The sequence below is a fragment of the Crocodylus siamensis genome, chromosome 5 (genome assembly GCF_052110815.1).
Source record: "Crocodylus siamensis isolate JL-2025a chromosome 5, ASM5211081v1, whole genome shotgun sequence".
NCBI classification, from domain to species: Eukaryota; Metazoa; Chordata; order Crocodylia; family Crocodylidae; genus Crocodylus; species Crocodylus siamensis.
The window spans coordinates 203834377-203906211 of NC_143399.1; the positions used below are offsets into that span (position 1 = coordinate 203834377).

General features: G+C 47.1%; 1 protein-coding gene and 1 non-coding gene across 2 annotated transcripts; one reads left to right on the plus strand and one right to left on the minus strand.

The window, feature by feature from the left end:
• Window positions 1-2689: 2689 nt before the first annotated feature.
• On the plus strand, window positions 2690-49985 carry TMIE (transmembrane inner ear). The gene is made up of 4 exons (XM_090049962.1): window positions 2690-2856; window positions 22290-22407; window positions 43414-43563; window positions 47124-49985. Exons 1-4 carry the CDS (start codon window positions 2758-2760, stop codon window positions 47444-47446), a joined length of 690 nt encoding a protein of 229 aa, XP_089906088.1. The 5' UTR covers window positions 2690-2757; the 3' UTR covers window positions 47447-49985.
• Window positions 49986-59034: 9049 nt separating this feature from the next.
• TRNAQ-UUG (transfer RNA glutamine (anticodon UUG)) lies at window positions 59035-59106 on the minus strand. Its single transcript has one exon. It is a non-coding gene; the product is annotated as a tRNA-Gln (tRNA).
• Between the last annotated feature and the right edge of the window lie 12729 nt (window positions 59107-71835).

Here is a 71835-nt window from a genome sequence, read left to right on the forward strand (position 1 = left end):
TTGCAAAGAACAATTTTTCCAACTATTCAGTTGGTCTAATAAAAGATAACACATTTACTCAAAGGACCACGTCTGCCCACGTCCTTAGACCAACATGGCTACAACCAACAACCCTAGGACAGCTTACGCCCCTGTTCCTTCCTCTTGCTCCAACAAGAAGGGCAGGGCCTTACTCAGATGATAGTCAAGCACAGCCAGAAGAAAGCTACAGGAAGGTGGAAGACAGTTGCCTCAGGTATGTAGGAAAAAAACACAAGATAAGCCTGAAGAAGCAAGTGAGGCCCAGAGAAGCAGACCAACGTAAAAATTTCAAACATTTCAACAGACACCATGAGACTATTTATTTCTGCTCAAGTTCTCAACCTCTTTAGACTCGAGGCATCCCAGAAAGTGCCAGCTTTGAGTTTTCACTCTTTCCTTCCCCTCTGTATGGAAAAATAGCAATTCTGCTGCTGCAAAAAACCTCAAAGCCCACAAGGTCAGATGGTTTTGACACACTGGATTCCTACTGGAAAAGTCTGGGATTATCTCGTGCATCAGTTTCCATCCATTTCCATCTTCCATGTCTCCACCATATCCTGGGCATAACATGGCGTGATAATCTCCAACTTCACCGTCTTGGAAGGGGCCAAGGTACCCAATATCTTCATGATCCCGAGATAGAGACGTCTCTGTTGGTTAGGACATGCGAATCGTATGAGCGATGGCCAAATTCCCAAGAACATACTCTACGGTGAGCTGGCCACTGGCAAACATCCACTCGGATGGCGCAAACTCCATTCTGTCGATGTCTGCAAGAAAATCCTTTGCGAGCTGCTCATTGATGGCCAACACTGGAAATCAATCACTTCAGACTGCTGCAAGTGGAAAGCCACCATGAATCAAGGCCTATGCCTCTTCGAGAGGGGGAAGGTCAGTGATGAGCCAGAAGTGAGATGTCAAAGGCAGGCAGGGCAAAATGGTACTCAGCGTGCCAGTGCAAGCTCAACTGAGTTTGTACATGCAACTTGCCGGAGGACTCCTCACCCTCTTAAGAAGCTGTGGTGGTACCCAGTAATCCAGCAAAAGGTGCAATCTCCATGGTCTCTCAAGACCAACGGTGGCCCATGATGATCTTGTGAATCATAGGTAGGTGTTCACACACCTAATAGTGCTAATATCGTGTGACATCCTTAAAAAGATCTCACAGCACCCAAGTGCCATGTCACCATATTTTAAAGGATCATACATTTAAGCTCTTTTTATCTCCCCAAACCACCAAGGCTGGAAACTTTCACAGGAAAAGCTGATATTTTTGCACAACATGAATCCATCAGCAGCTTTTCACGCCCCCCCCCTCCACTCTATAGCTCACAACGCAGAGGTGGGCAACACCAAGTTACCTCCACTGGATTTTATCTAAGCACTTTTTTTTTAGCACCCTTGTTGTTAAATAGGGATGGTCAGAAAATATTCAACCAAACTATTCTGGCAAGAGAAACATAATCATAACTTAAACTTTTTCACTGCAAATGCTATCAGTTTGGATCCAACCCCAACTGTGTTGGCAAAGCTCTCTTAAGTAGAGGATAGCATTTTTTATTTTTTTTAGAGACAGCGGGAAAGCTACTGTAGAAAAAGCCATGGGCATGATGATTGTCTAGGATGTAGGAAACTCAAGTCCAAATCACTTAACTGAGTGGGATCAGATGGGGACTTGAACCTGGGTCTCCTATCTCCTGAACCTGAAGTTGGCTTGTGTACACTATCTTTTTCTGCAAAAAATGTCAGAAGGGCTGTCTGTGCCAGAGAGAGATCCAGGATTGTTGCTGAAGTTTCAGTGATAGTGGAATAGGAATGGTCTTGCTCTAATCTGAACAAGACTTAGCCTTATTACATATGAGGCTCCATCTCAGGGGCAGCATCTCTAAGAGCACAGGGCCACGGTCCAGCAGTAGTTTAAGGATGGTTTCCCTAAAATCATCATCAGCATAACTTCCTCCAATCCCTATAACTTCCTCCAATCCCGGATCCAATCTACTCAGGGCCTATTTACCGAGGGAAGTCTACCAGCTGAATTCTACCGTTTTCGCTAGCCTTGTCTGCAGAGGTTATATACGTTCTCCCATGCGGTTCAAACAGCTCAAGGCAAGTCCAGTTGGAGACGGAAGGAAATCACGGCACGCAGAAACTTGGCCGCAGCATCCCTTGGGATGAAAGATGCTTGAGGAATGCAGGACTTTGCAAAAGTCCTCTCTGCCACATCATTGGGCCCCTCCAGTAGGAAGCTAGCTACAGATGCTGTATAGCTTGACTTTCAGCCTTCTTGGTTAGGGAAGAAGCATGTCTATCGACTGATCAGGATAAAACAAAACAGAAGAGCTGGAATCAGTCATCAGCTGTACAGAAATAGGGTCAAATTAAGCAAATAGCTTTCCTCTCCAGGGAACGGGCGTCTGAGCCGGAGTCGGCACCTTGTTCGTGATGCTGCCTGTTGGAGCTGTCCGACTGCCCTCCCTCCACCCGCCCGCCCAGATCATTCTGTAAGTGACACCGGTCTAATTAATTAATGACTCCTCTGTGTCAGCCGTGGCGGCTGAGCGAGAAAGCAAAGCTGCAAGAGGAGAGGAAAAGGACAGTACGTGGCTGCTTCTAGCAGAGACTGCTGAGTGCTGATGACAGCTTGCTGGCTATTATTCCTCATCCCTCCTGCTCCAGGCTGCAGAACAGACAGCAACCAAGAGGGAGAGGGAGAGAGAAATACACGGAGGAAATAAGATGGCGTGGGACCAGCCTTTCCAGCACCCTCACTCCTGGCCAAGGTGCTCTGCCCTCCTTCTGACATGCTCCAGAACTGCCATGAGCCAGCTGATCGAGGTAAGAAACCTCCTCCTCTTGGGGTCAGGGGGCTGCCTGTGGTGGAGTCATCAGGTTGCAAAGTATCCGGTTGTCTTTGCATGTTACCTAGAAAGGACCAGTGGTGAGCAGAGAATTTAAGGTGGCTCCCAGGAGTTGGAGGTTTGCTCAGAGGAAGCTTGTTGCTTCCATTAGGCCAGGTAGACAGAAGCCATCTATGTACTTAAGGAGGCCCACAGTCATAATTAAAGGTAGCAGAAATTAAGAGCCATTTCAGAGTCGAGTATAGTGACTTAAGATGTAGTCCAAAAGCTTTTCTCTGGCATCTTTTAATTCCGTCTCATGCATTTAAAAAAAAAGCTACACAGCTTAGGAGCAGTTGCCTTCTCCACAACTCCCTTTCTGGCTTCTCCATTGGCTTCTTTCTTCTCCATCGCCTTCACCTGGAGTTTCCCTTACCCCTCAGGCTAAGTACAGACAGTCAAAAAGCCTGAGGCTGAATTGGTTCAATCCCTACAGTTTAGTCTAACCCACACAGATTGAACTGATAAGCAAGGGAACAGACATTTACTTCTGATTCCAGAAATGCAGCCACATGCCTGCAGTGGCCCAGACCAGACACTGGGGGGTGGTAGAGCCTGCCCGCCTGCTCAGCTGGAGCCAAGCTTGGGCCAAGGGTAGCCCTCCCAACCTACAAAGCATCCTGGGGTGCTGGGGGACCGTGGGAACTTGAATCTGGAAGGGATCTGGGACAGAAGTTCAATAAACTGATTTAAACTAAATCAGTTCAGTCTGATACTACATCCATCCAGGTTTATCTTAAACCATTTTCAGCCATTTTGAAAGCAGTTTCACTGAACTTCTGTTATGCTACAGTTTTGAATTGGTTTCCAATCACTTATACTGTTTATGCACAGTTTCTGTCCCTAGCCTCATTGCCCACCCCACTCCTATCCCTTCACCCAAGCCTCTCTCCTAGGCTAGGGATAGAAGTTACACATAAACTGGTTTAAGTGATCATAAACTGGTTTAAAGCCATAACAAAACAGAAATTCAGTGGACATAAACCACTTTCAAAACGGCCCAAACTGGTTTAAGATAAACCTGGCTGAATGCAGTATCAGACTTAACTGATTGAGGCCAAACTGGTTTATGGAACTTCTGTCCCAGACCTCTTCCTGGTTAAAGTTGACTCACAGTCCCCCAAGAACCCAGCATGCTTTGCAGCTCTGGGCTGGGCTGGTCTAGGTTGTGTTGTCCCCACCCCTCTCCTCCCTACCTGGAGCACTATTAGTGCTCTAGCTGACTGAGAAGGGGGCAAGGGTGGGAAAAGTGTTGGGGGGAGGGCAGAAGGTGGCCCTGGGCCTGAGGTGAAGAGGGGATGAAGGGGCTGGGCTGGTGTTGTCATGAGCAGAAGCAGAGAAGAGATGGGCAGGGGGAGAGATGCCCCTGGAGGGATGCTGGTGCTACCCCACCCTATGACACAACACTGGAGAGAACACAGGGCATTTGGAAGTGGGTGCTGGACCTGGGGGTACCTGCCAAGCAGCTTCGCCCACCAGGGCCATGCCCAGGCCCTAGCCTAGCACAGGGTGGGTGTTCCCAGGGGAGAGGGAGGTGGTGAGACAAGCAGGGATCCACCTCCCCTAACCCCCACTGCTGAATCTGCCTGAGTCACTCTTCCCCACCTCCAGCGAGCCATTGCCCCCACTGCAGAAGTTGCCAGCTCTGGTCTGCAGACTTACCGGGTGCTGCATCTACCTGATTGCAGCCTCTTCTTTCAGACTGCATGCCAGGCAGACCAGCTGCTGTGAGCAGTGGCAGGGCTTGGTGCAGCTAAAAGCCACAGCAGTGGCAAGTCTCCCAGGAGGAGCCAGCCAGTCCTGGTGGCGACTGGGGCAGTCTGCACCTGGCTGCTGCTACCAACTGAGCTGCGTGCCTGGAGCGGCCGTGTGGGGCTCAGAGTCAGCAGCCAGGGCCCTGCAAGCAGGGAAGTGTCCTGGGGTCTCCCTGGGCCTGGCCTGGCTTGGGACACTTCCTTGCTTGCAATGTCTTGCCTGCTGCCTCTGGACCCCGTGCAGCTGCTCCAGATGCTGCACCCAGAGGCACTGCTGTGCTGGGGGAGGCCTGCAGCAGCCAGGTGCAGGCTGGCTCCTCCTGAGGGGCCTGCTGCTGCTACTGCTCTTGCCCGCACCGCGCCCCGCTAGCCTAGTCTGAAAAAGGAGGCTGTAATCAGGCAGCTGCAGTACCCAATAACTATTCGGGGCAAAACCAGCAATTTCCCCAGCAGTGGCTGCAGCTCCCTGGAGGTGGGTGAGAGTAACTCAGGCAGAGTCGACACTGGGGATTTGGGGAGGGGGATCCCTGCCTATCTCCTAATTGGTGCCACCACCTTCCCCTCCCCTGGGCACCCACCCTGTGCCAGGCCTGGTCTTGGGCATGGCCCCAGGGGGAGCAGAAGCCCCTCGGCAGGTGTCCCCAGGTCCGGTGCCTGCGTTCTTGGGCCCCTCTCCCTCCCTCTGGTCCCTTAAAATGCACAGGGAGGGGATAGAGGGGAAGGGCCCAAATCCCTTCTCATAGCTACGGGCAGGGAAAGCAGAGAGCAGGAGCTGTGCAGCACTGGGCCCTGCTTCTCTTCTTGAGGGGCGTGTGCATGCATGTGCATGCACGTGTGTGTGTGTGTGTGTGCATACCCAACCTTCAGCTTCATGCAGCCCCTCGTGCATGTCCCAGCATGGAGGTGACTGTCCCGACAGGCAAACAAGCCCTGGGACTTTCTCCTTTTTCTGTCTGCAGTAGAATAGGGGCCTGAAATGTGTCATTCTTGGAGAAGCAGTGGAGGGGGTCCTCTCTGGATCAGGCCACAAAATCCTGGAGGAGTGTGGCTGGGGGGGACCCGCAGGGGTCTCACCTAGCTCAGCCCCTGAGGCTAGATGTTCAGGCTCGGATAGGATTGCCAATTCTCCAGGATTGTCTTGGCGTCTCCAGGAATTGGAGATAAACCTCCAGGAGAGTCACCCAGGAGATAAATGACAGGGCATTCATTAAAATAATATTAAATGTTGAATATGATTTATACAGTTGTCCAGTGGGTTTTGAAACTGGAATAGTCATGTGCATTTGCCTTCCTAACAAAGTCATTACATCATGTGATGAACCCCCCTGGAACAGATTCAGAGTTTGCAACCCTCAGCTCCGACCTTTCGAATACCGGTACTTACCCCTAATGGCAGCTATTCGGTTTCCTCTTTGCCTTCCTCCAAAGAATACCACCCTGCCACACACACACCGTACACATACTGTGGGATGGCAGATGCCCCCTGACCCTCATGCCTGACCTCCTGGCTAGATGCATTCCTCAGGACGCTGCTCACAGTGTCCCCCGCTGGCCAGGAGTTAACCCACACCGACTTCCCCCTCAACTGCCTGCCTTCTCGATCACCCGAAAAAGCAGGGTCGACCCAGAAAAGAAAGACACATGATGGAGCATCATGGCTCATTACCTTGCACTGGCTGGCCCCGGCGATAACTAATTGCAAGAAGTTCCAGAACTGAAAGTGCTGTGCTGAAGGACAGGCAAGAAATCACCGCTCTCAGAAGTCTACCTAGCCCGGCAGTTTCTAGCCATCCCTAGCCACTGCATTACCTTTCCAGACAAAGCCTACACGACAGGTTTCTGCTAGAACAGCTCCGTTTATCAGCAGCCTGAGACACGTGTTGCTAGAAACTGCTGGCATAGATACAGGTGTACGGTTAATACCGGGCTTTCGCTGGAATGGCTCCTTTTGTTCCTAGGGACTCATTATACAGGAACAAGGTGTAGTTGTGTCTGCACCGGGGATGATCTGGAGACGTGCAGAGCTGTACACAAGGATCTTGAGATAAAGGGCCAGAATCTATACAGGGGCCTGGGGAGGGACAGGGGGTAGGAAGGCCGGGAGACTAAGGAGTGTCTGGACAGACAGGACAGTTATATCAGTTTATTGCAAGCCACACTGAACCAATGCAGGTTTTTTTTCCCCTGCCCAGGCCTATACCCATTCAATTTTAAGCCCGACTAAAAATGTTTTAAAGCAGACAGCTCAGGAGATGTTGAGAGTGACCCTCAGCTTCTTATATCTTAAAGTAGCTTAAGTATAGGGTGCTTTGTTTTAGATTATTTGCTAATGCTTCTCCCCCCAGCCTCAACTAAACTATGGGTTGTGGAGAAGTCTTGGGTGGGGCTTGAATTTGCTATCCCACCTCTTTTGTGAGTGTATTAGCTATTGGGATATGTCCCTGAACATTTAAGACAGAAAAATGTGTTCATCCCCCAATGTTCAGGGAATTTTCCCAAAGGATGGGAGACTTACATGCAAATCCCTGCTTCAAATTAGAAGCAAAGTTTTTCCCTAGGCATCTGCCAGGTGAGTGCTGGAAATACTGGTCCATGTGGGTAAAAAGAGTGCAAAGATGCAGCCACTAGCACCACCCTCTTCTCTTTCTGCATGTTTGGCTTGGGTTGGGGGCAGCCCCAGAAGTAAGTTCAGAGGGCACTTGTTTAATCGGGACTGGCAGGTGACGAGCTGGGAAACACCAGGCTTGTGATCCCCTCTGAGCCAGAGTATCTGAGCGAGTTGGTGCCATCAGGACACCCCAGCTGTGGCAGATTTGTGCATGCCCTGGTGACAGAGATGGTAGCTGATAGGGAATTTAAGCTTTTGAAGGGTGAAGGTTTTGAGGATCTACATTCAGGATGCAAGTCCATTTTGCAGGCAGATTCTCAAAGGAGTTTTCCCTCAAGTAAGACTTGGGTCAGACCAAGAGCAAGACACTTAAAACACCCCCCTGCCCCCCGGAAATAACCCTGTTATTGCCTGAACTTTTGCTGCTGACGCTGTGGTCCCTGCTCCATGGATTATCCATGTATTTCAGCTAGAGACTATTTAATGTCATCTGGAGCAAGGTTGAGAAGGCTGTAACTACTAGGCCAAGCAGTCATGCTCTGTCTGATCTCTATCCCCAACCCAACGGCTCTCATGAAAACTAGGACACCTTCAACAGGCGACAGGCTATCACCAAGAGACCACATGGCTACAACACTTTTCTAATAGAGATAGGTAAGGCTTTGACCCCCACCCCCCAAACAGAGGGATTTGTACCTCAATCTTCCACATCAGGACCAAATCCAGAGCCTAACCCATAGGCCAAGCAATAACTTTTTCCTGCTTGGGGTCCCACTTCCAGTTGGGAGCCTCACTTCTACACGCAGCCTAGTGATCCCTGTAGGGGTCACCACCCCTACTTTGGAACTGCTGCACCAAGCTATTATATGGGGATGCAATAAAAGCATTGCAGGGAGAAACATACCCCAGGAAACAATAAAGCAGATTGAGTTGAGTACACGTCTAACTCATCCCTACAGCTTACAATTCCCTAGATCTGGGAGGGCCCAAATCCTTTGCACCAGTGTTGCTCGACTTCAAGTGAGCGGCATGGGGCTGATCTGTGGATACTGTATGTGGGGTTGGTGCCTGGGGTGAGTCCGTGGGTGCAAATCAGTGCACTGTCTCAGGCCCATGTGTTTGATCTGGACCTGCATGCTGGTATGACCTGGTGCACCAGGTCATGTCATCCAGCCTGCAAGGCTCCCTGCAGCTCCAGAAGTTTGACAGTGGGGGGAAATGTCATCATTAAATTGCTGTGGCTCCCAGAGTAGCAGGAATTAATACTGATACCCCACCCCAGTTGCCAAATTTATGGACCTATGGGGAACTACTACACTACAGCTTGAACACCAATGCTTTAAGACTCATTATGTCATCTCTCCCCATTAAAACGGTTCCCTAAATAGCTCCTGACACACACACCATGAATGCTGCGAACCTAAAGAAGCAAGAAGTTTCCAAAGAATTATTGGACAATGAGAAAATCCTCATTCTTGTAAGACTTCTCAGGTTTACCTAACAGGAGTCTTCTGCAGCCTATGTTGTAGTTAGGAGAAACAAAAGTCCTCGACGTCCTTTAGTCAGTGCTTTTGCCCTCACATCGGTCATAGGCTGAGGGGGCAAGACAAGATGCACCACCATCTTGCTGGTAGAACCCAGTTTTGCAATTCAGGGTCACAAACAACTTTTAAGAAGTCGTGACCCACTTTCTTTGCTATATGGCTGAATGTGTGTGTGGAAGGAAAGAGGGGATGGGGATTATGGGAGTCTTTTTCCCAAGCATAAAATGGCATTGAGTCAGAGAAACACTTGTTTTAGACTACTTTCATAAGCTGCCATTCCCTGGAGCCAGTTGACACCCAAGCTCTCTGTAAAATAGAGTCCAGCACTGGAGAGAGACAGGCAGGAAGAATGGAAGCCATAATGACCAGTGGAAAAGATTGTATTAAATGAACAATTAAACTTAACATTTAAATAGGAGCCTGAGGCTGAAGTTGCATGTGGCATTTAGACTATACTAAGAGTGCTTAAATGTCAGTCTGCACTAAATGGCTGTAGCATAATGGTAACACAGTCAGAAAGGAATGGCCTAACGAGCAATGGGCTCCAGTTGCAGCAAGAGTCATTTAAGTTGGATATTAAGAAAACCTGTTTTACCAGGAGGGTAGTAAAGCACTGGAGCAGGTTACCCAGAGAGGTGGTGGAGTCAACATCCTTGGAGGTTTGCAAGACCCAGCTAGACAAAACCCCAGGCGGGATGATGTAGTTGGAGAAGGTCCTGCTTTGATCAGGAGGTTGGACTAAATATGGCCTCCCGAGGTCCCTTACAACCCTCATTTTCTATGATTCAGTGCATCTGAAATCCTGCCTTTCTCTGGGATTTAAGTGCTTGCATTCATTTGGGGTTCCCAGCTCCAAATCTCCTGCAAATCAGCATCAATGATTCAAAAAAACAAAGGGGCCGTTCCTTTTTATGACTAAGACAACACAAGCTCTGATGCTGCAAGGTACCTGAGGCTTTCAAGTCCTATACAGGGAAATTTCCCCCCAGGATTTCCTTATGCAAACGCTTTCACTTCCAGTGAAGGCAGTGTTGCAAGATTAGGTTTTAAGATTAGGTTTTAAGATGACTAGTCTCAGGGAGGGAGTTCAGTTCGTTAAACAGAGGGTCCCTGGCAAGCTGAACAGCAACAGAAAACGGTGTGCTATCATAGAGTCATAGACTCAACGAGTCGGGAGGGACCTGGACAGATCATCGAGTCCGACCCCTGCCACGGGCAGGAAGGAGCGCTGGGGGTGGCAGGTCGTAAGACCCCAGCCAGGTGCCTGTCCAGTCTCCTCTTGAAGATCTCCAGGGAAGGTGAGAGCACCACCGCTCTGGGCAGCCCATCCCAGGCTCTGGCCACCCTTACCGTGAAGTAGTTCTTCCTAATATCTAACCTAAGCCTTTCCTCCCTCAGCTTGTGGCCATTGCTCCTGGTGACCCCAAGGGGGGCCCTGGGGAACAGACTTTCCCCGAGTCCCTGCTGCTGATGCCCCTGATAAGGCTGTCGGCAGCCACAAGATCCCCCCTCAGTCTCCTCTTGCGGACACAAGAGATTCAGGTCCCTCAGCCTCTCCTCATAGGGCTGGCCACAGAGGCCCCCAACCATGCGAGTGGCCTCCTCTGGATCCTCTCCAGGTTCCCCACGTCCCTCTTGAAGTGCGGCGCCCAGAACTGGACACAGGACTCCAGCTGCAGCCTGACCAGCGCCGCATAGAGGGGGAGCAAGACCTCTCTGGACCTGCTAGTGATGCCCCTGCTGATGCAGGGCAGGGTGCGGTCGGCTCCGCCTATTGCTTCATCACATTGGCGACTCATATTCATCCTGGAGTCGATCCTGACTCCACGATCCCTCTCTGCCTCTGTGCTGCCGAGAGGGGCAGCCCCTAACCTATAACCATAATGCTGGTTCCCTCTCCCCAGGTGCAGCACCCTGCACTTGTCCTTGTTGAACCGTGTCCTGTTCAGATCTGCCCACTTCTCCAACCTCTCCAGGTCTGCCTGGTTGCGGTCCCTGCCTGCCGCTGTATTCACTTTCCCCCACAGCTTGGTGTCATCAGCGAGCTTGAGCAGGGCGCTCTCCACCCCCTCGTCCAGGTCACTAATGAAGATGTTGAACAGCACCGGCCCAAGGACCGAGCCCTGGGGGACTCCACTGCCCACACCCTCCCAGGTCGACATCGACCCGTCCCCCCGCACCTCTGGGTGCGCCCCGGAGGCAGTTTGCCACCCGTGTGACCATGCATTCGTCCATGCCGCAGCCTCACCAAATCCCTACAAGCTTGGGGCAGGGAGGTGCACTCCTCCTTGGTCCCTGTCCCCTGCTTCCACCACCAGTACGCATTTTTCTTTGCCCTCAGGCCAGCCTGGATATCGCGCTCAGCCATGAAGGTTTCTTGGACCCTTTTCCCTCCTTCCTGCGCAGAGGAATTGCTGCTGTGTCCTGCTGTGCCCCAAGGATAGCCCCCTTGAGAAAGGACCAGCTTTCCTGGACCCCCATACTAGCTACCCCTGGGCTCCGAGTGCCTCCCTGACTACTGCCCTAAGCACATCGAAGTTGGCTTTCCTAGTTTGCATAGTAATACGGTGGTTACCATGTAAGCAAATGAGCATGAAAATATAAAGGTTTTCATATTGAAAATGTCAGGCATTACGAGTACCTTAAGTTAACTGGGTAGAGAGACAGTCAGGAAAGTTGTGAAGTAGCTTTTCACAGAAAGGGAAAAAGAAAATCCCTCAAAACTAGAACCCCAAGAAAAAGAGGCAGCTTTGAGTCGGGCACCTAAGGCCCCTCACCCCCCGTCTTTATTCTCCTTGGCTTTTTTGGGTGATGCCATGCAGTCCTTTCAACACAACAAGAGAAAGGTTTGGGCAGCAGCTGAGCAAAGTCTTTTTGGGCTAGTAGTTTCTTTGCACCCCCTAGTTTCTGGTGAGCTGACGGGCTCCAACAAATTTGTGAGCAATAGTCTGCTGAACCGCTGCTGCAGAGCACATGTCTGTGTGTTTAAAGACCCCTCTCTACCAGCCTTACTCCTGGCCTTTACAGATCCTTAATCACATTCAACGGGGTCTCTTCCTCAATGCAACCTGCCCTACAGAGGATCTTTCCACATCTATCAGGCCCTACTACAGAGGATGTAAAGAAATGACAGGGGCAAATGATATCTTACAGTCTAATTACTATACCCTGCTTAACAGATGCAAGTCGAACTCTCTCAGCTCTTTCTCCTTCCCACCCTCCCCCAGGACTAGTATTAGCTAGCTTCTCCTCCCCCACCCCCCTGATGGCTCTTGTCTGCCTCAAATGAATCAGCAATTAAAGAGGTCAGGCTGATTTTTTTCCCCCCTTTGCTTTCATTTCCGAAGGGCCAGCGTCAAATAGTTCTGACCCAAAACTTGACTTGTCTCTAAGTGATTTAAGGCCCTAGAGCCGGCTAAGTGCTTTGCAGTCCAGACGGCGCGATTCCAGCCGAGGTTTCATTCCACCGCCTGCAGCATCGATTCTGTCTCCCACCTCTGCCATGTGTGGAAACCTTTTGGCTCCTAGAAGAGGCTAGCAGGGGATTTTCCCAGCACAGGCTCCCTATAAAGCCCAACATGAGCACTGCCATACTGCTGCCCCACTCTCAGACCCACCTTAGAGGGGAAAATATTGGGTGGGTAAAGCGCAAGCTCATCACCATGAGTCCTGTGGGCACTCTGGATTGCACTGCAAAGGAAGACAGGCCAGATGTGGCTTTATTAATATACACCAGAGACCAATCCAGACCCTAGCACAGGGATTCACAACCAAGGTGCTACCCCCCAAAAAGGGTGTTTTGACACTCCTATTAGCTCTGGTGTGCAAAGGCCTACAGAGGATTCACAAGATAAACCAAGGGATTTCAAAGTAGGAATCCAGAATGTCGAAAACGTCCTGACCTGTTGTGGTCTCTCCAAGTTCTTGGCAACAGCAGATTTTCTCTATTATTTTTCCGTAGTCAAGAAACAAGCTGGAGTTTTCCAAGGGGAGCCTTGAGTCCAAGAAGCACGAGAACCGCTTGCCCTAGCAACAGATCAACTTTGCTCTGCAGATACTGTCTGCCTTGCCCTACACGTGATAGGCACGGCTCAGCATTTCACCCTGCATCGACTCCATGCCACACCTCGCATCACCCATAGGAGGCATGTCCCATGTGCTGGCTGCCACTCAGAGGGTGTGTCTACATGTGCATTTACTGTGCAGTAAGTTACTGCGCAGTAAGTGGTTTTCGGACCAGTGTCTCTATGTATTGGCATTATGGCGTGGTAACAGTTGTGCTCCGACTTGGGCGTTAAGTTACTCCCAAGTTGGAGCGCGCGCGCGCACTCACACACACACACACACACACACACACACACACACACACAGAGTGTTACTGTCCAGTCAAGCATCTACACTTGCCTTCCTAGGCAGTAATTAAGTGGGCATAAATTTGCTACCTGCATCATGCAGGTAGCAAATGTATACCAAACTTAGCATAAGTCGCCGTAGTTACTATGCAGTATGGGTGTGCCCAGATAGACACGTGCCTGTACTGCGCAGTAACTTTGCACATGTAGACACACCCAGCGTGTTGTATCCTGAAAGTGAGACAACCAGAGTGTGCCCCAGGCAGCACAGCTGAAACAGAGCCCAGGAGCCACACTGGGATGCCATTCAGGGCTGCTGTAATCCAGCTGTGCTGCCTGACCTTGAGGCTTTGGCACATGCTAGGCAGCAGTGAGTGAATGGGGCTTGGAAAACCATTGTAAAAGGAACACCTGCTTCTGTATGACAGCCCGGGGTGCTTCACGCACAGCACGACGCAGGGGTTAGAGCATGGACCTTGCAAACAGGATTCCTGGGTTCTGTTCCCCAAGGAGCTATACAATAAATCCAGTCTGATCTGAAGGATGTCTCATTGCTGCCCTCTCCCGTGAGTTCTCCAGTCCAATGAATAGGGCAACCCGATAGGCATTTGAGACCAAAGAGGCTCTGAAGCTGGGACCTGCTGGGGAAGCTAAAGCAATGAGGAAGCCAAATCCCAAAATTGGGTGACCGATTCCCTTAGCTCTTAACTTAGCTGGAGGCCTCTTTCATCTTTTTGTTCTTCTGCTGCCTGGCCAGAAAACTAGGACACATGTTAAGGGATAGATGCATTTCCCAGAGCCACACTCCTGACCTCACTGTCCATAACGTGCACTAAGGAAAGGGCATTGAATTTGGCTAGACAAGAGGCCCAAATGCTGTGCTACAGAGTAGCCACCTTTCTCCACTGGATCGGTCCAACTTCCCTCTCCCGGGTTTTCAGGTTTACCGTCTCCCCTCTTTTTGTACCATCTACCGGCAAGGTCTTGGGGGACCATGCCTTACCAAGATGATGGTGATGGAGTGGCTAGGAGATACACTCACACACCATCCTCTGTGAAAGAATGATTAAGACGTCCTGCTGGGAATCCAGATGTATAAGGTGGAGCAGTGATGTGGACAGGATGTGAAGGCCTCCTCCTGCTGATCCAGCCGTACATGGGCAGGGCCCTGCTGTCATGCTAGGCACATGGCTCCTCCATGGGCTGCTGGGTACTGAAGCTAGCCTGCCTTGACCATACTGGCCCTGGGGACCATTAGACAGGGGAAGATGCTGCCTTACATTTGAATCTTTTTTTACATCCAAGGCCTCTTCCTCATTGACACAAAGGCCCCTATTCACTCCTGTGGCTAGGGTCTTAAAAGAGAAGCACATCACATTTGATGTGATGAAGCTGGACTGGTCTCAGTGGGGGCAGAACAAGGAGCAATGGGCTCAAGCTGCAGCAAGGGAAGTTGAGGTTAGATATTAGGGAAAACTTTCGCATAGGAGGGTAGTAAAACACAGGAACAGGCTACCTAGAGAGGTGGTGGGATCTCCATCCTTAGAGGTTTTTAAGACCTGGGCAGACGAAGCCTTGTCTGGGACGATGTAGTTGGGGCTAGTCCTGCTTGGAGCAGGGGGGTGGACTAGATGTGACCTCCTGAGCTCCCTTCCAGCCCTCCTTGTCTATGATTTATGCTCTCTTTGAATTCCTATATACCGCCAGAGTGCTGTAAAGGAGGCTTCACAAAAAGGAAAGCCCAGCCCTTATGAGCCTGTTACCTTGTTCTCCCTTGTTTATTTTACCTGTTAGGTTTTACCTCTAGGTAGAAAATTGTATGGGCAAGGGCTTATCACTTGCTATGCATGATGTACAGCACCAAGCACAAAGGGGTCTTGCTAAGCCAAAGGCTCTGGGAACCACTGTGATGGAGATGATCAGCAATGTAGAATAAGTGTCTCTCAGCTGAAGATTGTCCAAGTAGAGCAGACTTCCAGGTGTAAAAAACTTTCCCATATTCAAATATTCCACACCCCACTACCTGCATCAGTTTGCAGGCTGGGATGGTGCCTGTCAGTGCATGGTTTTAGCAAAGCCAGCTCAAGCCACTGAATCGACTTTCCCTTACACACTGTAAAGCTTGATTCCCTTTAACAGAGTACAGCTTTCCTAAAGCTAGCTCTAGTCAACTGGGGCTTTGGGTAGGAGTGTCACTGCTAGCTAAGGGGTGGAAGGGTATGTGTATGCATGGAGGCATGCATGTATGTGCGTGAGTACACACATGCACACAAGCGGCAAGGTTCTTTGGGTAAATCTGATATCTTTTATTAGCCCAACTAAAATAGTTGGAAAAATTCTTCTTTGCAAGCTTTCAGGTACAAACACACTTCGTTCTCACATACTGGCCTCTGGCATCTATTTTATTCCATCCAGGAGGAGCACAGACCAACTGCAGATGCTTCCTCAGCCTGACAAAGGGTGTTTGTACATGAAAGCTTGCAAAGAAGATTTTTCCCAACTATTTTAGTTGAGCTAATAAAACCTCTTAGGATTTATCAAAAGAACCTTTCCTGCCTATGTCCTTAGACCAACACGGCTACCACCTATACCCCCCAAATAGGGAAGATATCCAATTTTGCCGTTTGAAACAGAAAGTACACAGCATGCAAAAGAAAAAAGCCAAACTCAACAGCGACATACATTTTCTAAGCCTACACAAGAAACACAACATCATTCCCAGAGCACTAAACACCTGCAGTCCTCTGACTACTACACACAGCGCCTCAATTTACATTTTCACTGCCTGCTCTTGTCACTGTGGTGCCCAGGAACTTCAGAAATTCTAGTGTTTTTATGCTCAGAAAAACCTCCGGGTACAGAAACTACAATGCCATTTTTAACAGGTCGAGGACTGAGGGGAAGTTAAATTAAGACCAGATCCTCCAGACTCCTGCTGATTTCAGTGAAGGTTTGCGAGGTTTTCAAAGTCAGTGGAAGGTCTCTACCTCAAAAACTTTAAGGACATGGGTCTAAGTGACTTGCTGAATGAGTCTTGAAGATATAGGAAGAACTGAAGGCATAGGAAATCTATATAGCTGAGGACTTAGATCTCCTGACCCAGGTCAGGAATTATGGGCAAAATTGGTAGGACTCCTAATGACTTCCCAGCTCCACTGTCTGTAGATGAACTTCCATTTCTACCCAGGAAAACTTTTGCAATCTTTTCTCCAATGCCTGAAGAAGGGTGTTTGTGCCCGAAAACTTGCAATTAAAGAAATATATATATATATTTTTTTTGCAAAAAATCTTGTTGGTCTAATAAAAGATATCATGTCTACTATGAGTCCTGATTGTAGAGGCATCTTAAGCTTTCTTTTACTGCTGCAGGTGCTTTAGCATGGGCATTAAAAGAGCCTAGAGCAATGGTTTTCAACCTTTTTTCATTTGAGGACCCCTACAAAATGCTGAATGGAGGCGTGGGCCCCTTTGAATTGTAAGTGTGCATGCTTTTAATGAATCATCCAAAGACCCCTTGGACGTCAGTCTTTTCTGCCCAGAGGAGGGGGCTGCACCTGATGACCTCATGAGGTCCCTTCCAGCCCTAAACTTCTGTGAATCTGTAAATAGTCTGTGGACCTCCAGGGCTCTGCAGACCACAGGCCGAAAACCACTGCTCTCTCAATGTGACTCACTCGGGAGTTCGTGTCCTATATCCACCTCCCTCCTTTTTTGCTGCATTTGCTATAGTCTCTGTAACACGCCATCTGCAAGGTTCTTGGCTCAAGTTGCAGCCACTTGTGATTTTAGCTCAAGAGGTTCCCTGGTGTTGACCCCAATATATCACATACAAGGCGGCATCCGTCATAGCTTTCACTTGAAAAGTAGGACTGGCCATTCATCCACCAGCCTCAGTGCCTGACATGCGCCCGAAGAGATGAAGGCAGACTGAAATCCTACCCCCTCCCAATGGATTCCAACACAGGCTCGTTCTAGGTAGGAGCATCCTGATCTGAACATCCTCATTAGACAATAAAATGACTGAAATGTGGTTTCTGTTGCCCAAACAGTCGTGTAATTGGAGTGTGGCTCCAGCTCGACTTCTCCTCCCAGGCGTCTGTTACAGCTGGGCTCAACGCTAGTTCTGCGAGCCAAGAAGAGGGCACCGGCGGGGGGGAATGAATATGGTGCAGTTAGGACTTTCCGAGAAACTCAGTCTTTGATATCTATTTTCGGAGTCAGCCAATTCAGACCAGGCCCTAGGTTTGTTGGGATATGCCCTAACATGTTAGCAACTATTCTAGCAGGTTTGGAGCAGGGTAAATCAGGCAACTTGCTGCACTGCAAGGTAGACTTCCAGCCCTCTCACTCACTCACGTCAGCAGTAGCAGCCTGTTACATTGCAAATCCGCCAGACAACCAGAGGGGCCTGATACCTCGATGTATTCCAAACCTAAGCCCACCAGAAGGCATTGTTTTTAAACAAATACCTCTCTTCGGTATTTTCAGCTGAAAACACAACCACATAATGCAAGCACCAAGACTTGTTTCAAGGTACTCGTTGGATCCCCTTTACCTTCATACCTGAGCATCTCATTCCTGTAATTATTCCCACAACGCCCATGTGGGGTCAGAAAGATGTATTACCCCCTTCTGGAACTGGAGACCCACCCCACAGGGACACCAAATTAGATCAAGACCCTCAAAACACGACTCAATTGCTTCCTAACTCTGCAGGCCCCTCGTGGGCTTTGTGCCCAAGTGTCCAGCAGTGGAGGCATTTTGTGGTACAGACACGCACAAAGCTCCTACGTCCAAGCACCACCATGCTCCTCAGTCTCCTGGATATCACCGGAGCCTCTTTGACTAGGCAGCCCTTCACCAGTCTTGCTCACAAGGCCTTGCCTTGGAGGCTGTCCAAGCACATCTACCTGTTTGGACCTCATACATGAGACTCCCACATAACAGGCCTCTTCACTTGACTTTACTATGTGCTTAGAGAAAAAAAAGTAGCCCTCAGATCTTCCCTCTGCCTCAGCTACAGCAAGAAATGGGATCCATGGTTTCCACTGCCCGGAAAAAAATGCTGTCACCACCAAGCTAGATGGGATGTTGAGGGTTTTTTTTAAAGAACAATCATCATAATTAAGACTCGATCACTATTATCAAAGTTGTTCCAGTTGGCATCGATTGTTCAGTGGAACAGGCAAAGGAACGAGCTCCTCAGCTTGGGGGTCCAGGCCTGTGCCCAGATTTCAAAAGGATCTGGTTCATGCCTTGCCCCAATTGCCATTTAATTATCCACACAAACAGGAGCTTGCCCCAGAAAACTCAATGGGGTGATGGAAGGGCAGTCTGCTAAACGTGGGTACCAACCCTTGCTCTGCATTCAGCTTGAAAAGTGGGCTCTTGCCTGCGGGCGAGTGCACTGACCGCTTATTATAAGGGGCTATTTTCCTCCTGTCGCACATATGTGCAGCCTGATGTGACTTTATAACTGAGCTTAAAAGGGAAAGGATGAAAAACCTGAGCAGAGAGAAGGGCCTAGGGGTCTCTGAGGGATGGGGCTTTGGCCTATGCTCTCTGCTTACTATTTCTGACTGCTCCCGACCCATCGTCCTGGCTTTTGTGACTCCTTATCTCCAACTCCCATGCATTGAATGGGGAGCTTCCTCAAAGCAGAGGATCCCACCAGGCAGCAAGGTGGTAGAGACTACGTCTACACCCCTCCCTGCCAACAGTGGACCTGCCATAGGGCAAACAAGGCTTTACCCACTCAGTCACCAAAGACCAGAAGTTAGTAACGGCAGACAGCTTGGGAGTGACCCTGCATAGCTTGAAGAGTACTGAATGTACTCCCAACTCTTCTCCAAAGCTTTCCCCCCCATGCTCAAGGCTGCTGCTGAGCTGCCCACCTCGTCTAATTGCAGGGAGTTCATGTGTGCAAAGGAACAAATGAGTGGACGGGCTGGATTTCCTTAGCCATAATCCCTTTGCAACAGAAGAACTGCTCTACTATTTTTCTGTAGTCAAAAAAATGAGTGAAAGCCAAGAACTGACATTTTCCGAGGGCCTCAAGTCTAATGAGTGGTCTCATGAGTCTCAAACAGTTGCGAACTATTGGGCTAAACCTTAGTTTGGACTTATGCTAAAGGCCACCCCACTCGATCCACCTGTAAATGGGCATCTGGCCAGGCAACTGGACAGGATGCTGACAACATCACTCCCTTGTGTGTCATTAGCTACAGAAACCAGCAGGTCTTAAAAGTGGTAGCCTGCTGGCCATTATCAGGTGAGTGGGCTTTTGATGCATCCTCTGCCATTGTGAGACCAGCCCCAATGGATACGACAATGGACTTTGTACACAATAGTCACGGGTGCTGCTTAAACCAGTTTCCAGAAGCTTTGTCCTTCAAAACCACCACTGCAGAAACCAACCTTGGAGCCAGATGGATCAAAGACCCACTCAGAGCAGCAGTCATAAGCCAACCCGAAGTGTCCCACTGCTGTATTTCTCTGGTGGGTAGGGTTGGTTTTTGGCTGCTTCTTCAAAAGCAGCATTAGGTCAGTGTAGACCTAGTCCATAAGGTCATCAGAGACAGAAACTGGTGTGCTCCACTGTAGGCTTGTGCAGGGTCTAGAGAGGTAACAGGCACCTGATCTCAGCTTGGTCCTCCTCTGGGTGTTGCAATGGGGTTAGATCAAGGGTGGGGAAAATGGTAGGTGGGTTAGTTGGAAGTAGCAAATTATGGAACGACAGCAGCTGATCGATAATTATTGCTATAAATCCAGATTTGTTGCTTCATCCTCCAAAAGCCCCAGTGAAAAGGACAAATTCAATGGCCTCAGAAGTGGAAAGTGTCATCAAATCATTCAATTTAGCCCCAGATGAGTTGAAAAAAGCTGGCTGGTTAATTCAAGTCCATGCCATAAGGGGGACAAACTTGCAACCTCCGCTTTGCTCTATCCAGTCCTGCCCTTGATGGAAATGGTGGTTTTTTCCCAATTTAGGCTGAGCTGGGGCCCAGAGAGCTGGTAGAGAGGATGGTAGCAAAGTTTTCATAGAGGGCTGGTAAGGGGAGTTGGATAACTCCCCCCACTCCATATTCTTGCTGTGCCAGAACAGTTGTGTACAGCCTGTCCACAGCATTCAGGGATTCATACCTTCCTCCTCTCCCAACAAGATCTCTCCCAGCTGAGATCTCTGGATTTGCCACAGCCTGGAGAGTCTGTACCAACATATCTCCTCATCCATATGGCTTTTGACATCACTATTTGGAAACCAGAGTTCCCTACGAAACTTCAAAAGAGACATTCAGCACAAAAAAGATTGCCAACAACCACCTTATCCTCTATTAGGCATAATGTACTGTATTACAAGTAAAAGGAATCAAAACTCGTGGAAGAGGTGACTCTTTTATTAGACCCACTGGATATTTGCAGACAAATTATTTTATTTATTTGCAAGCTTTCAGGCACGTTCACCCTTCATCAGGCAGAGGAGAGAGCAGAGATGGTAAAAGTTCTCCTAGGCAGAAATGAAAATTCATATCCGTATTGCAAGCAACGTGCTCCCCCCGTGCTTTCGTATAAAATGCATTTCCATGGAGCTTTTTAACATAGCCACCAGATGGTGCTCCGCCACTGCTCTTGATGGCTTAAAAAAAGGTAGAGAAGCCAATAAATGGAGCGAGTGGATGAACGTGCAAACAGATGCGAGGGCATGCACACGTGGGCATGGTGTCTGCCTCTGCCATGGAACAGTTCCTCTTGTATCTGATCCCCCCAAAAACGTATGCTGGCCACCCATTTTCTCCCGCATTTGTTACATGGTCTAATGATGGTTTTTCTTCCTGCAGTGACCTGGCTGGGTAGGAAAGCTAAACCAGTAGCTCAGGTATGGGAAGCTTGCTAAATAAGAGACATGGCTTTTTGCCCAGGGCTCTGAACCATGGTCTTTGGAGGTCTAGTTCAAGGCCAGCTGTGGCCAGTTCCTCTACAACCCCGGGCAGGGGCACTGAGTCATAGAGAACTAGGATGGGGAGGGACCTTGAGAGGTCATCCAGTCCCACCCCCTGCCTGAGGCACACTGATCCCTATACAAATCCCTCAACTAACTTCTTAGCAGAACCACAGAGGTCACTTCGGATGAGAACAAAGAAAGCACTTGAGTGGAACCGAGGTTCCCGAATACAATATTATTGCCTGCTTAATTCTCTCCAAACCCTGGAGCTGCAAAGGCAGGGGACTCTGGGGACTGTCCAGAATTGCACCAACTAGAGCAGCTCAGGACTTGGTTCATGCTGAAGTCAGATGGGGAGCCAGGTGCTTCTCTGTCCAAGTCCCCAAGCCTTGTGATCCAATAGGGTGAACAAGCTTCACATGCCACGCCAAGATCAGGACCCTCAGAAAAGCAGTTTCTTCCACTTCCCTTGAAGATAAGGCTGGAGGAGGTGGTAGCAAGGCAGGCCTTTGACATAATAGCCTGGTGGTTTGAGCACTCACCTAGGAAGTGAAAGGCCTGGGTTATACATGTCCATCGGACTACATTGCCTGCTCATAGGGAGTGGGGGCAGGCAGTCTCTACCCATCTTGTTGAAGATGCATCACTCTGCAAAGAACTCAAGGTTATGGCACCAGAACAAGGAGGGCATTAGCTTTCTAATCTAGTGGTTGCAACACTCACATGGGAGGGGGACGTGTAGTCAAGTCCTTTCAGGTATAAGGCGGATCAGAACCTGCATCTTCTCCTCCTCCGGTGAGTAGGCAATGAACTGCTAACTAAAAGGGTCAGACAGGGCTCTTTGGGTGCATTTTAGGGCTCCCAAACCTACAAGGATGCTCTGAGAGCCCTGCTAGAATTTGGGCATGAGCTATGAAGCCCTGTCAAGCTGTGAGCACTTCTGGGCACGGCCAGCGGCCAACATGTAAAGCATCTTAGGGGAGTTGAATTAAACACCTGGACACCAGCACCAAGGCTAAGTTTCACACCAAGGTGCTTTAAGCCTATTTGCAAATCAAGTCCCAAGAGCTGGGAATTGCCCTGGGTGCAACAGCTTAGGCATTTGTGCTCTTCTTACAGGGATGTTTGCAATTCTCACACCACTCTTCTTCTCTTCCCTCCCCACCTCCAGGCCACCACAGAGCCTCCAAAAAAGAAGCCAGATCCTGTCACTTCAGAGACGGTGGTTTTCTGGGGGATGCGCCTCTGGCAGGTGGTTGGAGTCTTTGCCATCTTCGTCCTATCAGTCAGTAAGTTATTTTCTACCCTCCTAGCTCACCCTGGCACCATCTCACCTGCCAACCCCTGCTGACCCCATCAGACTCAGGGAAAACCACCACTGGGGTCAACAAAAATGGGATGGGGTTCTTCTTCTGGCATTACTGAATTAGTCTTCAGTAGATTGGGATGGGATTTTGAAAGGAAAGTTTGAGAAATCCAGGTTTGCATTGTGCCAGAAGCCAGACTAGGTCATCATAATGGCTCTGACCTTCCCTTGGACATGGCCCTTAACCTCTTGGATGGCTTTAGGTGTCGTGACCTTCCCTTAACCTCTTGAATGGCTTTGTGTCCCAGATTCCTCAATCTATGCATATCTCTTTGGGGAAAGAATGAGATTTGAAATGTAGACAGGACCTTCATTCAAAGACTTTGCTAGTTGTAGTTTCACTGGTAGACAACACTCTCGATGGGGAGACAGCTTGCATGATAATAACTAAATAGTTTTAATTTTTGTTTTTTAAATAGCTTGTTCTAGACTGGGGTCAGGAGAGTTTGCAAGCACATAAGACCCCCTCTGGGCCACCTGGCAGGCACCCTCCTCCTTTGACAGCAAACCCTTAATCGTACTCTTTGAAAGCAGTTTTTCAATCACTATATGGGGACTTCATCTAGACCACATTTCCTTAGCATCAAAAGCCTATTTCACAAGCTACCTGTCTCACATGACTTTCTAAAGTAAGGATGAATCATTTCTACTGGTTCACTCTTATCCAATAGGCCTGTTATGCTGCCAAGGCAGGTATCTATACTGGTTTGAATATGACTAGCTCTTGACAGACCCACGTTGGCTTTTTTTTTTTTAAATCAGCTCCTTGTTCTCAAAATGCTTACAAATTGATAACCAAATACTTTATTCCACTATCTTTCCCAGTATCAGTTAAGCTGACTGATCTATAAATTCCCCAAGGGCTCTTCATTCCTCTTTTGTAATAGATAAGTATTATGTTAGTCCTTCTTTAGTCCTCTGCCATCTACTTTGTCTTCCACTCAGAGAGTCATTAATGGTTCAGATTACTCACGAACTAGCTGAAGCAATCTAGATGACTTTTATCAGGCCTCACTAGCTTGAACACAACCAGCTGATCTAAATAGGCCTTAGCCTGATTTTTCTACATTTCAGTCCATGCTCCTTAGCCCCGGTGAAAATTAAGTACCCAGTCATCTTTTTATGCAGACTATACACAAAGGAAGCACTGAAGACTTTGGGTTTCCCTACATCATCTGTTATTTAATGGGGAAAAAGAGCAAGTAAGGCCTACATATTCTCATGAGGTTCAACAAGGACAACTGCAAAATCCTGCACTTAGGAAGGAGCAGTCCCATGCGCCAGTGCAGGCTGGGGCTGACGGGCTGGGCAGCAGCTCTGCAGAAAAGTACCTGGGGGTGACAGTGGACAAGACGATGGACATGAGTCAACACTGTGTCCTTGGTAACAAGAAGGCTACTGGCATCCTGGGCTGCACTGGTAGAAACGTTGCCAGCAGATGGAGGGCAGTGATTCTTCCCTCTCTTCAGCACATCTCTAGTCCATGTCCAGTTTTGGGCCCTCACTACAGAAAGGATATGGACACATTGGAGAGAGACCAGCAGAGGGTAATAAAAATGGTTTGGGGGCTAGGCATGGGCAACTGGTGCCTCCTGAGCATGGGGGGCACCAGATCACCAGTGGGGGGGCAGCAGCCGATCACTGAGCCAGCAGCAAAACTGGATGTGCACTTCCAGTTTCACAACTGGCACTTCCAGGGGGTGCACGTGCACCCACTATGCATCACCAATGAGGCACACACGACTTGCAAGGAGGAGCTGAGGGAACTGGGCTTAGTCTGCAGAAGAGAAGACTGAGGGGGCTTCACCTCCCTGCAGGGGGTTGCAAAGAGGATGGAGGTGAATGATCCTCCCATGAGACTCCACTTACCAGATCCCTTAGATTGCCAAAGTCTATTTAATTGCAACTCAATGATCTTCTTCTGTTGCTCTCATTCCTTCCATTACTCACCAGCTGCTACATTTCCCTGCCTTCTGCCTCATTTCAAACTAACGCACTGTCTACTCAGACAACTACCCCTGTACACAAAATAAAAGACTGGGAGAGAAGAGCTGCTCCCCCAGACATTTCCTCTGCCTTCTGGAAGGAAGTTGCCCCAACACAGTCTAAGAACTTGAACATTTTCCTTTTCTAATAGACATCTGGGTTAAGATCTCAGGAACAACCTGTCCTGCCTCTGATAAGGTGTTTAATACCAGATCCCTATCACAATATGGCCCCTACTCCTTTTCCTCTTTGATCATCACCCAGAGACATTCAAGGAGCCTGCCTCATTGTTCCTGAACATCAAAGCAAGTATATTCAAGTCTCCTCCCTTTCTCTTTCCCCCACCTATTTCCTGACCAAGCTGTGATTTCACCCACCAGGTCTCTGCTGATGCTATACAGCCACCTTCATTGTTCTTATCCAATTAACACAGTCATTCACCCCAGGCATCAAACAAAGTTCAAAGAAACCAAAAGTCGAAAGAGTCATACTGCCAAAAATCCTGGGATTCAAATAAAAAACTAAGACAATGCATTTCAAAGATAGTAAGTGTGTACTTAAGATTTTAAATGATCCTTCTGTTATGAGTCCTTAAGGGTCACAAGCCTGGTTCAAGCAAGCATGAAGTACCAAATGCCCCCTTCCTTTGTCTTTCAAAAAGGGAAAGATGCTGAATTTCTCATCATCCCATGACTGAAGGTGCTGAAGCATTGAGAAAAAAAGATTCAAGCTAAAATCCCAAGAACCGCCAGATGCATATAACAAATGCGTATGCACCAAGGTGCACCATTTTAGCATCAGAAAGGAAAAGATGACTCAGAATAAAGTCCCGAGAACTGCCAGTTGCATATAACAAATGTACATGCACCAAGGTGCAGGATTTAAGTGTAATAGAGCAATCAATGAGTTTTTGGTGACCGTGTAGCAGTATTGGAGGCAAGAATCAAACCCAGTCAAGTGAGGGAATCTCTCACAAGTAATGAGGGCTAAAGCCCAGCTCCTCAGAAATACTGAAGTACATAAACCCCACTGAAAGCAAAACCTAAGATCTCTTCGGGGCATTAAGCCATTTTTGATTCACAGATCACTGAGCCATGGGCACTCAAATTCAAACGCACACAGCCACAGCCACGCATCACCCAAGAGACCCAAACTGTTGTGTCAGTGCAACACATGGTTTATTTTTGCAGGGCAGGAACATTATGGCGGAGGCATTTCCTGGTCTGCAGCTCTGGATAAAGCTCTGTTTCCCCTCAACAGCCAAATAATAAACCAAAGGAAGCCAAAGAATTGGAGGAGTTTCAAAGATAAAAGGGACGTTTTAAATGCATCTACTGATTTTTCACTGGAGGGATTTGACTGATTCTGTGAAAGTGAGAGAGAAACCCTGCAGAGTGACACTTATCCCCCAAGAAGCAAAGTGATCTCAACCAGAGCAAGATGGCTTAGAAAGTAGTAACACTGCCAAAACCAGAATGAAGAGAATCAGCCCTCACCAGCTTCACCCCTCTGGCTCCTGCAAGGTGCCTCTCTCCTCTGGAGTCCACCCTCCAGACACACTGATGGTTCCCCAGGTTGGGAGCAGAGGCGTCCCACCTCTGAGCGGACGTGCACAGCTCGGTCTCAGCTGAGCTCCAGGATCTGCCCTTGGGGTCCTGGCCTCAGTCCAGATCAACTTTGTTGTGTGCTGCTTTCAGCTGGAGTATTGGCTCAAGGAGGGTCTTTCTGTCTAGGTTCACCAATTGACTTGTGCTCTTGCCTGGGTTTCCAAAGCACTGTTAGCTATTAGCCAGAAGGAGATTGCCTCGGGCTTCTCTATCTCGCCCAGAGGAGGAGCATCTTTCACAGGGCTTCGGGAGGCTGTCTGATCAGTCCTGCCCCAGCTCCCATTGGCTGGACAGCCACACCTGCTTCATCAGGTATTTGCTTTTAAGCATTATGGTTTCTAACCTGTGCTCTTTAAAACCTCAGGCAGGTGGCAGCCTTGGATCACAAATGCAATTGCAGTGCTCAGTCTGGATCCCAGAACTGCAGTCTTATCAGATGCCAGGCTTACTGTAAAAAAAAAACAAAAAACCCCAAACTTCAAAGTGCCTTTATTATACTGCAGGCAGCATCTCAGCCAATGCTATGGACATTGCAATTTATGTAGCTAACAAGGTTAGTGCGAACAAACATGTGGAAAGGGATAATGAGCATTGCTCCTCAGAGCTCCAGACAGCAATTAGAAAGCAGGATGTAGGGAGCAGATGATTTTCCCTCTGCTACTGCAGGAGTCTTACACTCTTCTGAAGCACCTGGGGCTGGTCCCTGCCAGGGACAGAACAGGGGAGGAGATGGACCTCCACGTCTACCTTTTGCTACTGTTTCAATCAGTCTTCCCAGACTGTAATGCTCCTCGAAAGGAAAGGTGTCCTGGGTATATGCGGTCCTCTAAGCTGCAATGGTCATCCTCTGGATTTCACGGACAGAGACATAAACTCTCAAAAAATGCATTACTGGCTCTGTCTGTGGTTATATGAGTCTTCTTCATTTCAGCGTTAAGCCAATTTCAAAGAGGAAGCATTAAGCAATTTGGTAGATTTTCATTCCTATTAAAATGTTTTGATCTGTGTCTTGTAAGAGACAGTCTTCATAGTTTCTATGGGGAAACACATCTCTGAAAAGAAAGAATGAAATATAAGATCATTAAAAAAATGAAATAAAAGATGATATACAGATATGTGTATATGAATGTCACATATTTGTAAACCTGATACACATATATATAGACATGATATTTTATTATATATTAATAAGGATGAATAGATAGACAGATATGAAAAGAATGGGATATAAGATCATAAGAATGAAACAAAAATCATATACATATATGTGTGTCTATGAATGTCACATATATACACAAACATGACACACATATTTATAGACACAATATTTACTGATAGATCGATAAATAGATAAATAGATAGATATTGATGAGGACAGATAGATATGAAAAGAAAAAATGGAATATAAGATCATAAGAATGAAATAAAAGATCATATACATATACACATAAACATACATATGTGTGTCTATGAATGTCACATATATACAAACATGATACACACACATATATATAGACATAATATTTTATTATATATTGATAAAGATAGATAGATAGATATTATATGGCATATCCTGCACACAACAGGCTTTCCCCTGGCTTTTAACTTGATCTGCTTAGCAGATGGTGAAAGTCTGCCCTGCCTTGTGTACTTTCAGACATGGTAATGAAGACTGGCTAGTCTGAATACTCTAACAAGATCATAGGCTTTTAAACCCTAGCCAAGACAGCAGCCAACTTCACATAATCACTTTTGATCAGTTCACAGCCTGTTGGTTCACAACAAAGGAGGCCCCAGCCCTGCGCCAGTGCATACCAATGATAACAGCTTTGGATGGACCTGGCAGTCCTTCTGGGGAGGGTGGGGAAGATAAGGGGACAATGGATCACATGGAGTTTGTAGGAGAGATATCCTGGGAGGTAGTTGAGCTCCAGCCCAGGTTTACCTTATCCAGTCGGTCTGGCTGGTTTTCCTGAGTGGGACTTGGAACTGGAAAGCCAAGACCAACCTGTCAGCGGGTTTGACACTAATGCTGAACCCTTAAGTTACAGGGGTGTAGGTTGTAGCCATGTTGGCCTAAGGGCCCCAAAGCTTGCTAAAACATTTTTTTTTCCAACTATTTAAATTGGTTTAATAAAAGATATCAGATTCACCCAAAGAACCTTGTCTGCCTAACTCTAACTTAGCATTTTTCATCAGCGAATCTCAGTGAGCATTACCAAACGGATCTGTCTCATTCTTCTTGTAGTATTTAGGATGCACGGACCTAGCAGATTCCTGGATGCTTATATTAACTTTAGTTTCTTCACTTCACTTATAATGGCTTCATACATGCATAATGATTGGCTTGGGCTATGTCTGTGGCTCCGTTCTCCCTCTAGCCTTCTTCTTCACCCCCGTCCTCAACAAGCCCTGATCACTTTTTGATTCCCACTCCAATGGTCCTGCTATCATTGCACTCCTTGTTTTACAGATGGGGAAACTGAGGCTGGGGCAATAAAATGAGTTGCTTAAAATCACCCTGCAGGCTAGTGGCTAGGTGAGAGATTGACCCCCATGTCTCATAAGTGCCAGTCCAGTACTGTCCCCTAAACCACACGGCCTCTGCATTGGATGAAGTCAAGGATGCCCTCCAGGTTACACATGGGGTATTCTGGGGTCTTAAGTTGACAGTGTATGTCATGTTATGAAGCTATCCATGCCTCGTGATATTAGCAATGGGTGCAGATGCCTGCACATCATTCACAAGAGAAACCCAGAGATTTCAGATAGGAATCCAGAGTGTTGAGGCTGTTCTGCCCTGTTATGGGCTTGCTGAGTTCTTTGCAAGAATTGCTCTAATATTTTTCTGTCATCAAGAAACAAGTGAAAACTGACAGCTGGCATTTTCTGAGAGATGTCTTGAGTCTAAGAAGGGGGTCTTGGAGTCTGATGAGGGGTCCGATGTAGAACCACTGCTGTAACTGAGCAAATCTATTCATAGGCATCGGCTATTTTATTCCCTGGCACTGTCAAAGCTATTCAAATTAAACTGCTTGGGCCATTTATTCCAGGCAGAATACTGCATTTGAAGCACGATGGGTTTTATGTACCTACTCCTCACTGCCGGTGTTGAAGTATAAATGCTAAGCACAAGATTTACCCCATTACATAACCATTATGCTTTGGCCACAAAACTGCCCAGATGTTTCTGCTAGTGTGCAGGCTTTCAGCAAGCTGTGAAGAATGGGGAATGGCTCGAGGGTGTTTTACAAGGGGGCTCGTAATGGAGGCTTTCTATCTGCAAATGCTTCTGCTGCGGCAGCAGAGAAGTGTTGCTCCATGAAACTTCATCTGCAGCGGGTGGCAAATATTCATCTGAAAGTGCCGAACAGAACGGCATGTGGTTAATTTGTTTCTACCTGCTACTGGGTGGGACATTATATATGTTCACATGGGTGTGCTTCATGGCTTGTAGAGGCCCGTAATGGAGCTGAAAGACCAAATTCTAATGATGCTAATAATCATGGCCAACATTGGGGTACCCACATCCAGAACCCAGCCCAACATTCAAAGACCCTAAGTCTGCTACCAGCCTCGGGACCTGGCTCATAATATAGCTGCCTACATCACTCTGTAGAGCACGGCCAGTCAGCTCGGCGGCAGTACCACCTGAATGGAGCGGTGTTGTTTGCAGTTCGGGGGGTAGCCACCCAGAAACCAGAAACAATATAGTTGTGTTCATGTGATGTTGTAAGTCGGATCATGGCAGGGGGCATGGCCCTCTACCCGAGATCTCTAGAGCATATGTTAGCAACCTTATACAAAAGCAGGATGTTAGCCACTGTGGTCCTTACCTAAGATAGGTTTCGATGTGATGTCTCGTGTTGTGTCAGGGTTGACGGTAGTTTTACTGAGCGTTTAGGTTATGGATTTGTCTAGGATGGCTTAGATAGGGATGTTTCTGTCTCAGGCAGGGGGTTGGACTAGATGAGCTCTGGAGGCCCTACATCTGGGAAGATCACTCAGCAAAATCCGAGCTGTCGCAAAGCTTTCTCTCGTGCGTGAATGACCTCTACCTGACTCAAGAAGTCTATGGGCCAACGAGAGGCAAAGCGCTGCTCGACCTGGTACTGGCTATGGGGGACGACCTAATCGGCGACCTAGTGATCAATGGGAAGCTGGGTGACAGTGACCACGAGCTGATCACCTTCACCATCCGCCGTAAAGCTGGCAAGTCAGTAAGCAACACAGAAGTCCTTGACTTCAGAAAAGCCGACTTTGACAAGCTCAAGAGGCTAGTCGGTCAGGCCCTCAGGGACCATGACCCCAGGGAGATGGGGTTCAAGAAGAGTGGTTGCTTCTCAAGGAAGCGATCCTCAATGCACAAGCTACATCTATTCCAACACGGAGGAAAGGCAGCAAGAAGGCACAGCAGCCCCCCTGGCTCTCCAGAGACCTAGCAGACCTCCTGCGGCTAAAAAGGAAAGCCTACAAAGGATGGAGGACGGGATTCACCTCCAAGGAGGATTATTCTGCACTGGTCCGGTCCTGCAGGGAGCAAACCAGGAAAGCCAAGGCTGCAACTGGACTCCAACTAGCTTCAAGCATCAAGGACAAAAAGTCCTTTTTCAGATATGTGGGGAGCCGGAGGAAAAGCAAGGGCAATGTTGGACCCCTGCTAAACCAGATGGGGCAACTGACGCCCAGGAAAAAGCCAACCTATTAAATAGGTACTTTGCGTCAGGCTTTCATCAGTCCCGTGGGACGCCCATGCCTGCTATGGGACAGGGAGATCCGGGTGAGGGGGATCCCCTACCCTCCATCAATGCTGACCTCATGAAGGAACACCTTGAGAAGCTGGATACCTTCAAGTCAGCCGGCCCTGACAATCTGCACCCCAGGGTACTCAAGGAGCTGGCGAGCATCATAGCCCAGCCCCTGGCACGGGTCTTTGAAAACTCCTGGCGCTCTGGTGTAGTGCCCGAAGGCTGGAAGAAGGCCAATGTGGTGCCGATCTTCAGGAAAGGGAGGAGAGTGGATCCGGCTAACTACAGGTCCATTAGCCTGACTTCTATCCTGGGGAAGATCTTAGAAAAGTTTATTAAGGAGGCCATCCTTGAGGGACTGGCCCAGGCTAACATCCTAAGGGATAGCCAGCACGGGTTTGTTGCGGGTAGGTCTTGTTTGACCAATCTCATTTCCTTCTATGACCAGGTGACCTATCACCTGGACAAGGGAGAAGAGATTGATGTCATATATCTTGACTTCAAAAAAGCCTTTGATTTGGTATCCCACGATCACCTCTTGGCGAAACTGGCCAGTTGTGGCCTTGGCTCCACCACGATCCGCTGGCTGGGAAACTGGCTCCGTGGTTGGACGCAGAGGGTTGTAATTGATGGCAGTCACTCAGCGTGGTGCCCTGTGACCAGTGGGGTCCCTCAAGGCTCTGTCCTGGGACCCATCCTGTTCAACATCTTCATTAATGATGTGGACATTGGAGTCAGGAGTGGACTGGCCAAGTTCGCCGATGACACCAAACTTTGGGGCAAAGCATCCACACCAGAAGATAGGCGGGTGATCCAGGCTGACCTGGACAAGCTCAGCAAATGGGCGGACGAGAACCTCATGGTGTTTAACACTGAAAAATGGAAGGTTCTCCACCTCGGGAGGAAAAACCTGCAGCACCCGTATAGGCTCGGCAGTGCTACGTTGGATAGCACTACAGAAGAAAGAGACTTGGGCGTCATCATTGACCACAAGATGAACATGAGCCTGCAGTGCGATGCTGCGGCTAGTAAAGCGACCAAAACGCTGGCTTGCATCCATAGATGTTTCTCGAGCAAATCCCGGGACGTCATTCTCCCCTTGTACTCGGCCTTGGTGAGGCCGCAGCTGGAGTACTGCGTCCAGTTTTGGGCTCCACAATTCAAAAAGGATGTGGAGAAGCTTGAGAGAGTCCAGAGGAGAGCCACGCGCATGATCAGAGGTCAGGAAAACAGATCTTACGATGACAGGCTGAGAGCCATAGGACTCTTTAGCCTGGAAAAGCGTAGGCTCAGGGGTGATCTGATGGCCACCTATAAGTTTATCAGGGGTGACCACCAGGATCTGGGGGAACGTCTGTTCACCAGAGCGCCCCAAGGGATGACGAGGTCGAACGGTCACAAACTCCTGCAAGACCGCTTCAGGCTGGACATAAGGAAGAATTTCTTTACTGTCCGAGCCCCCAAGGTCTGGAACAGTCTGCCAGCGGAGGTGGTTCAAGCGCCTACATTGAACACCTTCAAGAGTAAATGGGATGCTTATCTTGCTGGGATCCTATGACCCCAGCTGACTTCCTGCCCCCTGGGCAGGGGGCTGGACTCGATGATCTCCCGAGGTCCCTTCCAGCCCTAATGTCTATGAAATCTATGAAAAATCTCTATGGTTTTATGATTACCTCTGTCTCTTCATGGAGGCATCATGACACTGCCTGGAAAATGCTTGAGAGAGGGTTGGTTGGTGTGCAAACGGGTTTCCAAATTTTTAATAGAAAATCTTTCTCAGCTTAGGGAGTTTTTGGGTGTGTTGACATGTGCATGTAAGCGCACCTAAATTTAAACTGCATTAAAAGGGTTTAGCCTGGTGTCTACATGTGCAGGTGTTAAAACGCATTACCACTGTGTGTGGACTGACTTGGGACTAAAGTTAGTCCTTAATGTGGACTAAAGGTGTTTGGTCCCAAGTCAGTCCACACACACAGAGTTAATGTGCCTTAACACATTTACATGTGCATTAATGCATTTTAACTATACGTGCCTAAATTTGATACCTACATTTAGGCACAATTAGCCCCACATCACCATTTTTAGGGCACATGTACACACGTGCCCTAATACACCTTAAATTTAGGCTAATGTGCCATAAAGTGTCTTATGTAGATATGCCCTTTATGGTCACTGGGACATGCCCTCGAAGTTCAGGAGTGTTCCCTGATCTACAAGTTCCCTTATAGGTACCTAATCTTTCTCCCAGGGAAATGTCTATTCTGATGAAATATCCGATTCAGTATTTTCACTGGTGACCAAGGTGTCAGGATGAAATTACTACCAATAAACTTTCCTGATAATGAAAAGATTGGCATGGGGATAAACAATGAGGAAAATGGGATGCTCAAACAGAAGGGCCGAGACTGCTTGCTAAGTTGGAGCCTTTCCAATAAAAATAAATTTAGGGTCAGCCAAATTTGATTTCCAGCACATGAAGGGTAGTTATATAGAGGAGAGTGACAGACTGTTCCCTATCGCCACAGGAGTAACCAGCATAAAGTGCAACTTAGGTTGGCTATTAAGAAGAGCTTTCTGGCTTCAAGGGTGGTTGGGTACTGGAACTGGGGAACCTCCATCCTTGAAAGTTTTGAAGAGCAGGTTAGACAGACTCTTGGATGAGATGGTTTAGAAGGGATGATCCTGCCTCGAGCAGGGGGGTAGACTAGATCAGTGGTTCTCAAACGTTTTTGTGCAAGAACCCATTTTTAAACATCGGTGGGTAGTCTTGACCCAGTGCCCCTCACTCCCAACCTGCTGCCCCCAGTGGGGTGTGGAGTGTATGGGGCATGAGGGCGCTCCAAGCAAGCAGCTCCTTGCAGGCTGGAGCTCTATCAGCCTGCAAAGGAAAAGCCACAGATTCCCATTTTAAAGGAAAATTCATTTTTAAAGTTTGTTGATCCATTGTTCAAGTTTTTTTCGCAATCCTTTCATATATTCTTGTGACACACTTTTGGGTCGCAACCCACTGGACTAAACTAGACAAATGGACTCAACGCTGCACTATATGACCTCCAGAGACTCCAGCCAGCCCTGTTTCTCTGTAATTCGATAAATTCAGAGCCACGTGTTGATGAACAAAAAAAGCTGGCTGTACCTATAAGATTACAGGCAAAATAACTCTGAAGGGATGTAAGACTTGCAATGGGCAAGCAACTCACTGTGAGCTCCCAGAAGGAAGCCATGGCCTGCATGGGCTAACGTGATCTTTGACTATTGAACAGGTGAATGGCAAGGAGAAGGAAGGTTAATTTTACCTCTGCAGTAGTGTTGGTAAGACCAATGCAGCTCATGGCAAGGAGAAGAAGGAAGGTTAGTTTTACTTCTGCAGTGGTGTTGGTGAGGCCAACACAGTTCTGGTGTCCACATTTTGAAAAAAATGTTGAACAGCTAGAGAGGGTGAAGGCAAGAGCTACAAAAATGATTCAGTGGAAAAGGCGCTTTGCAGTGAGAAATGTGAGGACCTACGTGTGTGTGGGTAAGGCAGCAAACAAAGCCCGAGACAAATTTCTGGTACCAAACAAGCAGCACACACAAATGGCTTATAACATGAGAGACTACTGGGGTTGGAAGCCAACTAGTCCAACCCCTTCTATGAATGCAAGGTGCACTGTTCCTCACCCATTCAAGACAGATGCCCATCCCACTTTCTTGGGCCAAACCAGGTTTATCCTGGGTCTGGTCCTGGGCTTTGACAGTCATTTACCCATGCAGCTTGAATAGCAATTCACTGGATTTAGTGGCCACAGCCCCAAGGAAAAGTGTCATTTTGGATACTTCACAGGTCCTTAAAGTGGGACAATGCCTTTGTTCTTCTCCAGGATCCCAAATAGGACAAGCCCAGTGTGAAACTGTCTGGTAGTCGCATTTAGGCAGCCCTGGGCTCTGTTCTCAGCTCTGACACGGTCTTCCCTATATGAACTTACGTCACATAAGGTGAGATTTTTTTAGAAGCCTAAAGACAAAGCAATCAGTGGGATTTGGAGACTCAATTAAAATCCCTCTTGGTGCCTGGCTACACTGTTAGGTGCCTCAATCCCTTTATAAGTCTGTCCCTTGCTCTCTCTGTATCTGAGTTCCTACCTCTAAAGTAGAGCTACCTCTTCACCCTAATAAGATAGTAAGCTGTACTGATATCATGGCAGTGAAGACCATAAAAGTGCTTTAAGCAGCTGTAATGAACCAAGTAGTTCCTACACACATTCCTATGAATGCAATACCCGGGCCTCTTAAGTGGCATTTACACAAGATTGCTGCTGATAACTCTCTAATTGAATAAATCTGCATTAATTGCTGGCATGATTAACAATGGAACAGTTCCCTAATTCACACTGCGCAAAGCCTAGTTTGCTATCAATGTTAATTAAATGCTCCATTGACTGACTGCGCAATTACAGCGCCGAGCGGGGACAAACCCATATATGAGTATTTCAGTCATGTTAACTGCAGCTATGGAGCAGCTCCATTTCCATTCATATCCTGGCTGCTAAATGAGAGCTGGGAAGCTGGCTTTCTGTCATTCTTTATCCCAAATGGATTTGATTCTCTTCTCAGTTACTCCCTGGTAAATCAGGAATAAATTCATTGCAAGTGACAAGTTCAACTGGTGTATGGGGGAAGGAAAATAGAGCCGAGGCATTAAATCAACATCCTGTATGCACCCAGAGAATTCATTGACTGACTTTCTGAAACTTCTGTAACCCTGCATATTTACCTCCACCCGGAAAGAGAAATGAAGAGACCCACAGAAAAGAATAATAGTGATAATCATTACCCTGGAGTGCGTTACAGTCCTAATTATGGACCAGCATCCCATTGTGTTAGGCATGGTATAAATAGGACAGAAAGTTAGTCCCTATTCTAAGCTGTTTATCTAAGGGCAAAGCTAATGGATGACAATAGGTACCGGGGAGAAGGGAAAGGAAACCAGGACACAGTCAGAAGCATTGACAGTAGCCTAAGCTTATGCACTCCCTAACTGCTAGAAAACACAGCTACAACCTTTCCTGTAAAAAAAAAAAGAAAAAAAGATTCAAAACCAATTCAATACCCTCTACCCAAGACCAGTGTTTCCAGTGGCTGTGGATGGAGGTATTGCAAATGCAAGCGTTGAGAAAATCCAGAAGCCCAGTGCCATAAATAATGAGACTTTATGGTCAGGGTTGGCAAAATCTGGAATGGGCTCCAAGGGAGGTGGTGCTCTCCCCTGCCCTGGGGGTCTTCAAAAGTAGACTAGACATGCATCTGGCTGGGATCACATGACCCCAGCGCTCTTTCCTGCCCCAGGCAGGGGGTCAGACTCGATGATCTGCTAAGGTCTCTTTTGACCCCAACATCTATGAGCATTATATTTTATTTGCTGTCTAGTCATTGAACCTTCAGTGGTTCATGTTTTCAAGGCTTTTGCTACAGCTATAATGACTAAATCCCTCTTAAATGAAATCTTGGATTCTCATATATTCACCTGTCTCCAGGAACTGGAGCTTTGAAGGAGAAAAATAATGCTTTTGCAAGACTCAGGGTAGAAATGCTAGAGCTCGAAGCACAGAGGCAGATGCTAGATCAGGATCTGAATGGGCATCCAGAACCCAGAAGATTTCTGAAGAGGAAGCTTCTCTGGGGCTGCCCCCAAGGGCTGTACTCAATCACAGTAGACACTGAGAGCCTCGAAAGTGGCCACAAAAGAATAGTACTGGGCAGTTTTGGCAGTGCATTGTGGGTGTAGATGTTGATTGTAGCTATGTTGGTCTAAGGATATAGGCAGACAAGTTCTTTGGGTAGATGTGATATCTTTGGGTAGATATGATACCAGAAGAAGGATGTTGATGACTGAAAGCTTGCAAAGGACAATTTTCCAATCGTTTAGTTAGTCTAATAAAAGATATCACATCTACCTACCCAAAGACCCTTGTCTGCCTTATGGGTGTGGAGCAATTGTGCTGGAGGGCATGTGCTCAATAGCATCCTTTTGGAACATATCCTTGCTGAGGTGTTGACATGCCCAGGGGGTTTGCAACTAATTTCAAAATCATCCTTCCAAACAATGGGTGTTAAAAATAATACCTTTAAAAATCTCAGATCCATAGCACAACTTTTTGGGAGGAACGTTTGGTTTGAGCCAAAGTGTTGGTTTTTGGTTTTTTCCTTGACCTCCTGAAAATGTCAAAGATGGGTCATTTAAGGTCAATTTAAAATTGCCGTAAGTTTTCTTCCCTTGACTTCTTTTTAATGGCCGGGCAATAAAACAAAACAAAATCATAGCATCATAGAGAAGTTGAGCTGGAAGGGACTTCCAGAGGTCATCTAGTCCAACCCCTGCCTAAGGCAGAATCATCCCTATCCAAACCACCCCATACAGATCCTTTGTCTAACCTCTTAGTAAAACTACCGTCAACCCTGACACAACACATAACGTAACACTGGAACCTGCCACAGGTAAGGCATGGGGACCACGGCAGCCAATGTCCTGCTTCTACCAAAACTTGTTATGATGCGCTCAAGAGATCCCAGGTAGAGGGCCAACCCCTCGCTATAGAAGGCAACCTCCCCTCCCCCACAAAAGTCTATACCAATCTGACCATGGGGTAAAATTCCTGCTAGACTGCAAATATGGAGATTGGTCTAATCCTGCATGGAGGGACAAGACCCTCTAGCCAGGAAAATCTGGCTTTACATCCCAGCAAGAGCACTGGCACAGCCCGGTCAAAATCCTCAGCCTTGGCTGCAGCCAACACCCAATGTTTCTGAGGAAGGCTTAAAAACACCCTGATACACATAGCTTGTAGTAGGGGAGTGAGCAACCAGCAAACCCCAGGAGCATGGGACATACCCATAGAAGAACACAGGTATCACTCCGCCTACAGCATCCCTGACCAGTGGTTGTCCAACCTCTTCTTGAACACCTCCAGTGATGGAGAGTCAACAACTTCCTTCGGTGTCTATTCCATTGCCTCACTGCTCTGTAAGTGAAGAAGTCTTTTTCTGGATATCCAACCTAAATCTACTTTCCATGGCTCTATTCCCCTTCCTGCATTGTATCCCCACCTGCCTTCTTCCAACAGTCAGTAATGCACTGATTCCTTTTTAGAAATTGTGCTTGACCTTCTGATCCTGTGAGCCAGATAAATGGTACTGGGCCAGTCCATGAGCTGGATCCAGCACAGGTGCAATCCAGTGTACTGGCCTGGCCACATGCATCGGCCTGACACCACACACAACACGATCTCATGCACTGGACCCAGCCCTTCATCACCTCGAGCCCACCTGCTGGATCTGGCTGTGTGCTGCTGACCCACCCCCAGGCACCAGCTCCACCCCAGGCCTGTATGATCTAGCACACAGCACCACATCATCTAGTCTGCAAGGCTTCCCACAGGTCCAGAGATTTGGGACTGGAGGAGCTGCAGTTAATGCAGCCATCATTGCCCCACTGCCAAATTTTGGACCTATGAAGAGACACACAGGCTGGATGACATGGCCTTGCCTCGCTGGCCGGAGCTGGCCCATGGGCCAGAGGTTGATCACCCTTGCTTTGTAGTATCCATGGCTGTCCCTTCCCTAGTGTGCTTAAAATCTAGAAGATATTATTTTGCTGGTGCAGGAGCCAAAAAACAGGGCACAGAATAAGAGAAACTGAATGTGTGTGATCCTTCGTTAGGCAAGGCATTGATCACAACCTCCCATTGGCCTCTCCTTCATCAGGTTGCAGTCTCTGGTATGCGTTACAGAAGAAGTGGGTTTTGAGGAGAGAGACTCAAAAGAGGAGAATGTGATAGCTTAAGACATGTCAGTTGGGAGTTTTTGCCATGTGCCATTGTGTGTTTGTGTGGGTGTATGTATGTGTGTGTGAGAGAGAGAGAGAGATTAAGTGTGAACTTCTAGGATGCATGTGCTCAGAGCCACATAAAGGCTTTTACACGCCTAAATGATGCTAATGATAATGAGATAGCTCAATGCTTTTGAGGTTCCAGCTCTTAGTATCTTTTATTTCAGGCAGTCTTGTTCATAGGCTAGTATTTCAGGGTCCCTTGCCATTTAAAGTACAGTTTACCATCTCTGAGGACATAGAGATAATAAAAAGTTAAAGAATCACAAGGTGTGTCTACATGTGCATTTATGCCATAAAGTAGTAAAAGTGAGCGTGTCCCTCATTATTTCCCAAGTTAAAACTGCTTTTGGATTTAATAAGGAAAGGAAAATTTAGGCACAATTTTCACTCTTTTGAAGTTTGTTTGTTGGTAACACCTGGGGCTTTTTGCCCCACATTTAATTATACTTTTCCTGAAGGATCAAAAATTACCTTCCAAATATCCAGAAGTAATAAAAAGGGATGGAGTGCTTTAAGAGCTGGAGATATTTGTGTGGAAAGAAAACATCAAAGGCAATCTGTAACGTGTTTTTATTTTTGCTCTCCCTCCCCTCTCCCAGGGAATGGATGTCTCCATTCGACGCACAGTCACTGGAGAACTGGAAAGAAAGAAAGGGAAGAAAATGGTTTTCAGAAATCAAATAGGAAAGAAACTAGCAGAGTGTTGATGCAAAGAAAAGGTGGAACTGTTGACAGTACACAGGGTGGAAGACACCTATTATTTATAGGGTGTTACTTGGCAGAAGTCAGGAAAAAGCTGATGGCTAGAACAGCTCCTATGGCATTATGAAGCTCTTTGTACTGCGTTTCTCTCCCGTCTCACATGCTTTGCTCAGCAAAGAAACAGAGCAATGCTGACATTTCAGTCACCTTCATTGAACATCTGGTCTTATGCTCCTCGGTGCTGAAAGGGGCACCTGGCACCTCTCAGAGGTAAAGCTTTAGGCTGTCTGCAGACTCAAGCAGGCATTACTATAATGGCTCTGTCATGCAGCAGGTTACAAACTGGCTGCTCTTATAGAGGAAAGCCACAATCCTGGAGAACAAGAAGAGCTGGCATTTTCCAAAGGGGGCCTTGGGTCTAAAAAGGGTAAGAACCACTGGTCTAACTGAAGAAACCCAATCGGACTTAAAGTCGGGTTCGGCTCAAAGCTGCTCAACCCAGCCAAGACGGAGGTGGTTCTGGGCATGCCTACAAACACTCGACAGCAGCTAAGTGAGTGTTTTGGAAAGCCAGGCTTTGGCTTAGCGTGGCAGGCAGACTCTTCCCTTGGTAGATCTAGCCTGTAGTTCAACCCAGCTACCTTTCCCACAATGCCAGCTCATAAAAGGTCTGAAACCTGTAGCAGAAGTAGGAGGCCTTGCATCCACGGCCTCCAAACACCAGCACCCGGTTGTGTGGCTGCTAGCCAGTGCTCGATTGAGAAGCACAGGGAAGTAGGGCTGGATGGGTCCTCACAAGGTCATTTAGTCCAGCCCCCTGCTCAAGGCAGGACCATCGCTGATTAAACCATCTCAGCCACGTGCTTGTCTAACTTGATCTTTTAAAAATGACCAAGAATGGACATGACACAGCCTCTGTGATTTCCCTGGCTGTAATTTAAGACCATAGTGCCTTGTCCTGCCTTCACCATTCACAGAAAATACCCCATCCCCATCCTCCAAAAAACTCCCCTTCCGGCATTTAAAGACTGTTCCCAGTCCCCCCCTCCCCCCTCAGTCTTGTCATCTCCAGACTAAATAATCCCGGTTCCTCATAAAGCCATGTGTCCTATACCTCTAATCATTTGTGTGTGTGCCTGTGCATGCATACATAAGGAAGGAGTTTATATTATGACTATATGAATATGTAAAAGCAATGCTGGAGTCAATTGAACAGTGGTTAAAATGAGTATATATCCATATGCATAATATGTATATAGAACAGTGACTCTCTGTCTCTCTACATATGCATGTGTGTATATATATTTTGTGTGTGTGTGTGTGTGTATATGTTAATCAGCATTATATATTCTCAAGTATTCATTTTAAGTGCTCATATATACTCATAAATATGAAAGTTTTCTTTGTACTTCTTCAAAATGGTATGAGCGCAAGCTGTATTCCCAGAATGTTTTGTACTTGTGTTCAGCTCAATGATGAAAATGTCTTAACTATTGGATTGCTGCAGTCTCCAAAGGACATAGCAGAGAGACAAAATTTATTACTTTCTAAGCGAAAATTGTACAGGGTGAGCTAGGGAGAAGCTGAGAGAGTATATCCTTGGGATTTGCTAATTCTTCGAATGTGAAACACGGTAAGATAAAAGAAAATACCCCCCCCCCCCAAAAAAAAATAAACAAAAAAACCCCAACAACAAAAACATGAAGCCTGAGGTGGTAAAAGAATGTGCTCAGTACGTTGTAGACAAGAGAGGTATAAATAATGATGGTCTTTAAAACTGGATTGAGCTGCCTGCATCCCACAGCTGGAGTAGCCGGCATATTCTTTTGGCTCACTGAAATGTAACTGTACCTTGCTGTTTGATTAGAAACCCAGAAAATGAGAGTTGGAAGGGATCCCATTGATCCTGCTCAAAACAGGACCACCCCTACTAGATCATCCCAGCCAAGACTTTGTCTACCTGGGTCTTCAAAACCTCCAAGGATGGAGAGTCCACCACCTCTCTGGATAACCTGTTCCAGTGATTTACTACCCTCTTTGTGAGAAAATTCTTCCTAATATCCAACCTCCACTTCCCTTGCTGCAGCTTGAGCCCATTGCTCCTTGTCCTGCCATCTGCTCCCACTGAGACCAGCCCAGCTCCATCCTCTCTGCAGCCCCGCTGCAGGGAGGTGGCGGCTGCTCTTCAATCCCCCTCGGTCTTCTCTTGTCTGCACTAAATCAGCCCAGTTCCCTCAGCCTGTCCTCACAAGTCATGTTCCCCAGCCCCCGAACTATATTCATTGCTGTCCACTGAACTCTCTCCAGTTTGTCCATATCCTTTCTGTAGCAGGGGCCCAAACTGGACATAGGACTCCAGTTGTGGCCTCACCCGTGCCAAAAAGAGGGGAAGAATGACTGCCCTCGATCTGCTAGCCAAACGCCCAAAATGCCATTAGCCTTCTTGGCAACAAAGGCACACTGCTGGGTCTTATTCAGCTTTTGTCCTCTGTAACCCCCAGGTCCTTTTCTGCAGAGCTGTTGCTTAACTAGTTGGTCCTCAGTCTGTACTGGTGCATGGGGTTGCTCCATCCTAAGTGCGGGACTTTGCACTTGTCCTTGTTGAACCTCAGGAGTTTTCTTTTGGTCTGAACCTCCAGTTTGTCTAGGTCTCTCTGATTGTCTAGGTAATATCTATTAGTAAACTAACTGAGCTTGACTATTTTGGTCTTTTGACCACTTCTTAAAAAGACTTACACCCTAGTTTGAGACCTCAAGTCAGGTGCAAGTGAGGTCCTGGGGATTAAGCTGAATGTTGTCTCCCATAAGTAGGAAACCCCATGCAGCTTAAAGGGAAGAGAATTGATCTTCACTCCTTCCTTCTTCAGTGTTAGCATCATGGGCCTGTTTCTCCACTACAAAGGGGTAGAGAAAGTAGAGCACATGCTGATATCCCATGTTCTCGTGATTTTAAGGGGACAACATAGTCATATGAATTGCTTACCACTGATCCCAGGCAATCCAATGATGCACGCTGAGCCCACACAACTCAAGTTGCAGTGAAGGAAGTTGAGGTTAGATATGAGGAAAAACTTTCTCATGAGGAGTAGTAAAGCACTGGAGCTGGTCACCCAGAGAGGTGGTGGACTCTCCATCCTTGGAGATTTTTAAGACCTGACTAGACAAAGCCCTGGCTGGGACGATGTAGTTGGGGCTGGTCCTGCTTTGAGCAGGCGGTTGGACTAGATGTGACCTCCTGAGGTCCCTTTCCATCCTCATTTTCTTTGATTTTATGAAAACTCATTGCCACAAGGTGGAAATGATATAGGATTCAAACAGAGTTGAACCTTTGTTGTGATGACATGAATCTCCAGAGTTGCGTTAGAGAGGATTGGGGAAAGGAAACTCAGGTGGGTCGAAGACAGGCAACCTGGTGGCTTCTGGGCATAGGCAAAGTTAGCATCATGCAGGGAAGTTATTCTATAATGACCCACTGCAGTGCTTTCTTGTCCTCTCTCTGAAGCAGGATAGACAATACTGGACTGGGTGGATCATCATTCTGACCAAAAATGGAGATCCCTGTATTTTCAGGCATAGTCAGATATTTAGGAGTCACACACAGGCCTAGACAGGAGAGAAAAATCCTAAACCCAGGGGCCATCTCTGTAACTCATCACGATTCAGTGTAGGGGGATGTTTCTAGTAATTAGGGCAGGGATGTGAGACACAAGGGATTGGGGGTCAGTTCCTGGTTCTCTTGCCAACGAACTTTGTGTAAGTCACTTAATCTAGTCTCCTAAGGGAGTGATTTCTCAGTGACCATGTCAGGGAGGCTGGGAGGGTAAGATCTGCACCATGCTCGGGTCCTATGGTGACAAAGGGCTGGGGAAGACAGATGGGTTCCCTTGCAGTCTCTGAGCTCCCATCCCCTCAAGTTCATGAGTTCCCATCTTGGACATCTGCTTTCTGCTTTGATGTTAACCTGGTGGCATGCACAAAATATTGAACAAAGCCCAACTCCCTTCTCTCTTTCTCGCCAGTCATAACCTTGTGCTGTATCTTCAAGTGTCGGATCCCCCGGACCAGGAAGGAGATTGAGGCGAGGTACATGCAGCGGAAAGCTGCCAAGACGTATGCAGATAAACTGGATACCGTGCCAGCGCTCGATGAGCTGACCGAGATCCCTGGAGGTACCCGTCTCCTCTCCTGGGGTTACTTTGCTTGCAGGGACACAAAAGGCCAGCCCCTCCAGTGGGTTTCACCAGTAGATGTAGCTCTATGGTGCCCTTTGCAAAGCCCTTGTGCTTTGCACTCTGCACTCGCATGCTAATGGTTGAAGCAGCGAACACTGCCCATGAGATGAAAGGGCCTGATGCTCAGGTGGTGAAAATCAGCCTAGCTGGTTGCAGGTCAATGGAGGAAGATCCTCCAGTGATATGGACCAGAGCAGGTGGGTTGAAGTCAACAATTTAAGCAAGGTGAGGATCAGACTCGTGTTTCCATTCATGGGGACAGATGCCAGGGAGCAAGCCAGTTGTGAATATTTCAAATTACCTTTCCATGGTCTGCTGATTTAGACTGGCCAGGCCCATCCCTCTCACTGTGATGCTCTTACCCTCTCCTTGCCTCTCACTTATTTCTCCTGCTTCTGTGCCCTAGGCTCTACTGAAAGCCTCCCGACTCTCTCTGGCCATATCCAGTCCAGACCTCTCAGCTCTCTGCCCGTGGTAAAAGAAGAAGATGAAATGGCCCTGCAAGGAAATTAGCAGGACTGTCTGTCTGTCTGTCTGTGGCTTCTCCTTCCCATGGCTTCATAGGAGACTCTTCACATCAGGATGTTGGGATCACTCATCTCCTTTCCTTTCTTATGTTTAACCCTTTTTACTCTCTTAATAGCATTTTCCTAAGATGTTCCTTCTTTACACTGCTCTACATATCCAGCCAAGGGTCAATATTCTTTACAGGAACTTGGAGCTTCGTTGACTCAGGATATTATATTCTGGGACATGAAGGGAGGCAGGAAAGAGGATTTTTATGAATGTGCAGCAAAAGGCACTGTTTTAGGGTGAAAGAAAACTAGAGGAACGGAGACCCTGAAACAGCAAAACTTCTAAGGTCAGGCCAAACTGCAAACAAACGGGGCCCAGATCCTCCAAGGTGTATAGGTACATATGTCCAAATCGGTCACCGTTGAAGACCTGGACCATGAGATCTGATGCAAAGTACACTTAAACTGATGCAAAGGACCAGAGATTTTGAGGGGTTAGACTGTCAGCTATTATCATTTTGCTGTAAACCTAATGCATTAAGGGAACCTATGCCAAACTATGACGTCTCTTGTCCTGGCCTAAGGGAGTGCCTTGCTAGAGTCATCAGAGACTCAAAGGACATCGAGCCAAGTCTTATTGCTATGTTTGTCATTGAGTAAGTAGACCAATAAACCTAGCGGTCCAAGGGCCACCTGAACCATTGGGCTTACATGGTTAAGGCACATCAGACTCTGCAGCCAACAACACACAAGGAAATGATGAGTCCAGCATCCTATCTGGATACCAGCCCAAATAGCCAAGTGCCCATTTACAGTTGTGTTGACTAGACTCCAGATCAAGGCACTGGACTGGATCCATAGTAAGCCACCTTTACCCATGTACTCATTCACCTCATCCAACTGTGAGATACATCCTGAAAAACCAATGGATCCAGGGAGTTTTTTGTCCCAGGGAGACTGAACGAGTAGAAATGACCATGGAAACCATTTTGTCCTTGAAGTATGAAACTAGGTGCAAACACATGGACAAAGGTGGCTTTCCTTGCATCAGCGTTTACACTCAAGATTTTTAAAATGCAAAGAAGGTCTACCTATGCAAAGGGAATATAAAATTCTGCCACACTGACTTAGTAGCATTTTGCATTCACCTTGCATACTTACGAATTATTTATTATGCATCATGTACATGATTATTCACTATAATTTATTTGTAATGCATAGTAGCCCCAGTCGTGGACTAGGAACCCAGGCAAGGGAAAAAAAGCAAATTGTTTTAATTACCAACTGGTTAAGCCCTTCAAAGATAAAGCCACTGTGTAAGTGCCAAATGAATCACAATGATGTTATGATTGTCAGATAGGATTAAGTATTATTGCCTTTTAATATTTGCACTTCTCTGGTGGGTGGTTATGGATGGAAGACCCGAGCTGTGAATGGGGTCTGTGTTTTGAAGACTGTACATAGAGGGTGCCACTGCTGTTGGAGAAATATAAGAGATGGCTTAGCACTGTGTGTGTAACGTCGTCTTATTGATGTGAGTCATTCACTTTAGTCTGATACGAGTGGTGCAAGCAGGACATGGCCCTTGTTACGACTGGAGCTGGTGCCATGTGTCCTGTGAGCTGGATCAGTTGTCCCCCGTGACTACTTTGTAAACCTCCCAGGAGTGTATCCTCATTGCCAGGCTATGGGCTGTGCTCTGAGCACCATCCACCTCCCCTAACTCCTGCTGAAGCTTTTGAGAGAGAGGACAAGAAGGAACAGGATTTTGTAATTAAAGTGTGAAACTGGTGAGATAGTCATAGGCCCTGCTTCTTGCTCCTGGTGTTACTGCTATGATTTATCCAGGGTCCTAGGAAGGGGTCATAGCCTGTCTCCTCCCACCAAGGGGTGTGCATTGACCACACACCCAAGCTCTTTCTTTCCTGCCCTCTTCTTGTTCCCATGTACTAGATATGCTCAGGAGCTGAGATGCATAATTCTGGGCCCTGGCTTCTACTCTGGGGACCCAGTACCTGCAGGTTAGGTGCTACATCATAATACTTATGGGCAACTCCAGCTCAAAGGCAATTTCCCAGAGTTACACAGCAGGTCAATAGGAGAAGCAGGAAGAGCTCTCAGGTTTCCTGTCTTCAATTCTCTTCCAGTAAAACCCTTAAGGGGAAACAAATCCATGGCCATTTATGGAAGGAGGTACCACAGGATGGGGAATGGTGTTAGAATCTGGCCCTAAATCAATGAGAAACAAGTAAAATCAGAGTTAATGACCCATGTGACAATGGAGATTGATAACTAACTGGAAGGTTGGGTGGACCTGCCTTTTGCATGGATAAGCATGTGTGTGCATGCATGGGTGTATGTTTGTGCGTGTGTGTGCATCCATGTATGGGAGGGAAAGACTTAAAGGAAAGAACTGGGAATTTCCCCTTATCTGGCCCATATAGGATGGTTTGGATAGGGATGATCCTGCCTCAGGCAGGCGGTTGGACTAGATGACCTCTGGAGGTCCCTTCCAGCCCAACTTCTCTATGATTCAATACAGAGACAATTGCATTCACAACTGAGTCCAGCCTTATAGACAGGGTCATCCCAACACCTGGAAAACCCCATCCTGGCTCTAAAAGGAACGAAGCAAAGGGGAGCTCTCCCTAGCCTTGGGTTGCATGCCATACCTCACCTATAGAAAATGCTCAGTGACCCAAATCCTGGCTCCATTCCAGCCAAGGATAGTTATTCTCATTGATTTCAATGGTGTCAAGTCAAGGCCCTTTCAAGGTATCTATGCAACATCGTCCTGCCCCTCCAAGTTATACCCTAGCATTAATGCAACACCAGAGTGTAACAGCAGCCAATCAAGGTGCAAAAAGGAAATATGGAGGGTGTGGGATTATTAGATCATCCGAGTGGTCCCCAGGACCTGGCTGAAAGCCGCCCCAAAGTAATTGACTTTCTGTTCTCTGTTCCCCACTCTATGCTCTACAGCTCAGACATCACAGAAGAAGAAGGAGGAGGAGGTGCCCACCGTGTCGGGGAAAGTGGACAAGGAGAAGGACAAGGACAAGAAAGAAAGTTCCAAGAAATCAAAGAAGGAGGGTGAAAAGGAGCAGAAGGAAGGGAAAGACAAGGAAGGAAAGAACAAGGACGGGAAGGAGAAAAATGGGGCCAAAAAGAAAAATGAAGAAAAGGGTGGGGGTGACAAAAAGCAAGGAGGTGGGAAGAAGGGTGAGAAAGAAGCTGATGGAGGTAAGGCTGGTGGGAAAGGTGGTGGAAACAAGGCCTCCGGAAAGAAACCACAGAAGAAGTGAGTTGGCCCAGAGACGTGCGATGAACGTGCCCTTGCCTGAGCATGGACAGTGCTGCAGCCGGGCATGGGGCGAGCAGGGCAGCGGAGGAGCTCTCTCCCTACATTCAGGCTATGGGAGGCTACTTGATATATGTTTTTCAAGCTGAATTTGCCATTTCTTACAGAGGTGATTTTTTTTTTTAACCCTCTGAAGGAAACCTGCCAATTGGCTGTGAAACAGGTCAAAGGTGCCTCCTGAGCCCTCCGGGCTCGTGTGGTTAAGGCACACCAGTTCCTGGGGAACGTGCTGGTGACTGCTGTGTCCAGCAAGCTTTGACTGGGAGCATTTGCTGGCACTGATTTGGAGCAAGGCTCAAGCCCATGCCTCTGGATCCATAGCGAGATCCCATAACCACCCTGCATCCATGCTCTCTATTGGCTGCAGCATTGCCTGTGAATAAAACTACCTACTTGACAGAGCTGACTGATAACAGGAGCTGGAATCAGCTGAAAGACTGAAGTGAATAAGGAGTGCATGGATGTGCTCGTGGAGTTGTCACACATTATAATGCTGGGAAAACCCTTGGTCCAGCTGTGATATATTCCGCTGACAATCTTGAGGCATTTTATGAAGACTACTTGAGCCTAACTCGATCCTTGTGGGTATCATGGATGGATAAACCTCAGACATTTCTGCATGACGTAACTCAGAGAATGAAACCCATTAATCCAGTGATGTTCTGTGGTACCCTGGGGTGCCTTGAGGTCCTTTCAAGGGTGCCACAAGTGTGCCATCATGATTCAAAAGGTAAACCCAGAGATTTCAAATAGAAATCCAGAGTGTTAAAAGCATCCTGACCTGTTGAGGGTTTTCTGAGTTCAGTGCAACAGAACAACAGCAAAAGAAAGCTTTTATTTTTCCAAAGTTATAAAACAAATGAAAACTCAGAGCTGGCATTTTCTGAGGGATGCCTCAAAACCAACAAGAGGTGCCTTGAGCCAAAAGGTTGAGAACCACTGCTTTAGCCAATGGCCCATGCTGTTTCTGAGAGGCAGCTCCACCACATGGGCAATTTTTCTTCCCTTTTGCATGCATCTCACTATGTCTTCCTCTTAAATGCCAGGAGAAACGCTTTCCTGAAGATCGATAGTGAGTACACTGTCTGAAAGGCTTGGTCTCTTTATTTTTTTTAAGTGAAATACATTGTGTAAGTACTGCAGGTGCTGAGGGAGTTGGTCAATGTGACTGCAGAGCCACTAGCTATTATCTTTGAAAACTGTGACTGAGAGAGGTCCTGAATGATTAAAACAGGGCTAATATAATGCCCATCTTTAAGAAAGAGGATCTGGGGAACTCCAGATCGATCAGCCTCAGTTCAAGTCCTGGAAAACTCATGCACCAGGTCTTCGAGGAATCCATTTCTAGGCACTTGGAGGAGAAGGTGGTGATTAGGAAATCATGTCCAACAAACCTGGTGCCTTCAATGATGAGACGACTGGCTGTCTGGATGCAGAGAGACCAGTGGATGTGGTGTACCTTGACTTTAGAAAAGCTATTGATATGGTCGCCCACATTCTTGCAAGCAAGCTAAGGAAGTACGGGTGGGATGAATGGCCTGTAAGGTGGATACAAAACTGAGTGGATTGTGGGGCTCAGAGGTTAGTAGTGAATGGCTCAAAGTTTAGTTGGCAGCTGGTATCAAGTGGAGTGCCCCGGGGTCAGTCCCAGGGCAGGTTTTGTTCAACATCTTCATCAGCGACCTAGAAGATGGGATGGAGTGCACCCTTAGTAAATCTGCAGATGACACCAAGCTGGGGAGCATAGGGCTAGGATTCAGCATAGATATGCTGCAGCATAGGGTTAGGATTCAGAGAGACCTAGACTAATTGAGGATTGGGCCAAAAGACATCTCATGAGGTTCAACAAGGACAAATGCAACGTCCTGCACTTACGATGGAGCAATCCCATTACCCGATGCAACTTGGGTACTGCCTGGCTGGGCAGCAGCTCTGCAGAAAAGGACCTGGGGGTGACAGTGAGCAAGAACCTGAACAGGAGACAGCAGTGTGGTCTTGCTGCCAAGAAAGCTACTGGCATCTTGGGCTGCAATGGTAGGAGCATTGCCAGCAGGTCAAGGGGAGTGATTTTTCTCCTCTGTTTGGCATGGGTGAGGCCACATCTGGAGTCCTGTGTCCAGTTCTGGACCCCGCACTACAGAAAGGATGTGGACAAATTGGAGTCCAGCAGAAGGCAGCAAAAATGGTTCAGGGGCTGGGGTAGATGATTTCACAAAATAAGCTGAGGGAAATGGGCTTGTTTAGTCTGCAGAAGAGAAGACTGAGGGGAGATTTAATAGCAGCCTTTAACTACCTGAAGGGGGTTGCAAAGAGGATGGATGACAGGACAAGGAGCAATGGGCTCAAGCTGCAGCAAGGGAAGTTGAGGTTGGATATTGGGAAAACTTTCTCACAAGGAGAGTAGTAAAGCACTGGAGCAGGTGACCCAGAGAGGCGGTGGAGTCTCCATCCTTGGAGATTTTTAAAGTCTGGCTAGATAAAGCCTTGGCTGGGATGATGTAGTTGGGGCTGGTCCTGCTTGGAGCAGGGGGTTGGACTAGATGTGACCTCCTGAGGTCCTTTCCCACCCTCATTATCTGTGAGTCTAAATGAAGCTGTATAATGAACATAGAATAAATACCATTATCTGTGCTACTACCTGTGACGCTGCCTTCAGTTTTACGAGCTGTCCTCACTGTGAATCTGGTTCTGTGAAGTCCAGAGTTGATGATAAGGACTCTCAATTTCTGGGACTTGAAGTTGTTCGACATCTTTGCATGGAAGCACAGCCTGCCAAGAGATACAGGTTTTTGTGTGAAAAGTTCTTGTTCACACCGGTTCTCTCTCTCTTTCACCAGAGGAGGGGGATTTCTCTAGTTTTCACTTTTTGTTACAAAGGACAGGAAAAAAACTCAAATCCTGTTTAGACTTGAGTTACTTGATTCCCTACTTAAATCAAGTGGGCTTACCATATATTTTTAAGTGCCAATCTACACACTTTTCAAATGTTAGTGCCTTGAGGTAAAAACATTTGCAGAGTGTCGAGGCTGGTATTTGGACAATGTGTTAGCGAATGAGTTCTTAGCAAATAAGGACCCAAATCTCAGCTACATATACCCTCTGTGTTATCCACCTACACTCAGTGTATCAGAGAAAGAAAGGGATAAATGATGTGCCATGAAACCAATTGCCATGGTTTGTCTACGTCTACGTCTATGTCCATGTCTATACACAACAGACAATATAGTTCCCAATGGTTTTAGCTTTGATGGATTGTAGTGCAGCTGTATTATAATGTTGATTATCTTCATATTGAGTTCCCTTATCAATTATATTTGGGGTCTTTATAGAAATAGCCCATATATTTGCAACCACTAGTTTACATTCTACTTCAGTTTTCATTTTGGTTGGCACCTTGAGGAAAATATCAGTGAAAGCAGGACTTGACTACAAATTTGCAATTAGCTGCTTACCGCTGGGCTTCCTGGCAATTTATATTCAGTATCTCTGTAGTCTTCTGTCTTTATAGCTGTTTATAAGCCTGTATCTTCCTCTTCTGGATTTTAAACAGTCCCCTGATCTCACCACTCAACGTCGGAAGTGAAATGCCCATTGCCAACACACACCACAAGAAGTATAGTTGCCAGAGTCAGAAATCTGTCAGCCATAAATCTGGTGACACATCTCCATTGCCACCATGATCGACTCCCCGTCACCCCAACTGAACCATTGGGATTCACAGATCCCAACAGGCAATATATTGAATCAAGCGCACCAACTGCCCTTAGGAAAATGATGTAGCTGAAACCAAACAGCCATTAGCCAAACAGAAAAATGTTAAAAACACTTATTCATTACTGGAAGAATATATTTCAACAAAACACTCCATTTCTGACTGCCCAGTCCCTGTCCTCAAAGGAAATCTATACAATGCCTTCAGGTGATGGGCCTGGAAACACAGATCCATAGCTTTACTTGACCACAAAAAGCCATGGTCTTACCAGAGACCTTGGTTTTATAACTTATTACAACTTACCTCTCCCATGGTTTGTCTCCACTCCACAGGTGATCGCCGCACACTTTGCTGAGCACAGTTAGGTTAAAGGGGGAGCAATTAATTGGTCTAATTTGCATTTACCTTGGGCAGTGCCTTCCTCTCTCCCAGCCCCAATGAAGAGTGCTTGAAACCCCAAAGCTTGTCTCTCGTCTCCCAACTACTTTGATTCAATAGAAGATATTGCTTATCTTCATAAACCTTGCTTCCCAATTCATCTAGCTTTATCCCATCTGGAGGGCTTCTAAACTGATGTGCCTAAGTCTGATCCTATTTCATCCTGCTCAAGTTCCTGAAAAAAAAATCATTAATGTGCCTACTTTTGCACCCCACCATTATCTGAGTCTTCAGACTTAGTCACCAAAGGTGGCTAGCAGAAAACAGACCCACCTACCTTTGCATGATTTTTTCTTTTTTTGGAGGGGGAATTCAGGTAGGTGGAATAGTACGTCAATGAGGCATTTAAATCCACTTAACAGGTGGAATCGAATCTAGACCTCTGACTGTCAACTGAGATGGAAGAAGGATACACAGTGAATGACAGACTCTCCACCTGGTATCAGCCTGGAGTCAGAGTCACTGTCCAAGTTGCACCAGTTTCTACCCCTGGAACCCAGCCTACAGGTCCAGGGTCACGTTTGCACTGGCCCCACTTTGGAAGCATCTGTCTCTACAAAGCATGCTACTTGAATTAAGTCCCCCATCTATTAGCCACAGCCACAGCAGCTGTACACACCACTGATGGGGAACGGTGACACACTGAGAGAGTGTTGATTCAATGCTTCCTGCATGTTGCATTGCACAGACCTCCAGTGGCAAACTCCACTTGGGGCAAAGCCTAGTCCTGCATGTTGCCCAGAGCTCCTAGTTCACCGAGGACTACACCGCAGAAATGGGCCGAGATGGAAAGATGGAGAGCTCACAACATGTCTTGATTCCTAGCTTCTCATGGGAGAAGGTTTAAACTTGTTCCCAAAACCTGTCTTACCAGGGTGAAGGACAGCTGCAACCCCTGTAGTTGAGGGCAGCTGCATAGATGTCTACCATCCCAGTTCTGGGTTGAGATATCAAAGCTGAGCTATCCCTCAAAGGCAAATATCCCCCTGGCATCTAAAAACAGATCAGACTACAGTCCTTTATGTCTAATTTCCAAGAGAATTATGACAGCTGCATGCATGCAGAGAAAGAAAATGGAGCAAAAATAATGATATAATTTTGAGAACTGCTATACAAGAACGCAATACATACAAAATAGATTTGACACGGCAAAACCCATCCCGAAGTGGAGAGAGAAAACTGAACATGAAAGAAAAAATAATGAGACACTTTTATATATACCTGTGTAAGAGCAGGTGTGACTTTCTATTTTTCCTCAACGTGTCAGCCTGGGTGAGAGCAAATTTGTGGAGTTCACAATGAAAAACAATTTGTTTTCCGTGTTCAGTATTGTCCTCTAAAGACACCTCTTTAAGAGCTGGGGGAAAAAAATAATTTCTGAATGCTTGAGAAAGCTGTGATTGTTTATTTTAAATACTTCTGACGGAAGCCAGAAGAGAAGACGGCTAAACCCAGCAGGGCTTCAGCTTCCTTGCAAATTGTAGGAAACTTGCTGTGAACTTGCTGTCAGATAATAGCGCAATAATGAAAGTGATACTAATAGCTCTTGAAATGTGTCTCCTTCTTGCCTTCAGAATAATAGAAAAGGCAGAGATGTGAAATTCCCACTTGACTTGGGCAATGGGTCGGTGATGAACTGATGTAGTTCCTGGCTGGCCACCTCACAGGGTAACTCTGCACATTGGTATTGGTTTGAATGGAAGGATGGGCACTCTGGGAGTTGGGTATCTGGGGTGTTTCTTTCTTCTTTTAAAGCATGTTGTATTCATAGGTATGTTTTAAGGCCAGAAAGGACAATCCTGCTCAACTAATGAACCTCCTGGGTCCTGGATCATTCCTCTTGGTGATTCTTGGAAGTGAGGGATATATTCTTCTCTTAGGCATGGAGTAGTGTTATCCAGGCACAGAAACTTGTGGGAAGACCTCCAAAGGCAGAATGGTCACTTCTGTGTCTGGCTCTCAGGAAGATGGGTGCCCAATTCCCTTTGAGTCTCTGACGCTTTCCACCTTGAGGTTGAAGGAGAGTATACCCAGGGTTCATATTGGGGGTGGAAAGTGGTTGCAGTTCCTCAAGCTTAACCCCTCCAACAAAGCAAGATACTAAAGGAGACTGAATCATAGTTCTTGATACAAAAGTGCTTCTACTCTTCATTTTATATATATGTGTGTATATATGTAATTATATATACATATATATATATAAAATTTATATATGTATATATAATTATATATATACACACATATATATAAAATGAACAGCAGAAGCATTATATATATATATATAATATATATATATATAAAATGAAAAGTAGAAGCACTTTGTATATATATATTCTTCTACTCTAATGATAACTTGAGTAAAATAGAAGTAGTATCAGATCATGTCCCGTGTGTTGCCACTCAGACCCCAGAGGAGGAAAAAAATACTAGCGCCATCTTACTAACAAGAACCAGAGAGGTCCCAAGTGTTTTCCTTTATCATTATTGCACTTTCCATAGTCTCTGTGTTGCAGGCGTTTGTTAACTGTTACCTGCCTATCTTAGCTATCTATCTATCTGACTTACATATCTATATAGATCTTCTCTGTAATCTGTGTGTCACTGACTCTTCAGTCAAAGCACGGACTCCAGGAAGCAGGATAACCCTTGGCAGAGAAACATAAAATGCTTCAGGATACTCTCACCCCATTTCAGCATGGCTTTGTTTCAGAACCAGCTAAATTTCTGGCTTCTGTAATTAGGTCAGAAGCCACTGATTTTACTCCCCTGATTGGGAATATGAAGCTTCAGTCACTATACTCTCCCCAAGCATTTTCCTTGCTCCCTCTTTGCTCACTCGGTGAATTCCCTTTGTATCCAGTGAGTGGAAAACGGAAATGTCAGACCTTGAAGCAACACTTTAGAGCGCCAACTTCAGCTCTGACACCCACAGGGGCCAAATCCTCAGCTGCCATGAACAGCCGTAGCTGCAGCAGCACTGCACTGATTTATATCAGCCCAGCATAGGGTGCATCAGGAAGGCTTAGACAGTGCATCAATGTCATCCATTTCACTCCGTACATCTAAAAGCTGCAGATGTGGCCGATTGTCCTCCTTAGACCCAGGTCAGTATTCAGTAGCTCAGTTTAATTGGCATTGAGAGAAAACCTGGCGCTGAGATTTGGCTTAGGCATGTTTGTCACAAAGCACCCCAGAGAATCAATCCCCTCCGCTGAGAAACACCGCGCCGCTTGCACATGCCTGTGCTTTGAAAATACATATTCGTTCATCCGTTGATAAGAAGGAAACACATTCAAAGCCTGGCGTCTTAGGTCATATTAATTTTGCTTCCTAGCTGCTGCAACGCAAACAAGATGTTATGCTAATTTATCAGTCGAGCTTCTCCTTGGAGGAGAAAGAAAGTGTGTGGGGGGGGAATCCCAGAATGCTTTATGGCATCAGCCCACCCTCCGCTTCTTCACCGGGGCGAACGTGTGCGTGCACGGATGTGCGCGTATCATGGGGGGCCTCAGATCATACTAAACATTGCTTCCAATGCAACTAAAAACAGGGTCTCAAATGATCAGAGAAGGAAATGAAATTAAAGGCACAGCTGTACATTTCCCTGCCTGTCTGCCCAGACAGCAGGACAGGCATAATATTATACTCATCCCACAAAATCCTAGGCCTGGAGCTTCAGTCCTTATAAAGCAACACTTTTTTGTGGGGGGAGCATTGATTCATGACAAGCTTCCTCCCTGTTTGCCCCCCACAAGCTGAAGGCACAAATTAGGCCTTGTAAAATGAGCCGTTTGTAACAAACTCGCAGATGGGTATAATCCCTTGAAAACAAAAGCATCCATTGCTGCAAAATACTGCTGGGGCCAGGAGCTCAGAAGGATGTAACAGAAAAGGATCCACGGTCTCTATGGAGAATGTAGGTACCTCTAGTGATATAAGGCAGAGCTACAAAAAGTTAGGAAAGAAAAGAAACTCAGATACAGTGGAACATCATCCCTAAATAATGGGGGACGGGGTCTCTCCTCTCCCAGGAGCATGTTTTTGCAAACTCTTGCCACGGGAGGGTGACTTGTTCTTCCTCTATAGGGTGTGTAGTAATATTTAAAGGTGGTTTCTGCAGGATATGGATACCTCTTGCGGTCATCTTTCACTTGTAGCTAACCCAAGCCTAGTGTTGGTTCATCTCTACCTGCTGCTGATCCCCAGTGTAAAGAGTCTGGTGGATATGGATTTCCCTGCCTGTGAATCTGTCTTCTCTACATATTGGCTTGTATTGGCATAGCCACGCATGAGTCCCCCTAAATCCCAGATAAATCCTCTGGTTGCTCTACCTTAAAACCAGCTCTAAATAGGAGATCTGTCCAATGCTCGTAGAGGTACACTGTCCTCTTCTACCTTAGAAACCATAAGGCAGAGCACAAGGTTTTCTTCTTGCCCCGTTGCTGCTGCCACTTGTCTTGCCCCTCCATGCAGTGAGGAGGCCCGTGCTCCAGATCTTGCCAAGGCAGCTGGGTGAGTTGGACACCAGCACTGGAGATTAGTTATCCTCTCTAGGCAGTTCTTCTTCTTCAGCAATCCCTCACAGTCGAGGGTGATTGTCTTCCATGATTGTCTTATCTGTGTGTCCAAAGATGGATGATGAGACCAACCCCTGTAGGCAACTGTACCATCCCCTACGGAACAAGGTGCTTGAGGCATACCTGCTGCCCTCCACACCTGCACCAGTATCCACAGGTATGTCTATACCTTGCCTTACGAGCATGCTGCATGCTGTGGTAGGTGCCCCTTTCAAGTACCCTGAGCCATGTGAACTGCCCCGTCCTGGTCTTGCTGCACATCATGAGAAAAACAAAGGAGAAACAAGGAGGAGGAGAGCCTGGTTGCTAGAACAACAGGAAACTCAAATTGAGTCCTTCTCAGAAATGCAACAGCTACTCATCTCTTTGACTTTGCTTTGCTCTAATTATAAATAGTAAAGACAGGAGGCAGGGTGCAGAAGGGAGAGCAGCAGGGTTCATTGGGGTGTGTACTGAAAACACGGCAAAGGGGGCAGAGTGGGGGGAAACGCCAGATGCTCAGGAGACCGTCCGGAGTAAGGCTCTGCTGTAATCTAAGAGGGTTTTAATGCAATTAGTCAGTGAGTTTGCGCTAATGGTCAGCCTGGCAGTACCTCTAGGCTGAAGGGCAGACTGATCCCAAGAAGAGGATGCCATGTGGCATACGAAGATCATAGAGAAGTTGGGTTAAAAAGAGACCCCCAGAGCTCATATAGTCCAACCCCCTGCTTGAGCATCCCTACCCCAACCAAGATGCTTCCTGGGGGGCTGGATATGGAAGAGCTGCTGTTTCTCAGGGTTTGTTTTCTGCAGCCCAAGGTGTGGGTGGGTTGCCTTCGGGACGGTCCTGCGGATGACCCAATGGACCAACTGCACTGGCTTCGGACGGCATCACCCCACTTAGCAAAGGGCCACAGAAATGTTGCTGCTCCTATCACAAGAAAATAAAATCCTGGTTTTCACTCTGTCAATAAAACGGGAAACCATGTGTTAAACCCATTCATGGATAACCAGAAGTCCACAACACAAGCGACCCCTTCAGCACATCTGCCCTCCCCAAGGACACATCCATTATAGCACATTCCTGCCGAGATGGGGCTTGCACCCTACACAGGGTTTCTGTCCTTTCTCAGCTCAGTGACTCATCAGACAGAAAGCCATAGAAATTAAATGATTAGCCTCTGTTTATATACACATGGGGCATTGATCCCAGGGTCTGTTTTATGGGCTGCCCTATATGAAGCGTGATGTGAGTGAAATTCATTTATAAAGTCAAGCACTGTGCGAGTGAAAGTCGAAGTGCCTGTTTCATTCCCCCTGTATTAGACTCCCTGTCCTCTTACAGGAAGCTCTAATAAAGTCTCCAAGGACATTTAAAATGAATTAAAATAAAATTTCCCCAAATGGAAACATTGCATTGGTAAGATACTGCACTGTGTGATAGCATGGAGCCAGGGAATATTTGAAGGCCTGTAAAATAAACTCATTAAACTGATACTCTGAATGCAAGGCCTATGAAATAAGCACGTGGCAGCTATTTCCTATCTCTTGACTTAAGAGAATTATCTGATGAGGTGTTGGAGCTGTATAATGACAAGGCTGTAGCTCAAGGGACAAATAGATAGAGACAGCCTGCATTGCTAAACCATTACAAGGATTTGAACATTGGGCCATTTTGCTTCATGGCCATCTCAACACATCACCTAGAGCCATCAGAACAAACCAGGCTGTTTAGACACAGGCAGGTTCTCAGATGCTAGAGGCATTAAAACAATTTTCAAATGAAATCACGATAAAGGTGTAATACTTCCTGTTACTAGTGAGGGCCAATGTCATCTAAAGAGCACTCTAAAATGACACATTTTTCACATGTCTATCCTCAGTTGATATCAGTGAAGCTTTATTCACTTCCATCAGCTGTCTCTTGACTCAAGCAGCTGTCAGCGTACGACGAGCTTCTGCATTTTGACTCTGATAAAATCACGTGTGACAGATCATGTATTTGCACCGCCGTAATTCAGATGAAGAGCGTGGTTTAGCTTGCTTCTTACTTCTTTTATGTCCCCAAAAGTATGCTCTCAGCATGCAAGGCAAGGTTGTTTGCAGCCAGTAAATATTAAGTGGCTAGTGATAGCTAGAAAATGATATTTACAGGTTTGTTTTTGGAAATTGGCTTGTAGGTAAAATAGATATGCAGTAAAATAATGGTCCAGGGTGGCAGCAAAGGTTAATTGATTTCTAAAGGCTCAGTCACACACTCACACACTTGTCACAGCCTTCAAGACAAACAGGGTGTCTTACACAACAAGGCCAATGGATATACGCATAGCCTGGGAAATTGTGGGTATATACCCCACTGTTCGCTAGCATGAGACAAGGCAGCACCAGCTCAAAAGGTGCAAGAGAGTGGGGGCCTGAGTTTCTGGGTTTGGGGGAACAGACCAAAATAGAAGAAGACCTGGAAAGTCCAAATTAGGATGTGCTGGGCTTGGGAAACAAAGGATTATGCTGACAGGACAGAATGTGGACAGTATGACGACCACAGAGAGACCAAGCACAGATAGCCGTGGATGAAGAGTCATCAGGAGGGGAAAAGGATACAAAAGAAAGGACTTTAGTGCAACAAAAGGGCCCTGCTTCCTGAGAAGAGTCATAGATTTTAAAGCTAGAAGGGATTTTGAAAGATCATCTGGTCCAGCCTCCCCAAACTAGGCAGGAAAGACACCTGGGGGTCAGAGGACTGTCCAAGCTCCTCTTAAAAGTTTCAGGGGGAAGCAATTGCACCACCTTTGGAGGGAGACTTGGAAGCAAGGGGCAGGGGGAAACAGGCCCCACTGAGATTTGAACTCAGATCACTGGAGTCAAAGTCCAGGGTGCTAGCCATTACACCATGGGACCACCACAGCCCCCAGCAGCCAGAAGGGCCCATCACAGCTGTAAATGAGCATCCCTGAGACGGGTCCCCCAAAAGTGTCTCCAAGAAGGGAACCCGAGGCCATATGTACAGAGGGCAGACCAGCAGCCCGCCTCATTCACCCCACTGGGAGGTGGGGTGGGCCTCGGTCTCTGACCTCCAGGCTGCTGGCATCTGACATTCAAGACAGAGCCTCAGAGTGAAGCTCACGCCCTGGCCAGATGTATCTCGACTCTGATGACAGCCCTAGAATTGGTGGATATATAGAAGTGCTTGCATTATTCTTTTCTGTTATCACTATGTATCAATAAAATTTGCCTGTTATCAAATGGAAAGGCCCTGTTTGGCTTGAGGGTTTGGGTCCGTCCGGAACAAGGTATCGGGATCATCAATCTGCTGCCAATAGCTGCCCGTCTGATCTAACAGGCCCCCATGTTACGTCGGTGATAAACTGCTAGAGTGAAGACCTTACTCCTCGTCTCATCCCCTGATCCTTAGATACATGCAGGCATGAAGAGGCAGATACAGGGGGTGCGGTGGTTCAGTTGCCCCCTTTCCCCTTTGATTCTTACTCCACCCAAAGTTTAAAGCCAACTGCCTGGCAGTGACACCCTGATGAGACCTATCCCTGCTTCTAGCCCCCCCACCCATTGTGGAGCAAGCTCAATAATTTTAGACACGCTGCAGCAAGATGTGCAAAAAAGCACAGGGTCCAATGGAGGCTGCAGGAGCACAGGATCTGGCAGCGATAAGCCAAGCTATGCCCAGTGGGACCCAAAGGGATCGACTTCTGGTGCCCTCTGGTAGCCCAGTGGACAAAATAGAGATGATCTGTTGGTGGAATCCAACCCATGAGCCATACGTTTGACACGCCTGCATTATGTGATCGTAGACAAATTAGGGCTGAAAGACCTACTGTGAAAGTCTTATCTTGTCCTGAAATACCCAAAGAGGCAGAATCCCAATGGCCACTAGGTATAGTTGAGTAGCTCAAGGGGCAAGACTAAAGCACCTCAATTTTGCTTTTCAATTTAGTAATTTATTTTAGGGAGCTAGAATTACACTCATCCACCCTTGTTTCATGGTCTCATTTCCTGACGTGTTACCCAGCACACATGCACACTCTGTGTTGCATCTAATTTAAAAAGTACCTAGAACAAATGATAAAAGTAGAGGTGTTTTGCAGGGAGCTTTGAAGACTGTTTGTTGACTTCTGTATTGGAGTCTTCCCCCACAAGCAGATTAACAGAGGGCTGCAAGGAAAATCAGCAGACAACGGTGGCTTTGAAGATGGGTTCCCAGAGGGAAGAGGCTGTCAGAGGGATGTTCAGCAGTGCGGTGACATTTATAGCTGATTGACTGGGATCTGACAGTTGTCTGATTCGGTCCCCTGATAGCAACATTAGTTTCACTGGTGGTTCAGCTACTTGCAGGAGGCGTGATGAGGACACTGATGCTTTGCCCCTGCACGTGGACATACTAGTGGACACCCAACTGCACCCAACTGCTACAGTGCATCTTGCACCCCAGTCGTATTGCACCCCAGTCCACTCCCCCGATGGTTATCAGTTCTCAGTAACATCTCCCCCTCATCTCCACCACACAAATACTGAAGTGTACTTACTAGCCAGACTTCATGATAATCCTACGCTGCCAGTGCACTGGGATATATTCTACCCACCAATAGCTTGACTCTCCTCAAGATACCCAAAAGGGGCCACCCTTTCAAAATCCTCTGACTTTTCCTTACTTACTCGATGGCACGAAGAATGGTCAGTGCAAGCACCAATCAATCACCACATCATCTCTACAGGAAAGGACCTTGGGGTGACAGTGGACCAGAAGCTGAACAGGAGCCAGCAGTGTGCCCTTGTTGGCTACCAGCATCCTGGGCTGCATTGGTAGGAGTGTTGCCAGCAGATGGAGGGCAGTGATTCTTGCCCTCTATTCAGCATTGGGGAGGCCACATCTGGTGTCCTGTGTCCAGTTCTGGCCCCCCCACTACAGAAAGGATGTGGACAAGTTGGAAGGGACCAGTGGAGGGCAAGAAAATGGTTCAGCACCTGGGGACATGACTTGTGAGGAGAGGCTGAGGGAACTGGGCTTATTAAGCCTGCAGAAATGACTGAGAGAGGATTTAATAGCAGCCTTCAACTCCCTAAAGTGTGGATGCAAACAGGAGGGAGCTGGACTGTCCTCATCTACTTAGGCACAGAAAGGAATAAAGTAAGAGGAACCTTTTACTTATATACCCTTAAAGTTTAAGGGTGAGTCTAAAGTGACTTTGCTTGACAGATTTGAGATGAATACATGTCTCAAAACCTTCTGCAGGGGTGATGGTTATTGAAGTAGCATTGAGGCGGGGGGTTGCCATTTGAATCAGGAAAGCTTGGAAGATTCCCTCCAAGTGTATGTTTTATCCTGTGTGATTCAAGGATAAAACTTCAACAACAACAAAATGATGATCTTGAGTTGAAGGTACAGTTTCACTCATTAGATAATATAGCCCCAAGAGGTATTCAGCATCAAAGTGATATAAAAGCACTCTGAAACCACATCCATCAGGCTTCTGTTTACGCCTCTGCAATCTCTCTCCCATTCCTTTTCATCTCCCTGCTTTTCAGAACATATTTGATAGCAATCTGCAAAATCCCACTATGACATTTCTTATCTTGATGGACACCAGCTTTTCAAACATGTCCTTCTGAGGCATACAAAGGAAAGAGGAAAAATGGAAGGAAATATGGAGAAAGGGGCAAAGAAAGGTAAGGTAAAGGCCCTAATCCGACTTGCTTTGCAGTCAATGAAATAAGAGCACGACTGACAAACAAGGGAGCCACCGGGCCTAACCAAAAGACAACTGAGTCATCAGTGAGACTCCTATTGGCTCTGGGTAATGCTCTTGCTATTGGGCTAGATCCCCAAAGGGATGTAGATTTGCAATGTTGAGCAATTCTTTACTGAACCTTTGGGTGCCTGGCCACTTAATGACATCTAAAGCCCTGAGTTACAACAGGCTCAATAAGGAATCACTGCCATTTAAAATATGTGGACAGATTGGAAAGAGTCCATTCGTGAGTGACAAAAATGATTACGGGCTTGGGAAGCAAGATTTAAGGAGAAATGCTAACAGAATTAGGGTTGTTGGTCATAGCCATGTTGGTCTAAGGGCACAGGCAGACAAGGTTCTTTCAGATGTGATATCTTTTATTAGACCAACTAAATAGTTGGGAGATCATTTTTTGCAAGCTTTTGAGCACAAACAGTTATTTAGTCTAGAGAAAATAAGACTGAAGCAGGATTGAATAGCAGGCTTCAACTCCCTGCAGGGGGGCTGCAAAGAGGATGGAGCTGGACTGTTCTCAGTTGGGGCAGATGGCAGGACAAGGAGCAATGGGTGCAAGTTGCAGCAAGGGAAGTTGAGGTTGGATATGAGGAAAAACTTTCTCACTAGGAGGGTGAATGGGTTACCCAGAGAGGTGGTGGAGTCTCCATCCTTGGAGATGTTTAAGACCTAACTAGACAAAGCCTTGGCTGGGATGCTGCAGTTGAGGCTGGTCTTGCTTTGAGCAGGGGGTAGGACTAGATGTGACCTGAGGTCTCTTCCAGCCCTCATTGTCTATGAGTCTGTGATTTGATAACAGTCTTCAAGTACCTGAAGAGTGATTATAGAGAGGATGGACACAAACTATTTCTATGCGGCCATACGGGATAAGACTAGGAGAAATGGCCTCCTTTTTAGCTAGCGTTTAAAACCATCAGCAGGGCTGTGAAATAGGAGCTACATTACGAGGGGCAGCTAACAAACAGCAGAATTGCAAATGAAAAACATTGCTTGATTAGTAAAATATCCAGATCATTAAAAAAGGAAAGAGGGTTGCTGACACCTAGGATATAAAGGTTTTAGAAGAAATCAGGTTGATTATAATGAGCCATGAATTCAATTGACTCCTTCAGCACTGCCTGTAGGGAAGTGCTGGTGTCATTGCCAGGCAGTTGGCTTTAAACTTTGGGTGGAGTAAGAATCAAAGGGAAAAGGGGGCAACTGAACCACCGCACCCCCTGTATCTGCCCCTTCATGCCTGCATGTATCTAAGGATCAGGGGATGAGACGAGGAGTAAGGTCTTCACTCTAGCAGTTTATCACCCGACGTAACATGGGGGCCTGTTAGATCAGACGGGCAGCTATTGGCAGCAGATTGATGATCCCGATACCTTGTTCCGGACGGACCCAAACCCTCAAGCCAAACAGGGCCTTTCCATTTGATAACAGGTAAATTTTATTGATACATAGTGATAACAGAAAAGAATAATGCAAGCACTTCTATGTATCCACCAATTCTAGGGCTGTCATCAGAGTCGAGATACATCTGGCCAGGGCGTGAGCTTCACTCTGAGGCTCTGTCTTGAATGTCAGATGCCAGCAGCCTGGAGGTCAGAGACCGAGGCCCACCCCACCTCCCAGTGGGGTGAATGAGGCGGGCTGCTGGTCTGCCCTCTGTACATATGGCCTCGGGTTCCCTTCTTGGAGACACTTTTGGGGGACCCGTCTCAGGGATGCTCATTTACAGCTGTGATGGGCCCTTCTGGCTGCTGGAGGCTGTGGTGGTCCCATGGTGTAATGGCTAGCACCCTGGACTTTGACTCCAGTGATCTGAGGTCAAATCTCAGTAGGGCCTGTTTCCCCCTGCCCTTTGCTTCCAAGTCTCCCTCCAAAGGTGGTGTAATTGCCTCCCCCTGAAACTTTTAAGAGGAGCTTGGACAGTCCTCTGACCCCCAGGTGTCTTTCCTGCCTAGTTTGGGGAGGCTGGACCAGATGATCTTTCAAAATCCCTTCTAGCTTTAAAATCTATGACTCTTCTCAGGAAGCAGGGCCCTTTTGTTGCACTAAAGTCCTTTCTTTTGTATCCTTTTCCCCTCCTGATGACTCTTCATCCACGGCTATCTGTGCTTGGTCTCTCTGTGGTCGTCATACTGTCCACATTCTGTCCTGTCAGCATAATCCTTTGTTTCCCAAGCCCAGCACATCCTAATTTGGACTTCCCAGGTCTTCTCCTATTTTGGTCTGTTCCCCCAAACCCAGAAACTCAGGCCCCCACTCTCTTGCACCTTTTGAGCTGGTGCTGCCTTGTCTCATGTTAGCGAACAGTGGGGTATATACCCACAATTTCCCAGGCTATGCGTATATCCATTGGCCTTGTTGTGTAAGACACCCTGTTTGTCTTGAAAGCTGTGACAAGTGTGTGAGTGTGTGACTGGGCCTTTAGAAATCAATTAACCTTTGCTGCCACCCTGGACCATTATTTTACTGCATATCTATTTTACCTACAAGCCAATTTCCAAAAACAAACCTGTAAATATCATTTTCTAGCTATCACTAGCCACTTAATATTTACTGGCTGCAAACAACCTTGCCTTGCATGCTGAGAGCATACTTTTGGGGACATAAAAGAAGTAAGAAGCAAGCTAAACCATGCTCTTCATCTGAGCTACGGCGGTGCAAATGATCTGTCGCACATGATTTTATCCCCCCCTGTATCTGCCCCTTCATGCCTGCATGTATCTAAGGATCTGGAAGCAAAATCCTTTTGTAGATCCAGCTCTACAACATGAAGAGAGATAGGTTTGGGCGTCTTGACTCTGCCATTGATTGCATGGGAGTCCTTGAGTAAGTCACATTATCTCTGTTTGCTTTGCCGTCCCCGGTAGTATAAATAAAGGATAATAAAGATCAGTGAGGCCGTTAGAGTGGGAGGTGAGGAATATAGGACCAGTAGTGCCAGGAGGAAGGAAGCTCTACAGGCCTCTAAAGAGAAGAAATCAATGGAATAACCATCACTGGGGAAGAAGCAACAGCATATGGGTGTGCTTTGGAGGCGGTAAAGGGAGAAGAGATGAGGGTCATAAGGAAGGCAAAAAGAAGGTTGAAATAATCAAAGAAGTAGATAACTAGGGTCATGCATGACAGTAAAAGCTGAAAATGGATTTCAGGATTTGACCCATGCTAAATATAAGTAGTAAGGAGATCTCCAGGTTACTCACTACCAGATCATTTTAGTTACAGAGCTCCAATAAGGCACGAGTCTGCCGACAAAAAGTTGATGCCAATGAAAAGTTCATGGGCCAGTCTCTCGGGTGATCCATTTAACCAAGTCAAAGCAGGGCTGAAAATGGAGTCATGCACACTCCAAGACTTTCTACCAGGCTGAACGTACTTCTGGAAAGCCACCTTAAATGGGCCGTTGTTTTAAAAAGCTTCCTTGGGCTATCTGCCAAAAGCGACTGGGTTTATTTCTGTATTTATCTTACAGATATTGCTGGAATGAGGCGCTGTTATTCCAATGCTGTTTTATCAGCTGATGGCCAGAGCCCCCTCTCTGTTGACCTGGCGGTTGTTTTTTATGATGTTTGTCTGTCCAACCTCAGGAAATTCCACCGAAGTCTCCAACCAATAAAACCTTTATTGGGAAATCAGCAAAATCAGCCTCTAATTGGAGGCTCATCCTATAACCATCTTGCACAGGAGGGCATCAGTAGAAGTTCTGTGGGGAAGGTTGCTGGAATTGGGCTGGTCATTGGGCTGAAATAAAAAGGAGGAATACACACTGGAGTTGAGGATGAATATTTGTGGAAAGCCCCAATGGTCAGTGAGAATTTGAAGCTGCGCCCTTGATTGGAAAAGTGTGTGGTTCACGTTGTTTTGGTGACGTCCAATCAAAGACCAGACATACACCGCATGACTGGTGTAACAAATAGTGAATGTTTTGCAGACAACTTGCAGGTAAAGCATCTCCATGGAGGAACCAAGTCCATTGCTGCAGTACCTTGCTTTTAGAGGCCTGGCCCCCGATGGCACCTGCAACTCATTGAAAATTGGGCCCAGTGCCCGGGAAAATTAGGTTCCAAAGAACTCCAAAAGTCATAACCTGCATAGGGAGATAGCTGGAGATGGTCAATGCAAATTGTGAAGCATAAGGTTATACCAGAACTTGAGTCCCCCTCTCCAAAATGTAGACATCTGAGTCAGGGCAATAGGCAAGGATTTCTGTGCACGGCAGAAGTATGGCTAAAGCAGCCTCAAAGCCTCTGTCACAGTGAATCTCTGCAGACATAACTTAAGAAGTGTCATAATGGGTCGAACTTATCCTACTGCCCTGTCTCCAGCAGCGGCAGGAGTGAATGCTTTAGAGGGAAAGGGTATATCTAAAGTGATCATCATTGGTTTTGGGATGTCAGAAGAGACACCCCTGACTGTTCTGTACCCTTCTGTTTAAGAGCCATTTAACAGAGGCTACAGCTGGCCTGGTCTTCACAGTAAAAGAAACAGGACATGGCAAGTAGGTGGACAAGGTAAATCTGATATCTGTTATTAAACCAAATAAAATAGTTCTTCTTTGCAAGTTTTCAGGTAGAAACACCCTTCTTCAGACAGAGGGGGAGTCTGTAGCTGTTCTGTGCTCTTCCCAAAGGGGTGTGAAGTAGGTAAGATATCTGGTCTTGTGCCCTGCGCCAGTCGCTCAACTTTCTCCTGATGTAGGTTCCTGTGGGCAGCTGTGGGAGCAGGAGGGCCCCAGGTGGCCTGCAGGCAAGAGCACATCATGGTGCCGTGGCAGATGCATCACAAGTGGCATTCTCAGATGGTGATGGAAAGACATAAAACGTCCTCTCTCCCAGCACTGTAATTTATACAAGAACACCCCCCGCAGCTAACTGACATCTTCCAAGACCACAGGGGAACCCCCCCACCAAAAAAAGAAAAAAAACAACAAGTTCAGTTTCTAAAACCTCAGTGAAACAGAGGATTTGAATTAAACCAGTCAGAAAATATTTACTAAAATAAACCACATGTAAACAATGAGTGAGAACAGGAGCAATTTTGAGACCTCAGTATACTCAAGATAACCTGTATACCTTCTTGCTCCCCTTTCTGCATCTCCCCAGCCAGTGTTGTGTTGAGCTGTTGCAGGCAGAGAGGCATGGAGACAGGGGTTATGACAGGGGTGAGGAATTATTTGGGCCTGAGAGCCACACAGGGAGTTTTGATGAGCTGCTGAAGGCGAGGCCAGCACCCAGCCTCTCACCCGCAACAACTTACCAAAACTCCCTTTGGGGTTTCGGGTACATGGGGAGCAGTGTTCGGGAGCAGGACAGGCGTGATCACTTCCTGCACACCCTGCCTGATGGGGGTGGTGGAGGGGAGTATGGGGGTATGTGGTAGAGGGGTGTGGGGCTGCCTGGAAGCTAGCCATGAGAAAGGGTTGGGCACTTCAGCATGGCAGCTCCCACTGGAGGTAAGGGGAGCACAGCAGCATCCAGCCAGATGTAGCCTCACTGGGAACAGCCTCGCCAAAAACTGCATGCTCGGGCCAGGGCCTGGGCTCCTGGGAGCATGGCACAGACTGCCCAAGCAGGAGCAGGTGAGGATTGGCCCCATGTGGAGCACTGCAGGGGCAGCTGTGGGCTGGATCCAGGCAGTTGGTGGGCCAGATCCAGCCCACGGGCTGTATTTTGCCCACCCCTGGGTTAGGATATAGACCTGTCTCTTGCCTCTTTATCTGGCTTAGGTGGTAGCGGTGCCTACCAGTAAGGAAAGAACGGAGGGTCATTGAGAAGTGTAATCATATCTTGGCTTGACGTTTAAAAAATGCAACCATTAGAGGTTGCAAAGGAAGCTTGGAAAGAAGATTTTTTTCCAAATATTTGAGTTGGTTTAATAAAAAATATCAGATTTATCTAAAAAACCTTGTCTAACCATTAGAGGAACGATTTCAGGGGTGTGGGTTGTAGCTGTGTTGGTCTAAGGACACAGACACACACAGTTCTTTGGGTAAATCTGAAGTCTTGTATCAGACCAACTAAATAGTTGGGCAAATTCTTCTTTGCAAGTTTTCAGGCACAAACACCCTTCATCAGGCTGAGGAAGCATCTGCAGTTGTTTTGTGCTGGTCCTAGATAGGAACTGCAACTGTCTCTTAATCCTATGTCTGAGCTTGCAAAAAAGGCCCTGGTCATAGCCAAGTGATACTCTTGTCTGTTTAAACACGGTCCTGTGTTTTTTGGTAACAGGGAGGGGTGCAGATGCATTGGAAGACAGAACTAGGATTGCAAATGACCTTTATAAATTAAAAAAAATGGTCTGAAATAAAAAGGATGAAAGGCAACGTGGACAAGTACAGTGAAACAATCAAATGAACAACTGCAAATTGGAGAACCACTGGCTAGGCTGCAGTGTTGCACAAAGGGCTTGGGGAGTTAACACGAACCACAAGCTGAACAGGAGCCAACAAAAGTTGCTGCAAAGCAGCCAATAGCATCCTGGGTTACATTAAGAGGAATGTCACAGCAAGGCAAGAGAAGGGATACGACCACTCTGTTCAGCACTGGGGAGGGCTCCCCTGGAGCACTGGGCCCAGTCCTGGGCAGCATGCTTTGAGAAAGACTTGGAGAAATTGGAAAGGCTCCAGAGGAAAGCCACAAAAATGATCAGAAGTTTAGAAAACACCGCGTATGAGGAAAGGTTGGACATTCTAGACCTATTTATTCTGGAGAAGAGAAAGTTAAGAGGGGATTTGATAATGGCCTTCAAACACAAAAAGGGTTGTTAGAGAGGATAGTGATCAAAGCTGCCACATAAAAAAATGATCACTGTTGTTAAGACCTGGCGTTTAATTCATGGCCTAAGGCCCAAAACAGAGAAGAGTCTCTTGCCAAAGTGAATATTGGCTTTTAAAAATGAAGCACAGTGGTTTTAAATCTGAACCTGAAATTTTAGGAGGCAGAGCTATGCCCTATAATTTTAGTATGCTAATGCAACTCTCTAAGATAGAAAGCACAACCTTGAATATCACTGCTCACCAATGAATTCCTCCCTTTCAAATCCATTATCAGACATCCAATAACCTTTTACAGACCAAAAGAAAAGACCTTTGGTATGAAACTGCAGCAGTTCATTAGAGGAGCGACTTTGTAGAAAAGATGCTGTAGAGTCCTATGCGGTCTTTTAATGGGTTTCACATGGTTTCATAGTTTTGTAGTTTCTAGGGTCGGAAGGGACCTGAGCAGATCATCTAGTCCGACCCCCTGCCATGGCAGGAAAGAGTACTGAGGTCAAACGCCCCCAGCAAGATGTGCATCTAACCTCCTCTTACAGACCCCCAGGGTAGGAGCCAGCACCACTTCTCTTGGAAGCTGGTTCCAGACCCTAGCTGCCCTGACCGTGAAGTCGCGCCTCCTGATATCTAACCTAAACCTGCCCTCTGCCAGTTTGTGACCGTTATTCCTGGTCACTCTCGGTCATGCTCGGGGGAACAGTGACTCCCTCAATGCCTGCTGATCCCCCCTGACTAGTTTATAACAGGCCACAAGATCCCCCCTCAGCCTTCTCTTTTGGAGGCTGAACAGGTTCAGGTCCCGTCGCCTCTCCTCGTAGGGCCTGCCCTGCTGCCCCTGATCATGCGAGTGGCCTCCTCTGGACCCTCTCCATGCTGTCCACATCCCTCCTGAAGCGCGGCACCCAGAACTGGGCGCAGTCCTCCAGCTGCGGCCTGACCAGTGCCGCATAGAGGGGGAGGATCACCTCCCTGGACCTGCTCGAGATGCATCTGTGGATGCACGACAAGGTGCGGTTGGCCTTCCTGACCGCGGCCCCACACTGCCGGCCCATGTTCATCTTGGAGTCAATGATGACCCCCAGATCCCTTTCCGCCTCCGTGCTGACAAGAGGGGAGTTCCCTAACCTGTAGGTATGGTGCCAGTTGTTCCTCCCGAGGTGACGACCTTGCACTTGTCGGTGTTGAATCCCATCCTATTCTCATCCACCCACACCTGTAACCTGTCTAGGTCTGACTGTAGCCTGTTGCATCCTTCCAGTGTGTCCATGTCCCCCCACATCTTAGTGTTATCAGCAAATCTGAACAGGTGCTTTTTACCCCCTCGTGCAAATCGCTGATGAAGATGTTGAACAGTGTGGGCCCGAGGACTGAGCCCTGGGGGACCCCACTGCCCACGTCCTTCCAGGTTGAGAAGGACCCATCCATCACCACGCTCTGGGTGCGGCCCTCCAGCCAGTTGGCGACACATTTGACTGTGTGGGTGTCTACACCACAGCCCCCCAGTTTCTTAATGAGAACGGGGTGAGAGACAGTGTCGAAAGCCTTCCGGAAGTCCAGGAAGACGATGTCCACTGCTACCCCTGCATCTAATGATCTGGTGATCTGATCGTAAAAGGCCACCAGGTTGGTCTGTCAGGACCTGCCACTGATGAACCCATGTTGGTTGCCCCTAAGCATGCAGTCCCCTGCTGGCCTCTCCTGGATGTGTGCCAGCATAATTTTCTCGAACAGCTTGCCTAGGATCGAGGTAAGACTAACTGGCCTATGGTATCTATACTTGGTTTACAAGAAATGAAAAATGTTTCCCCTTAATTATAAAGGATACAAATTCAATCTTGGATGGCAACCTGGTGCTTTATCCTCTGACACACTCACCCAAAGTCTTGTAATTAGGGTATAACCAAAGGTTTTATTGATGATGTATTAACTACAATTAGAATTCAGATTTTTTTCCCATTAATTCCTTTGGCGCTGCACAGCTCACAGGGATGAAACACAAGTTTTGCCTGCTAAAGCAGAGGCTATGGCTCAAGGACACTTCTTTTAGACATCAAGTAGCACTTTACATAATTGTTTTGCTCACAGAAACCACCATAACTCTCAAAACAAGGAATCAAGAATTCTGTTATGGAAAACGAGAGAGAGAGAAAGAGCGCGAGCTAAAACCTGAGCAAGCCGTGGGCATATTGTAAATTCGGACTTCCTTTCTTTAAAAGGTTACTTTCAACTAAATTACAGATTTTAACTAATTAAATACCCCCCCGCCCCCCCGCAAGTTCCTGGGCCTATTAAGTCATGAGAGACAGGAGTTGCAAGCCAGGAGTGCCAAAGCCAAAGTCAGAATTACAGACCTAGAGTCAAAAGCCAAGATCAGGAGCCAAAACCGGGATCAGGTGAGGAGGCCTGGGACACTATAAAGTCATCTGTTCACTAGTGGGATAGTGGGGCCCTCTTCCTTCAGCCCTTCAGGATGACTCATTATGGTCCCTGATTGCTTCCAGCAGGCGCCTGAGACAAGATCCCCTCCAGTTGGGCTTGAATTCATTACACTTTGTCTTCTTAAGGGTAAATAAAGATGAGTTGTTGCCTCATGTAAGCAAACACGGTAACTAATATGAGGCTAAATCCTACTGAACATGAAGTTTGTACTGTTCACAAGAGTCAGCAGGTTGAGGTAAAACACAAGCTTCCCATTTGCTATCTGTGACACCGACAAGCCTGCTTGGCTTCACTAGGGCTGCTGGCTGATGTTAAAGTAATCACACTATTGGGGTCTCAGGAATTTTATGCCCCATCTCCAGAATCATGCAAAATCACAAAATGTCATGATGTCAGGCTCATGGTGCCTTCCCCACTGTCTGCCTCTGGGGATTGGTTAGGGACTCTGAGCCCAGGACCTGGGGCTGCCTCCAGTCCAGTCCTGCTGATTGGGCACAGGGCAGCAGTGTCCCAGACCCTGGAGCTGCCCCATACTGGATCCCAATGCTCAGATGAGAGTTGGGATCTGTCATAGGTCAACCTCGACATGCCACACATTCAATTTAATGTAAACAAGGCACACATATGTTCTACATTATATGTGGAACATCTTTGTGGCTTGTT

Bases quoted from the DNA above. Each gene is read 5' to 3' on its own strand.
- TMIE (XM_090049962.1), top strand. From the start codon at position 2,758: ATGGCGTGGGACCAGCCTTTCCAGCACCCTCACTCCTGGCCAAGGTGC. The intron at 2,857-22,289 runs GTAAGAAACCTC...CCCCACCTCCAG, and splicing joins CCATGAGCCAGCTGATCGAG to GCCACCACAGAGCCTCCAAA. The intron at 43,564-47,123 runs GTACCCGTCTCC...TATGCTCTACAG, and splicing joins GCTGACCGAGATCCCTGGAG to CTCAGACATCACAGAAGAAG.